The sequence below is a fragment of the Odocoileus virginianus genome, unplaced genomic scaffold (genome assembly GCF_023699985.2).
Source record: "Odocoileus virginianus isolate 20LAN1187 ecotype Illinois unplaced genomic scaffold, Ovbor_1.2 Unplaced_Contig_8, whole genome shotgun sequence".
NCBI classification, from domain to species: Eukaryota; Metazoa; Chordata; class Mammalia; order Artiodactyla; family Cervidae; genus Odocoileus; species Odocoileus virginianus.
Window position 1 is genome coordinate 1,883,989 of NW_027224325.1, and position 72,089 is coordinate 1,956,077.

The 72,089-nt window shown below is 40.5% G+C and overlaps 1 protein-coding gene, 2 long non-coding RNA genes and 2 other non-coding genes across 6 annotated transcripts in view; 2 read left to right on the top strand and 3 right to left on the bottom strand.

Annotated features, from left to right (window-relative positions):
- Positions 1-3,111: 3,111 nt before the first annotated feature.
- On the bottom strand, positions 3,112-3,184 carry TRNAR-UCU (transfer RNA arginine (anticodon UCU)). Its single transcript has one exon. It is a non-coding gene; the product is annotated as a tRNA-Arg (tRNA).
- Positions 3,185-23,637: 20,453 nt separating this feature from the next.
- Positions 23,638-53,027, top strand: LOC110123516 (monocarboxylate transporter 1-like). 2 transcript variants are annotated; one of them, XM_020871496.2, is made up of 5 exons: positions 23,638-23,721; positions 42,833-43,093; positions 44,301-44,444; positions 48,837-49,703; positions 51,654-53,027. In XM_020871496.2, exons 2-5 carry the CDS (start codon positions 42,877-42,879, stop codon positions 51,899-51,901), a joined length of 1,476 nt encoding a protein of 491 aa, XP_020727155.2. In that variant the 5' UTR covers positions 23,638-23,721; positions 42,833-42,876; the 3' UTR covers positions 51,902-53,027. The 2 variants fall into 2 exon arrangements, with proteins under 2 accessions (XP_020727155.2, XP_020727156.2); XM_020871497.2 differs by having other exon boundaries at positions 23,710-23,798.
- LOC139033907 (uncharacterized) lies at positions 36,936-39,773 on the bottom strand. The gene is made up of 2 exons (XR_011486391.1): positions 39,361-39,773; positions 36,936-37,421 (listed from the first exon to the last, which is right to left on the bottom strand). It is a non-coding gene; the product is annotated as an uncharacterized lncRNA (long non-coding RNA).
- On the top strand, positions 43,763-43,835 carry TRNAW-CCA (transfer RNA tryptophan (anticodon CCA)). Its single transcript has one exon. It is a non-coding gene; the product is annotated as a tRNA-Trp (tRNA).
- A 12,194-nt stretch (positions 53,028-65,221) lies between the features above and the next one.
- Positions 65,222-72,089, bottom strand: part of LOC139033904 (uncharacterized) — a 7,356-nt gene continuing 488 nt past the window's right edge. The window contains exons 2-3 of the long non-coding RNA XR_011486387.1: positions 68,151-68,205; positions 65,222-67,671 (exon numbers count right to left, since the gene is read on the bottom strand). This is a non-coding gene — a long non-coding RNA (uncharacterized lncRNA). The remainder of the gene's footprint in view (positions 67,672-68,150; positions 68,206-72,089) is intronic.

The following is a 72,089-nucleotide window of genomic DNA, read 5'->3' on the forward strand; positions in this document are numbered from 1 at the left end:
TACATCAGAGTGTCCACCACGGATAGTTTTTAAAATCAAGGCTGGGTCAGCTCACCAAGAGAGTGATGCAGATAAAGAGGTACACTGACAGAGCTCCGAGGCACCTTGAGAGATCAGGCGAATAAGAAGGATGCAGCAAAACAGTTTAGGAGAAGCAGCTAGTGAAGTCAGAGAAAAGATGAGCGAATATGAGGTTCTGGAAGCGAAGTCAAGCAAGTATACCACTGCTATTACTCCCACTACTGTTCTTGGTACAATTTAATCGTCACAACACTACGAATTAGATGATATTATTATCACCCCCATGTTTTGAGGCACAGAGTTTAAAGGTCCCTATCCAGGTTACACAGCCTGTGGTGGTTGGAGCTCTAATTTTGAGCCTTTGCTGGCTTAAGAGTCCATACTCCTGACTGCCTCACTACCTGAACTCCAAACAACTGTGTAACATACTGTCAATCAGGTGAAGGAAAAAGACCAAGAACTGACCACTGAATTTGGCAATGTGTACTTATCAGCAAAGGCAGTTTTGCTGGAACTGTGGGAGTGAAAGCCTGAAGGCAGAAAATTCAAACACAGTACTTACCAGCAGTTCCCTGGTAGTCCAGTGGTTAGGACTCTCCTGACAACGGACCAGACTACTGCCATCCCTTGGCCTTGAAAACTTGGTTTGTTGCTATCAAATTGATTCAACCATCATTTTATTTTGATGATCAAAGAATGCTTGCCAGCAGATAGAATTCTGAAGGCTAGAGAAACACATTGATCTCTATTTTGGTGGGTAACTGGGCCCCCTTCAGTGGAAGCGCAGAAACCTAACCACTGGACTGCCAGGGAATTCCCTCTTTCTATATTTACTGTATGACCATGATAGTAAGGAGAGTGGGGAGTTGAAACAATTGAATTCTAATAAATCAAATTATCCTTCCTCCCAGCAATGTCTTCTAGTCTCCCTTTCCTACCTCTCTGAACAACTTCTTCATGAATTTTGGAGAAGAAACATGTGCACTTTGCTGCCCTGTGCTGGAAAGTCTCTGCTGAAATGTGTGGATCTTTCATCTCTTCTCACCCAGAGGAGAGGCCTGTATTTATACATGGACAGGAGGGGTGGGCCCACAAAAGCATCGACAGAGAAACTGAGGGAGGAAGGAACTCATAAAAAGGGATAAATATTAAGCCCTGCTCTTAGTTACTTGAGGCAGTGAAGGCAGGAGAAAATATGGACTAGCTGCAGCACAGGTAATACGCTGTGAAGTATTAAGTCAGGTTACCATACATGACAGAAAACTCATATCTCAGACAAGTTTGAGCCAAAGAGGGATTTATTGCATCCTGCATTTAAAAAGTCCAGAGGCAGCCTCAGTTTAGGCAAATCTGGATCAGGGATTCAAACGCTATCATCATAATTCACTCTCTATCTCATCTGGGTTTTCCTATTTACTGGCTTCATTCTCATCCTGCTGATCCCATGTTGGGGCAAGTTGGCTGCCAGCCGTTCTAGGCTGGCAAATATCTTTTCTTTACTTTCAGGTTCCCTGGTGGTTCAGATGGCAAAGAACCTGTCTGCAATGCAGAAGATCTGGAGTTAATTCTTGGGTCAGGAAGATCCCCTGGAGAAGGGAATGGCAACCCACTCCGGTATTCTTGCCTGGAGAATTCCATGGACAGAGGAGCCTGACGGGCTACAGTCCATGGGGTCACAAATTGTTAAAAAGAGTTTAAGCACTACAGATAGAGAACTTCTATTCTTACAGTTCAGTGAAAGTCCTAAAACTGAGTCTCACTGGCTCTGATTGCTCTAACTTGAGTCACATGGCCATCCTTGAATCAATCAGTACAGCCAAGGAGAGATTTTATCAATTAGAGATGCCTTCAACTGCAGACAACAGCAAACCTGATAAAATAAAGTGCACGTTCCTTATATTAAAAGATGTGTGGAGTAGAAAGTCACTGCTGATGATTCAATGGATTGACATTTTCTATAGTTCTTTTTTTTTTGGTAGGATGGCTGCTGCAGTTCCAAAAAACCACATCCAGGTTCTAGGCAGGAAAAAGGATGCTATGGGAAGAAAATGTTCCTCTTTAGAGAAAGCAAAAGTTTTCCCAAAAGCACCTGGCAGACTTCTGCTTATGACCCACTGATCATAAGTGGGTCACAAGGCTACTCCTACCTTCAAGGGAGGTTGGGAGCCAAGTATTTTGCTCTTCCAGACTCTCTAGTTGAGTTGGGCTGGGAAGAAGGGGATTGAGGATGGGAATTAGGTTAGCCAATCAATGGGATCTGCCATACATGTAATGCTCTGACTGGCAGAGCCTGGTTGGCAAGTCCACTTCTGGAGCTGGAGTGGACTCTTTTCCCCAAGGACAGATGAACTGGGCATGACAGAGGGAAACCAGGTGCTATAAACATAAAAAGGAGGAATGAATGTTAGGCGGACAAGAGGTGGCTCAGACAGTAAAGCGTCTGCCTACAATGCGGGAGACCCAGGTTCAATCCCTGGGTTGGGAAGATCTCCTGGAGAAGGAAATGGCAACCCACTCCAGTATTCTTGCCTGGAAAATCCAAGGGACACAACTGAGTGACTTCATTTCATTTCATTTCACTGTATATGTTTAAGGCCAACTTGTGACTTGGCCTCACCAGAAGTGAAAGTGAAAGTGTCGGTTAGTCACGTCTGACTCTTTGTGATCCCATGGACTATACAGTCCATGAAATTCTCCAGGCCAGAATACTGGAGTGGGTAGCCTTTCCCTTCTCCAGGGGATCTTCCCAACCCAGGGATCGAACCCAGATCTCCCTCATTGCAGGCAGATTCTTTACCGACTGAGCCACAAGGGAAGCCCTCATCAGAAGTACACAGAATCTAACAGCAGACATAAGAAAGCGCAAGTTACATGTATTTACCTTAGCATTATCTTAGGTGATATTTCATATCTCTTTCAATTCTAAAAGGTGAAGTAATAATAGCTATAATTACATGAACCATCCAATTTATTTTGTAATAGTTCAATTAAAAATTTCCTCCTTTTAAAAAATATTTTATTTTTGGCTACACCAGGTCTTAGTTGGGGCATGCGGGATCTTTAATCTTCACTGCAGCATGTGGAATCTAGTTCCCTGACCAGGGATGGAACCTGGGCCCCCTGCATTAGAAGCACAGAGTCTTAATCACTGGACTACCAGGGAAATCCCCCAGTAGTCCTCCCTCTATCTTCCCTCCCTCACTCAGAGCATCTGTTGGTATGTTAAGGAATATCTGTTTTACTTAGGAGACTATTCAGATTTAGTAATATATGTTAAGAATTAGTGTTAGGTACTTCCACATAGATTATTTTACACAGTCCTACCACAGAATCCATTTACTGATGAGGAAACTGAAGTTACATGACTTGTTCAAGGTCTTGTGAGCTTTATGTTCCAAGCTAACATATTCCCTACTCCAAAAATACTTTTCTTCTTGCCAAACCACAACTGCAGCATGACTGCCTCAGAAGAGAATGGGCCCATTCCAATGAAACCAGGTCACTGGGGCAGTTTTCAAATATCCTAAAAACTCTTTTTTTCCCTCCATGTAAAATCAAATGAAGTGCCAATCACTCTTGGACTGAAGGTCCTAAACCTCTTCAAGAGGCAACCCTCTACCTTAATTTAAGAGTGGTTATTTAGGATGCCTTGCGTGGGTTTTGTGACTTTTTCCAGCTGGACTCTCCAAGGCATTCCAACTAGCCTAGTGCCCTGAAGCAAAAAAAAAAAAAAAAAAAAACCATCTACCCTAGCAATAGCTGCCCTGCCCTCTGCAGTCCTCAGGCTGGTGGCGCCCTCCTTCGCACAAAGAAGCAGGCCTGGCTTCCTGCACCACAGCAGACAGTATTGAGCAGAGCGTTCCCAGGCAGGGATTAGAAAGACTAATCTGCTATGACAGCTGAACCTGACTGCCAGGGACCTCCTTTGATTCCTAAGTGTGGCATTCTAGGGTCCTCCCTTGGCAGAAACTCAGCTTTCTGAATAGAGTTCTTCTGCGTTGCTGTATACGTAATATAAACTTCTTAATACGTGGTTGACTAGGTAGATGGTAGCTCCTTCTCAAAAATCCAGGTTTTAAAATAAACACATGAGCAGATAACACAGGACATCCAAAAAAAAAGCACTTAATAAATGTATAAGGTTCATTTTTTTGGAACAAATTTTCTTCACATTGCAATGATCAGTTGTATAAAAATCAGCGAATACTCATAGATACTTCTAGCATTTTTTATTAGTTGGGATTAGTTATGCCCAACTATTACATGTATGAAAAAAACCTGAGCTCTTATTAGATATGACTCCAACCTGAAAAGAAAAACGTTTAATATACTTCCTTCCAGTTTTAGAATTAATGTCACTGAAGCGTGACCTAAATTACAAAATTTGGATTTAATTTCCTAAAATTACATGAGGTATTTTTAAAATCTGCTATATTTGTGAGTACTTACTTTGATCAATCATTTCAGTACTGTCCAAACAAAATAAAATGGAGAAATAAATTATTATATAATATTCCAGTTACAAAATTTTCTCTTATAATGATCAAAAGTTCGCTCTGGTAAAGTCACTGACCATAATAAGTTTATATTACCAATTACAACTATAAAATATATTCACTTAAATTTTCCTGAAAAGAAAAAAATATCATCAACAAATATTGAACTCTAGTGATATGGGATTCCCAGGTGGCTTAGTGGCAAAGAAACCATCTGCCAATGTAGGAGACATGGATTTGATCCTTGGGTCAGGAAGATCCCCTGGAGAAGAAAATAGCAAAGCACTTCAGTATTCTTGCCTGTGAAATCCCATGGACAGGGGAGTCTGGTGGGTATAATCTATGCGGTCACAAAGAGTTGGACATGATTGAGCAACTGAGCACGCATGAACGCAGTTAGTGATGAATATGTTGAACTATTAAGGGGGAAGCTTATTAATATTTGTAATTTCCTTTGAAAGACACAAGCACACTGATATTCATGCATGTGCACTCACTCAATCATGTCTGACTCTTTGGGACCCCATGGACTATAGCCTGCCAGGCTCCTCCATCCATGAGATTCTCCAGGCAAGAATAATGGAGTGGGTTGCCATGCCCTTCTCCAGGGAATCTTCCTGACCCAGGGATCAAACCTGAGTCTCCAGACTCTCCCGCACTGGCAGATGGATTCTTTACCATTCTCTAACATTTCTTTACTGAGCCACCTGGGAAGTCACTGATATTCACTGCAGCACTATTTATAATAGCCAAGATATAGAAGCAACTAAAGTGTCCATCAACAGATGAATTAACAAGAAGATATGGTGTACATATATACATATAGTGGGCTTCCCTAGAGGCTCAGTGGTAAAGAATCCACCTGCAAATGCAGGAGACATGGGTTTGATCCTTGGGTCAAAAGATCCTCTGAAGGAGGAAATGGCAACCCAATCCAGTATTCTTGCTTGAGAAATCCCACAGACAGAGGAGCCTGGTGGGCTACAGTCTATGGGGTGGCAAAAGAATCAGACGTGACTTAGTGACTAGACAACAACATATACACATATGTGTGTGTGTATACATACAATAGAATATTACTCAGCAAAACAAAAAAAGAAAATCTTGCCATTTGAGGCAACATGGGTGGATATAGAGGGTATTACACTAAGTCAAATAAGTCAGGTAGACAAAGACAAATATTGGATGTTATCATTTACATGAGAAATCTAAAAAAATAAAACAAACGAATAAATAAATACAACAAAGGAGAAACAGAGTCACAGATACAGAAATTAAACTATTGGTTACCACTGGGGAGAGGGAAGGGAGTAGGGGAGTGATAGGAGTAAGAAATTAAGAGGTACAGCTACCACGTATAAAATAAATAATCTACAAGGATATACTGTACAGCACAGGGAACACAGCCAATATTTTGTAATAAGCTTAAATGGAGTATAATCTATAAAAATATTGAATCACTATATTGTATACCTGAAACTAATATAATACAGTACGTTAAATACATTTCAATTTAAAAGAAGAATACATATGATGTCAAGCACACGAAAAGGTACTAAACCTCATGAATCACCATGAAGATGTAATTTAAAACCACAATCAGGCACAATTACCTACACACCAGAATGGCCACAGTAAAAAAAAAAAACTTAAAAAAAAAAAAAAACTCTAACAATGTTAAATGTTAGCAAGAATATGAAACAACTTGACCCGTCATACAATGCTGGTAAAATAGTACAACCACTTTGGAGGACTTAGTAGTTTCCAATGAACTCAAACATACCTTTACCCTATGACTTAATAATTATACTTTTAGGTATCTACCAAAGAGAACTATACAAATAGTCACAGCAGTGTTTGTTATAGAGGTCTCAAATTAGAAATGAACTAAAAGTACAAACACAGAAGAAGAATGGGTTTAAAAAACTGGTGTAGGGCTCCTCTTGTGGTTCAGTGCTTAAGAATCCACCTGCTAAATGCAGGGAATGTGGGTTCAATCCCTGCTCTGGGATACCATGGGGCAATTAAGCCCAAGCACCACAACTACTGAGCCTGTGGTCTAGAGCCCTCAAACCTCAGCTTCTGAAACCCACACACCTAGGGGTCGTGCTCTGCCAAAGACAAGCCACGGCGGTGAGGAGCCTGAGCACAGCTAGAGTGCCCGTCTTCACTGCAACTAGAAAAAGCCCACACACAGCAAGGAAGACACAGTGCAGCCAAATAATTACATCAATAAATACTTTTTTTAAAATGTGGTATAAAACCTGAAAGAAGTAATTGATAAACTTTATTTCATGAAAATTAAAAACCTGGCTTTGTGAAACAAAGTTATAAAGAGAATCAGAAAAGAAGCCACAGACTGGGAGAAAGCATTTGCAAAAGACACACCTAACAAAGGACTACTATCTAAGATAGACAAAGAACTTTGAAAACTGAATAGGAAAACCTGACTTTTAAAATGGGCCAAAGACAACATACAAATGACAAGTAAGCATATGATGTTGCACATCATATATCATCAAGGAAATGCAAATTAAAACAATAGGTAAGATATTACCACACACCTAATTAGGTCAAAATCTAGAACATGACAACCCCAAATGCGTGAAGAATGTGGAGCAACAGGAACTGTTATTCATCACTGGTGGGAATACAAAATGGTACAGCCACTTTGGAAGACAGTTTGGTGGTTCCTTACAAAACTAAATATACTCTTAGCAAACAATCAAGCAATTGTGTTCCTTGGTATTTATCCAAAAGAGTTGAAAACTTATATCCACTTAAAAACCTGCCCAAAGAGGTTCAGAGGGGCTTTATTCATAATTGCTAAAACTTGGAAGCAACCAAGGTACTCTACGGTAGATGAACAGATACATAAACATAATCCAGAAAATGAGATATTATTCAGCATTAATATGAAAAGAACTATCAAGCCATGAAAAGACATGGGAGAATCTTAAATGCCTATTACTAAAAGAAGCCAATCTGATAAGGCTACATACTATATGACTCCAATGGAATCATATGACATCATGGCAAAGATAAAACTAAAGAGACAGTGAACAGACCAGTGGTTGCCAGGGATCTGAAAGGGTTGGGGGTGTTGGAGAAATGAAAAGACAGAAGCCAAGGATTTTTAGGGCAGCGAAAAACATTGTGTATGATATTATATAAAGATGGATACATGGATACCTTTGTTGAAAACTGTGGAACATACAAACCAGGAATAAACACTTAGGTGTAAACTATCAACTTTGGGAGATTATGACACATCAAGGTAGGGTCATTCTTGGCAAAATATAGTATTTTGGTGAGTAATGTTGACAGTGGGGAAGGCTATGCATGTGTATATGGAAAATCTCTCTACCTTCCTCTGTTTTATTATAAACCTAAAACTGTTAAAAAAAAGTTTAAAAATGTGGTATTAATATATTTATATAATGAAATACTGCTCAGCAACTAAAAGTAACATACTACTGAAATCAGCAACGGCATGGATAAATCTTAGAAATATGCTGAGTGAAAGAAGCCAGGCATGGAATAGTACATTACTGTATGATTCCACATATGGCCTAGGACCAGCCTCAACAAGTCTATGGAGAGAGAAAAAAAATCAGGAATGTGTTTCCTTGGAAAGAGAGAGAACGGACTGGAAAGGGCATGAAGAAACCTGCTGGGGTGACAGTATGTTCTATATGTTTTTTTCATGTGGTGGTTAGAAAGGAATATAAGATTGTCAACACTTATTAAACCGATCGCATAAGATCTACATGTGTAATTTTACCTTTATTACCTCAGTTTAAAATGGATAGGGGAGAAAGGGAGAGAAGGAGAAGAAATGTGATTGCTATGCTCAGCAGCTCCTGCCCTCAGCCCACCTCCACCTTGTCGCCTGTAGCTCCCTAGTTTGAAGTGTTGTTTATTTTCCATTTGGGGGTAGAGGAGAAAGAAGAACAGATGCAAGTGCTTTTATTGGGTCTGGAATCTGGCTGTGGGAGTACATGTTTATGTGACCGATGATTGCTGTGGAAATATTGTTTGAAATGGTGTGTATTACTAGCACCTGCAAATAGATGTTTGGAGGAATTTGGTGATAAGCTAATGCAATCTTCTCCCAGAAAAACAAAATTTAACTGCTCTAAGTTTTTCCACACAATTTTAAGGGTTGGAATAGCCCAAGTATGTTTAGAACTATTTTTAGATCTTTCATATAAAAAATGAAGCTACCTAATACAAGATGATTTTCTAATTTCTTACTAATACAATGTGACAGTACTTCAGATCAACACTTTAGATGAAATAAACACTACTAAGAGTACCCAGATAATGAAAATATTAAGCTTCATTTCATTTGATTTCACATATTTAATTTCGTTGGCTATTCTATATGACTTCTATTAGTAAAAATTATTCCCCTTAAAGTAAGATGGGAATTAATTTATTATCCCTTATTATCCTGTTTCTTCCAGCTATATTTTACTATTAAAGTTTTTTTAATTTTGAAAAATAAGCATAGGCCTGAAGATATTCTCTCATATAACATCCAAATTACCTTATTTTTGCTTTTTTTCTCATGTGCTTCATAACAAGCTGATTTCTCATCTCGTTTTTCATTCTACCCTCTTCAGAGTAAAACCCGCAACAAAAACAAACAAAAAAAAACATATAAACTTCAAATTTTTCATTTAACTTGCATGGGCCCCAAGTCAAAAAACATAAAACACTTAGAGGTTGTCTTTTGATTCTGTGTAACTCTTATTTTTCTACAATATATCACAACTTTTTAAGCACAGCCATATGCAGTTCATTTTCAGATTATTTACCAAACTCTAAAAATGATACAGGGCTCTAACATGTTAGGAAAGAAAGAAGGCTGTGCAATTAACTAAGTTCCAGTTAATGCACTTACGTATTTTAGACTACACTGACGGAATTGATAATCATGACTAATGCATAATATTTCAGTGCTTGATAAAATTCTGGTAGTATTCTAATAGATTACATTGCATACAGAAAACTTTGCTGATTTGAACTCTATGAAAGGGAATACAAGAAAAGAGTTTTATGTGAGTTCATGTATCTTACATAATAATGAGGAGTTTGTCAACTTTACCAGAAGAGGAAGATGAGGAGGATGAGAGAAAGAGAGAAGGGGAGGAGAAGAGGAAGATAAAGATGGGAGGGGACGAAAAAGGAAGGAAAGAGGCAGAAGGAGAAAGACAAGGTAGGAGGGGAAATGAAAGAGGGAGAAAATGGGGAATGAAAAGAATTAGAAAGTGACAAACAGAGAAGATCCAAGGTAAAAAACCTGAAAGAATTTTTAAGTATGCAGATTAGATGAAGGTACAAATGATATAAAAAGTTAGGTATGGGCAACCTAGGAGTTTATTCTATTTGCTTCATATGCATTTGAAACTTTCCATAATAAAAGACATTTAAAAGAAAGAAATAGTGTGATTTACCACATTAACAGAATTAAGGAGAAAAAGCATGTAATCATCTCAGTAAACATCCAGAATGCATTTCATAAAATTTAACACCTGTTTGTGATTAAAAATCTTAATAAAAAAAAATCTTAATAAACTAAAAATTGAAAGGAAATTCATTTATCTAATAAGGTTGTATGTGAAATCTTATAACTGACATCAGACTTAATGATGAAATATAACTGAATTTGGCAAGGTTACAGGATACAAATTCAATATGCAAAATAAGTTTTATTTCTACTAGCAATGAACAACTCAAAAATTAAAATAAAAAGATGCCATTTTAAAATAACCAAAAATATCTAGAATAATTTTAATGAAACTGTGCAAAATTTCTACTTAAAAACAAGACATTTGCTGAAAGACTAAAAAAGACCTAAACAGCTTAAGAGATATACCATGTTCATGTATTAGAAGACTTAACATTGTTAAGATGACAATTCTCATCATATCTTTCATAGATTCAATGCAATTCCAATAGAAACCACATAAGGGCTTTTTTGGTTGAAATCAACAACTTATTTTAAAATATACATGGAAGTGGATAGGACTCAGAATAACTAAAACAATATTGAAAAAGAAGGGCAAAGCTCTAGGGCAAACTTTACCTCATTTCCAGACTTATTAAATAAAAAGCTACAATACTGAAAGACAAAGTAGTCGTGGCAATAGAATGAACAAATAGTAACACAGAACAGAGAGTCCAAAAATAGACCATACCCTGCAGTAATTTTAACAAAACTACCAAAGCAATTCAATGAAGTAAGAAAAAGTGTCCCAATAAACAGTGCTGGAACAACTGGATAACCGTGGGAGAAAAAAATGAACACCAACTACCCCTCAACCTCACTGCATATTACACAAAAATTATTAATTTGATATGCATCATAGGCCTAAATGTGAAAACTAAAATTATAAATCTTTCAGAAGAAGATACAGTAAAATATATTTGTTACCTGGGGGTAGAGAAATAGGAGGTCAGAAAACATTTTTCATATAGGACACAAAAAGCACTATCTGTAAAAAACAACAATAGCCCTCCCCCACAAAAGAAAACAGTATATAAATTTGACTACATCAAAATTTAAAACTCAGCAATAAAAAGTATTAACTGAATACATGCAATAATAACACAGACGAATCTCACAGATGTAACACTGAGTAAAAGAAGCCAGACACAAATAGTCCATATTACATAATTTGGTTTTTTGTTTTTAAATTTATTTGGCTGCACCGGGTCTTTCTTAGTTGCAGCATGTGGATTCTTTAGTTGTGACTTAGCTACTCGACCATCAGGGAAGTCCCTACAATTTGTTTTATAAATTTCGATAACATACAAAACTAATTTCTTTTTTTTTTTTTCAAAACTAATTTCTATTGACAGAAATAAAGATAGTCATTGCTTTGGGTAGAGAGGAATGGGGGGCTGACCAGAAAGGTTCCCAAGGGAATTATCTGGAGTGACAAAAATGTTCTTTAACTTGCCCTGGATGACAGTTACATGGATGTATGAATTTGTCAAACTTCATTCAGCTGCTCCTCTAAGATCTGTGTATTTCACTTTATGTAAAGTATACCTCAATAGAAGACAATTTAAAATAAATCCTTTTGCAAATCATGTATCTTGAAAAAATAATTTGTATCCAGAATATATAAAGAATTCATCCAACTCAACAACAAAAAGACAATCCAGTTCAAAAATGGGCAAAGGATTCACAATGCATTTCTTCAAGGATATATATAATAAATAGCCAACAAACACATAAAAAGATGCTCGATATAATTAGTCATTAGAGAAACAGAAATCATAACCACAGTGAGATATTAACTCATACCAACTAAATGGATATTACAAAAAAGAAAACAACCCGGAAAATAGCAAGCGTTTGAGGGGACTTCCCTGATGGTCCAGTGGTTGAGAATCTGCCTTTGAATGCAGAGTACGTGTCTGATCCCTGGTCAGAAACTAGGATCCCACATGCCACAGGGCAACTAAGCCCACACACCCTAGAGAGCCCATGCACTCCACAGCCCAGGTGCCACAACTCCAGAGACCTCACGCTGCAACTATGAGTCTGTGTCCTCTAGAGCCCATGCTCCACGAAGAGAAGCCCCCGCCTGCCCCAGCTAGAAACCCGAGCGCTGCAATGAAGACTCAGCACAGCCAGAGTCAGACATAAGGAAAACAAACGTCAGAATACATGGGAAAGTTGGAGCCCTTCTGCACTGTTGATGGGAATGTAAAATAGTACAGCCACTATGGAAATCAGCGTGGCAGTTTCTCAAGAAATTAAAAACAGATTTATACATGATGCAGCAACTCCATTTCTAACCATACATCTGAAGAATGCACAAGAGGGTCCTGAAGAAGTATTTGTACACCCATGTTCAGAGTAGTGTTATTCATAAAGCCAAATGGTAGAGGCGACCCAAGAGTTCATCGACAAGGAAATGAATAAACAAAATGTGATATATATATATATATATATATATATACACACACAACAGAATACTATTATTTTGTTGTTATTATTATTATTTTGCCACACTGTGCAGCTGTGGGTTGACTAGGGATGGAACCTGTGCCCCCTGCAGTGGAAGCGTGGAGTCTTAACCACTGGACCACTAAGGAAGTCCTACAATGGAATATTATTCAACCTTAAAAAGAAAGGAAATTCTGACACATGCTACAACACAGATGAACTTCGAGGACATTACGCTAAGTGAAATAAGTCAATCACAAAAAGACAAATACTATATAATCCCATTAAGATGAGATACCCTAGAATCATCAAATTCATACAGACAGAAAAGTAGAATGGTGGTTGAGGGGAGAGAATGGGAGTTGCTTAACAGGCGTCATTTCAGTTTTGCAAGCTGGAGTTTTGGAAATTGGCTGCACCACAATGTGAATATACTTAACATTAATGAACTATATATCTTAAACAGTTACAAAGGTAAATTTTATGTTTTGTGTATTGTACCACAAATAAAAAATAAAGAGAAAAAAATCTGCCCTGAGGAAAGGAAGCTCAGGATGTGAAAACAGGATACTGGCCCCAGATAGCTGAGGTGCATATCAAAGGAATGATTTCAGTGAGCCCAGATTCTTGCATCCTTCCCTACACAGAAAAGTGCTAAATTTTTTAACTTGGGATATTTGGTTTTCTCTAGTTTATTAAAAACTTTTGACATTCAGACTACCTGCCCTTTGTTGCAAAACTTCTATATAACCTGCTCCTCCCTCACCTCCAGGAGCAGTTCTCTCAGGGTTACTTGAGATGCTGTTTCCCAGGCTTAAAGTTCAAAACATTTTCACTAAATAAAACACAACTCTCAGCTTTTTGGATGTGAATAGTTTTTAAGTCGATACATAATAGTCAAAATGTGTAAACAATGCAAATACCATTGGACTGATAAATAATTACAATATGATGTATCTATATAACAGAATAGTATTTTGCTATAAAAAGAAATTAAGTATTGATACATGCATAATATGGGTGAAAACTGAAAACATGCTGAGTGAAAGAAGCCAGACACAAAAGTTCACATACTGTATGATTCCATTTATATAAAATATCTAGAACAGACAAGTACACAGACAGAAAGTACATTAGTAGTTGCCAGGGGATGGGAGGAGGGGTGCGTGTGTGCCTAGCTGCTCAGTCGTGTCCAACTCTTTGTGATCCCATGGACTGCAGCCCACCAGGCTCCTCTGTCCATGGATTTTTCCCAGCAAGAATACTGGAGTGGGTTGCCATTTCCTCTTCCAGGAGATCTTCCCAACCCAGGGATTGAACCCTGCATCTCCTGCATCTCCTGCATTGGCAGGTGGATTCTTTACCACTGAGTCACCTTGGAAACCCAGAGGAGGGGGGAATTGGAATTAACTGCTAATCTGTTTGGGGGTTGTGGGGATGTGGGGAGAGATGAAAATATTCTACGATTAGATAGTGATGATTGCACAACATGGTGAATATACTAAAAATCACTTAAATGTATTCTTTAAAATGATGGATTTTAAGTTATAAGGGTTATATGTCAATAAAACAATAAATAAACCTTTTTTATTTCACTGAGTTTGTCATGAAAACACAACACAAATTTATTTTTCTTATTTTCCAGATAAAATATTTGAGCAATGTATTCATCATTAGGTATTAGCTACTCAGTCGTGTCTGACTCTTTGCGACCCCATGGACTGTAACCTGCCAGGCTCCTCTGTCCATAGAATTCTCCAGGCAAGAATATTGGAATGGGTTGCCATTCCCTTCTCCAGGGGATCTTCCCAGGAATAGAATCTGCATTGCAGTCAGATTCTTTACCATTTGAACCACCATTTCTGATTTTGTACGTAAATCCTCTACCCCTTTCCTTCAATGGTATTTCTCATCCTAGCCCCTAATTTCTCAAGTTAAAACTTGCTTGGACTTCCCTGGCGGTCCAGTGGTTAAGAATCTACCTGCCAATGCAGGGGACATGGGTTCGATCCCTGGTTTGGGAAGATCCCACATGCCTCAGGGCAACTAAGCCTGTGAGCTGCAACTACTGAGCCCACACAGCGTAGGTGCTCCACAACGAGAGGCCACTGCAACGAGAAGCCCTGCAACTAGAGAGTAGCCTCTGCTCATCACAACTAGCCGGCGTGCAGCAACACAGATGCAGTGCAACCAAAAATACATAAATTAAAGAAAAACAAAGACCCTGCTTGAGGGCTTCCCTGATGGCTACACGGGTTGGATCCCTGGTCCGGGAAGACCCCATATGCCTCAGAGCAACTAAGCCCACGCTCCACAACTACTGAGCCTGTGCTCAGGATCCCAGGAGCTGCAACTTCTGAGCCCCAGTGCCACAACTACTGAAGCCCACGTGCCTAGAACCTATGCTCCACAACAAGAGAAGCCACGGCAGTGAGCGGCCTGCGCACGCAACTAGAGAGCAGCTCATGCTCACTGCAACTAAAGAAAAACCTGCGCAGCAACGAAGACCCGGCAAGCCGAAAATAAAATATAAATAAAATTATATATTAAAAAACACAACAACTTGCTTGAGACCTATGGACACGGGAGGAGCGGAGAAGGGAGAGGGGGAGATGTAATGGAGAGAGTAACATGGAAACTTATATTACCATATGTAAAATAGGTAGCCAGTGGGAATTTTTGTATGACTCAGGGAACTCAAACAGGGGCTCTGTGACAATCTAGAAGGGTGGGATGGGAGGGAGATGGGAGGGAGGTTTGGGAGGGAGGGGACATGGGTGTACCTACGGCTGATTCTTGTTGATGTCTGACAGAAAACAACAAAATTCTGTAAAGCAATTATCCTTCAATTAAAAAAATAAAGTGGAAAAAAATTGCTTGAAATCTTCCTGAGTTTGAAAATAACTATAAGGAACTTCTCCAAGGCAGCTTCAGTTCAGTTCAGTTCAGTCGCTCAGTCGTGTCTGACTCTATGTGACCCCCATGGACTGCAGCACGCCAGCCCTCTGTCCATCACCAATTCCTGGAGTTTACTCAAACTCACGTCCATCATGTCGGTGATGCCATCCAACCATCTCATCTTCTGTCATCCCCTTCTCCTCCTGCCTTCAATCTTTCCCAGCATCAAGGTCTTTTCCAATAAGTCAGTTCTTCACATCAGATGGCTAAAGTATTGGAGCTTCAGCTTCATCATCAGTCCTTCCAATGAATATTCAGGACTGACTTCCTTTAGGATTGACTGGTTTGATCTCCTTGCAGTCCAAGGGACTCTCAAGAGTCTTCTCCAACACCACAGTTCAAAAGCATCAATTCTTTGGCACTCAGCTTTCTTTATGGTCTAATTCTCACATCCATACATGACTACTGGAAAAACCATAGCTTTGACTATACAGACCTTTGTTGGCAAAGTAATATTTCTGCTTTTTAATATGCTGTCTAGGTTTGTCATAGCTTTTCTTCCAAGGAGTAAGCGTCTTAATTTCATGGCTGCAATCACCATCTGCAGTGATTTTGGAGCCCCCCAAAATAAAGTCTATCACTGTTTCCATTGTTTCCCTATCTATTTGTCATGAAGTGATGGGACCAGATGCCATGATCTTAGTTTTCTGAATGTTGAGTTTTAAGCCAACTTTTTCACTCTCCTCTTTCACTTTCATCAAGAGGCTCTTTAGTTCTTCTTCGCTTTCTGCCATAACGGTGGTGTCATCTGCATATCTGAGGTTATTGATATTTCTCCCGGCAATCTTGATTCCAGCTTGTGCTTCATCCAGCCCAGCATTTTGCATGATGTACTCTGCATATAAGTTAAATAAGCAGGGTGACAGTATACAGCCTTGACGTACTCCTTTCCCGATTTGAAACCAGTCTGTTGTTCCATGTCCAGTTCTAACTGTTGCTTCTTGACCTGCATACAGATTTCTCAAGAGGCAGGTCAGGTGGTCTGGTATTCCCATCTCTTGAAGAATTTTCCAGTTTGTTGTGATCCACACAGTCAAAGGCTTTGGTGTAGTCAATAAAGCAAAAGTAGATGTTTTTCTGGAAACCTCTTGCTTTCTGTATGATCCAGCAGATGGTGGCAATTTGATCTCTGGTTCCTTACCTTGCATCATCTCCATTCCTTTCAAGAAATGTGAAGTAATGGGGATTTGTACAATAAAATAAAAAGCCACTAGAGGGCACTGTATCCCCTCTGGTGTGCAGTAAAGATTTTTGTGCAGAAATAACTTCTATCTTTAAGATCACGCTTCACACAGTAAAGTCCAGGAAGTTTGTCTATTCACCTGGTCAAACCATTCACTAGCTGAGGTTTGAGGAAACTGTTCCATCTCTGGTTTCAGCTTCCACATCTGCATAATGCACATCTGCATAATGTGGGAGTTTAGGTACAAGATCTCCAAGCATCTACAGATGGTGACCACGGCCATGAAATTAAAAGACGCTTGCTCCTTGGAAGAAAAGCTATGACAAACCTAGACAGCATATTAAAAAACAGAGACATTACTTTACCAACAAAGGTCTGTGTATAGTCAAAGCTATGGTTTTTCCAGTAGTCCTTGTGTGGATGTGAGAGTTAGACCATAAAGAAAGCTGAGTGCTGAAGTATTGATGCTTTTGAACTGTGGTGTTGGAGAAGACTTTTGAGAGTCCCTTGGACAGCAAAGAGATCAAACCAGTCAATCCTAAAGGAAATCAGTCCTGAATATTCATTGGAAGGACTGATGCTGAAGCTGAAGCTCCAATAATTTGGCCACCTGATGCAAAGAACTGACTCATTGGAAAAGACCCTGATGCTGGGAAAAATTGAGAGCAAGAGGAGAAGGGGATGACAGAGGGTGAGATGGTTGGATGGCATCACTGACTCAATGGACATGAGTTTGAGCAAGCTCTCGGAGTTAGAGCTAGACAGGGAAGCCTGGCAAGTTGCAGTCCATGGGGATGCAAAGATTCAGACACGACTGAGTGACTGAACTGACTGTCAACCCTGAAACTCCTATCTTATACTGCCTTAAAATAAGGATGACATCTGGAAAAACAGTAAGAATTATACCTGCTTTATCATTTTTTCCAGTTCACTCAAACTGTTTCCTCTTCCCATCTTCTCTGTTTCTCAATTTTCTTTCCCCCTTAAGCACCCTTTTCGGCTTCCCTTGTGACTCAGCTGGTAAAGAATCCGCATGCAATATAGGAGACCTGGGCTCCATCCCTGGGTGGGGAAGATCCCTTGAAGGGAAAGGCTATCCACTCCAGTATTCCGGCCTAGAGAATTCCATGAACTGTACAGTTCATGTGATCGCAAAGAGTGGGATGGGACTGAGCGACTTTCACTTTCACTTAAGCACCCTTTAATGATAATCTGGTCTTCCCTGGTGGCTCAGTGGTAAAGAATAAGCCTGCCAATGCAAGAGATATGGGTTTGATCCCTGGGTCAGGAAGATACCTCTGGAGAAGGAAACGGCAACCCATTCCAGTATTCTTGCCTGGGAAATCCCATGGACAGAAGAGCCTGGTGGGCTACAGTCCACGGGGTTGCAAGAGTTAGACGTGACTTAGCCATTAACCAACAACTGACAATTGATAAAAACATTCTCAGAGTACTTTCCCAGTTTCACCTATTGTTTTCTCTTTTGATTCTCATGACAAATCAGGTTTGTAGGTATTATCTCCACAATGTACCTGGTGAGGAAACTGAAGCCTAGAAGAGTTCAGCGAATTGCCTGCAGAAACATAGCCATCAAGTAATAGCACCTGCCTTCCAACTCCAAAGCCTTACTCTTCATGAAATATTTCACTATGAGAAGATATAAGTTTTGTGGGACCTGAAGTATACACATTAAAGCTATCTGTACTAGTTTTCCATGGCAGGATGCCATGATCTTAGTTTTTTTAATATTTAGTTTTAAGCTGGCTCTTTCACTCTCCTCCTTCACCTCATTAAGAGGCTCTTTAGTTCCTCTTTGCTTTCTGCCATTAGAGTGGTATCATCACATATCTGAGGTTGTTGATGTTTCTCCCACCTATCTTGATTCCAGCTTGTAACTCATCCAGCCTGGCATTTCTCATGATGTGCTCAGTGTATAGGTTAAACAAACAGGGTGACACAGCAGACAGCCCTGTCATACTCCTTTCTCAATCTTGAACCAATCAGTTGTTCCATACAGGGTTCTAACTGTTGCTTCTTGACCTGCATACAGGTTTCTCAGGAGACAGGTAAGATGGTCTGGTATTCCCATCTCTTTAAGAGCTTTCCACAGTTTATTATGATCCACACAAAGGCTTTAGTGTAGTCAATGAAACAGAGGTAGATGTTTTTCTGGAATTCCCTAGCTTTCTCTATGATCCAGCAAATGTTGGCAATTTGATCTCTGGTTCCTCTTCCTTTTCTAAACCCAGCTTGGACATCTGGAAGTTCTTGGTTTGCATAATGCTGAAGCCTAGCATGCAAGATTTTAAGCATGACCTTACTAGCAAGGGTGCTTTGCTTAGTTGCTCAGTTGTGTCCGACTCTGAGACCCCATGGACTGTAGCCCACCAGGCTCCTCTGTTCATGGGGATTCTCCAGGCAAGAGCACTGGAGTGGGTTGCCATGCCCTCTTCCAGGTACTAGCATGGGAGATGAGTGCAACTGTCCGATGGTTAGCACATTCTTTAGTACTACCCTTCTTGGGAACTGGGATGAGGATTGACCTTTTCCAGTCCTGTGGCCACTGCTGGGTCTTCCAGATTTGCTGACATATTGAATGCAACACCTTGATGGCATCATCCTTTAGGGTTTTGAATAGTTCTACTGGAATTCCATTGCATCCACTAGCTTTATTAACAGCAGTGCTTCCTAAGGCCCACTTGACTTCACTCTCCAGAATGTCTGGCTCTGGGTGACTGACCACAACATCGTAGTAACCTGGTTCATTAAGATCTCTTTTGTGGATGCAAAAGTAGGAAGTCAAGAGATACCTGGAGTAACAGGCAAGTTTGGCATGGAGAGCAAAATGAAGCAGGGCAAAAGCTAACTGAACTCTGCCAAGAGAATGCTGGTCATAGCAAACGTGTTTGAATATCTGCCTTCAATTCTTTGGGTATTTACCTAGAAGTAGAATTGCTGGGTCATGTGGTAATATTATGTTTAACTTCTGAGGAACTGCCAAACTGTTCCACAGTGGCTATGCCATTTTATAACCCTATGAGCAATGTACGAATTTTCAGATTTCTCCACATTCTTGCCAATACTTATTTTCCTTAAAAAAAATATTATTATAATCATCCTAGTGGGTACAGACTGGCATCTTGTGGTTCCAAGTTACATTTCTCTAATGACTAATAATGTTGAGTATCTTGTCATGTGCTTGCTGATCACTAATACATCTTTTTTGGAAAACACCTATTCAAGTCCTTTGCTCATTTTTTAATTGGGTTGTCTTTTTGTTGTTGAGTTGTATGAGTTATTTATGTATTCTGGACATTAGACCCTAATTTGCAAATATTTTCTCCATTTCTATAGGTTGTCTTTTCACTTTCTTAATAATGCCCTTTGATGCACAAAAACTTCTAGTTTTGATCAAACCCAATTTATCTTTTACTTCTTTACGCTTCCTTTGGTGTTACATCTAAGAATTGATTGCCAAATGCAAGGTCATTAAGATTTACCATGCATATTTTTCTTCTAAGAGTTTTATAATTTAGTTCTTATATTTAGGTTATTGGTTAATCCATTTTTAATTTTTGTATATGGCATAAGGTAGGGGTGCGACTTCATTGTCTTTTGCATATAGATATTCAGCTGTCCCAGAACTACTTGTTGAAGAGACTTTTCTTTTCCTGTTGAATGGTCAGAAAAAAATCAATTTGCCATAGACTTATAAGTTTATTTCTGGACTTTTAATTTTATTCTCTTGGTCTATATACATATCCTTATGCCAGTACCACAATGTTTTGATCTCTGTAGCTTTGTAATAAGTTTTATAGTAAGGAAATGTGAGTCCTCTAACTTTGTTCTTCTTAAATATTTTAAGTAATCAGGGTCCTGTGCAATTCTATATGTATTTTCCACTTTTGCAAAAAAGGCTATTGGGATTTTAATCAGAACTGCATTGACTCTGTAGAGCAAACTGGGTAGTATTGCCATCTTAACAATATTGTCTTCCAATACTTGAACATGGATGTCTTTCTACTTATTTACGTATTCTTTAGTATCTTTCAGCAATATTTTATAGTTTTTAGTGTGCAGGTCTTTCACTTTTGTGTAGTAAGGAATCTGGCCTCATCTAAAGGGAGGTCTGGCCTCTGCCCCAGCTCCTGGGAGATGACCTCCACACCCTTGCAATTTCCCAAGAGACAGGAGTATAATTCACAGTGGAGTCCCTCAGACCAACTTTAATAGTTTTACGCTAATAAGGTGTCTCAGGGTGGGCCCCTTCATAGTTCAGGCTAATGCAGTGACTCAGGGTACAGCTGGCAACGTTAGAAAAGCCAACAATGTGACTGGGAAGTTAGGACTGTGTGTCACAAGATAACAGCCCAAACTTCAGGGAAGCAGGTGGCTGGAGATTTTAGTTCAATCACATGGACAATAATTCTCCCCAAGTAAAGAAGCCTCATCCAGCACTGGACACCAGTGAGCATTCCTGACTGGCAATATTCTTGGAGCACTTCACATATCATAGATGAAAGGAGACAACTCCACTTAGGATCTCATCTGGATAGAACAACCAGAACTTCCAGTTTGGACCCCCTCACAGATGTTGCCCTAGGCTACTCTTCCTTTGCCTCAATTCAATGTATCCTTTCTCTGTAATAAATGTGACTGTGTATATAATAGCTTTCAGTGTGTTCTGTGAATCTTTGTAGCGAATTATTGAGTCTAAGCAAGGTTATGAGAATACTTGAATTTGTGGCCAGATGGTCTGAAGTCAGTGTGGCCCCGGAGACTCCCAACCTTGCAGATGGTATCTGAAATAGGGCAATGCTTCTTCCAACAGGAGAGTTGCCTAAACTCTTTACAACCTCATTAGTTAAATCTATCCCTAAGTGTTTTAACTAAAGAGGTTGCAAAGAGTTTAGGCAACTCCCTAGGTGTTTAGAGGCTTCCCTGATGACTCCAATGGTAAAGAATCTGCCTGCAATTCAGGAGGCCAGGGTTTGATCCCTGGGTCGGGAAGATCCCCTGGAGAAGAGAACAGCAACCCACTCCAGTACTCTTGCCTGGAGAATTCCTTGAACAGAGGAGCCTGGTGGGCTACAGCCCAGGGGTTGCAAAGAGTTGGACATGACTGAGAGACTAACACCAGGTGTTTTATTCTTTTGGATGCTGTTGTAAATGAAATTATTTCCTTAATTTCCAATTTATTCATGTTTTAAAAATACTTATTGAGCACTTGCTGTATGCTAGCCTCTGTTCCAAGTGCTTCACAACACTAATTTTATTCTCCTAGCAACCTTAAGGTACTTTGTTGAAAACTGGGTAGTCTTGCCTCCTGAGTCTGTATTCTGAATTCACCATACTGTTGCTTCACGAGCCTTCGGAGAAGTTTCCTGGGAACCTCTTCTCTACCTCTTCACACTGTCATTCTGTAGTTCAGACCCTTATAAATTCACACTGAGTCAGAGCTTCCCACTGTCTTCCTAATTCAACTGTCTTACCACCTACCCTGAATGCTGCCACTCTAACAACGCTGATCTAAGTCCTGGCCATTCCAGTGACATGAAGTGCCTTCCTTCTCTGCATTTATGAACATAAAAAACAATTACTGCTCATAAGCTGTACTTGACCATAGATTCTGCAATGTCTTCTACTAACATTGAATTCTTACTGAAAACTTTGCTGTGAAACAGAGGCAAAGTGAGTGAGGGGAAAGCTCCAAGCCTGACCCCACAAACCCCACTTCTCCTCAATCTCAGATTATTCATTTGCAGAACAAACTATAAGGTCTTCTCTCAAAAGTTGTTGTAGGAATTGTGTGTGTGTGAGAGAGACAGACAGAGAGAGGAGTGGTAGGACAGGTCCTGGCATAAGCAAATGCTCAGCAAATGTAGGCTGATTTGTATCTCAGTAGTCACAAAGAATTTTTAAATTCTTTGACGGCAAGGGCCTTTGATATACTTTTTTGGTATTTCTTAAATAAAAACTTTTAACAGATACGCTTTGGTATCTGGACTTGCTTAAGAACCAAGGCTCTTATGAGAAAATCAGCCTCTAAAGTCTGAATTCAAAGGTTGGCTGCTACTAGGTCAGTGACTTCCGTAAAGTTACCCAACTTCTCTCTGAGCCTCGGATTCTTTATCTGTCAACTGTCAACAGAACCTACTTCACAGGGTCATGAAGGTTCATGTGAAGTGCTTAGTAATATAATCAACGCCCCCCAAACTGCCAGCCATAATTACATCATGTCCTAAACATTGTGTCCACAGAAATTTGGCCTCTGCATTACTCCATGTTTCTAAGACACACACACACACACACACACACACACACACACACACCTTATCCTTTTGGACCAATCTTGCCACACACACACACACACACACCAATCTTGCCACACACACACATACCCCTTACACACACACACACACACACACACACACCCCTTACCCTTTGGACCAATCTTGCCACCCTCTGACTTGCTCTTCTTTCCTGACTTCCATGTACCTACCATCCCTCAAAGACCATTAAAATCTAAATGAGGTCGCCAGTATTACTGTTGCCATTTTAAGCAGCTGGAAATAGGCCCCGAGGGTTTTCAGTGACTTCCCTGAGGTCACTGAACACCAGTGGCCAGGTCATAGCCCACCTCCTAACCTCTGGCCCTTGGCCTCTTCCGGGGTCCGAGGTGCACCCGCGTGCAAACTCCGCTGGGTCCCCCACTTCCATCAGTCCCCCGTTCCACGCCGCACCACTGCCCCCCCAAACCTGAGTCAGGGCCCTGGGGGCACGCCCCATCCGTCCTTGGCAGCTTTACCCTTTTCTCCTCCAGAGACTCAGGGAGAGGCCGACACTGGGGTCACGCAAGTGTGCCCGTGGGCCCTGGAGATGGCGGGGGAACACCCGGAGGGGCCGGGAGCCGACGCCCGCTGCCCGGAGGGCGTCAAAGCTCGGTTAGCGCCTCGGGGGCGGCGGCCGGGAGGGCCGACTCCGCCCCCTGCGCGCTAGCTCGGGCCCCAGCGGCGGGGTATAAGGCGGCGGCGCCCACCGGTTCCACCGCTGTCTGGCCAACTCCGGTGGCGTGCGGAGCGCGTGGTGTGGAGGTAAGCTCTGCCCAGCGCCATCCAGGTCCGTCCCGCCCACGCTCACGCTCACGCGGCGCCGGGAGCCGCGGACCTCGGTTAGTTGGGCGACGGCGGGCTGCAAGCCGGGAGCCCAGGCGGCTTCGGCCGGCCGGGAGGGAGCCTTGGGGAGCGGAGAGCTTGGTCTCTGGGGATGGGGATGGGGGCGGCCCGGCGGCAGCGTCTGTGAGTCACCTAGAGGCTGGTGTCCCGGCTACCGGCTCGGGGAGACGAGTGATCCGGGGTGGTGATCTGGGGGAAATCGTTTCATCCCCCGTGGGGATGCTTTCCGGCAGGAAGAGTAGAGTGACCTAGGGTGTAAAATCTGATAGGGTTGGTTACTCTCTTGCCTGCAGCATCTCTGAGTCCGGTTGTTCCTCAGCTAGGGGTGGGTGGGCGGTGATTTGGGCGGGTTTTTTTTCTGGCGTGGCGTGCTATGCCACCTGTAACCTTCTAATCCGTAAACTCTTCTAGTTCAGTTCAGTTCAGTCGCTCAGTCGTGTCCGACTCTTTGCGACCCCATGAACTGCAGCACGCCAGGCTCCCCTGTCCGTCACCAACGCCAGAGCTTTCTCAAACTCATGTCCATGGAGTCGGTGATGCTATCCAATCATCTCATCCTCCGTCGTCCCCTTCTCCTCCCACCTTCAATTTTTCCCAGCTTCAGAGTCTTTTCTAGTGAGTCAGTTCTTTGCATCAGGTGGCCAAGGTATTGGAGTTTCAGCTTCAGCATCAGTCTTTCCAGTGAATATTCAGGACTGATTTCCTTTAGGATGGACTGGTTTGATCTTGCTGTCCAAGGGACTCTCAAGAGTCTTCTCCAACACCACAGTTAAGCATAAATTCTTTTCAACACTCAGCCTTCTTTATATCCCAACTCACATCCATACATGACTACTGGGAAGACCACAGCTTTGACTAGACGGACCTTTGTTGGCAAAGTAATGTCTCTGCTTTTTAATTTGCTGTCTAGGTTTGTCATAGCTTTATTTCCAAGGAGCAAGCGTCTTTTAATTTCAAGAGTTTAAATTTCAAACTCTTTTAGACCTTCTTTTAAAGCTCTTTAACCTTTTAAATCTTCCTTTGACTGATCCTGACTGAATTCTATCCCATTCTTCATTATCTGTGATTTTGCCCCATAGAAATTCCATTTTCTCCTCAAATCCTACCACCCCTGGTCTCTGTTTTGTTGTTATTTTTTTTTCTTTTCTTTTGTACTATATTATGGGAACCTTAGTGGCTCAGTCGATGAAGAATCCGCTTGCAGTGCAGGAGACAGCCTGCAATTCAGGAGGCCCGGGTTTGCCACCTGGGTGGGGAAGATTGCCTTGGAGGAGGAAATGGCTACCTACTCCAGTATTCCTGCCTGGAGAAATCCCATGGACAGAGGAGGCTGGTGGGCTGCAGTCCATGGGGTCACAAAGAGTCGGACAAGACTAAGGGACTAAACCAGCACATGAGAATCTTTACCGATTTTCCTTTAAATTATCTATTTGACTGCCTTGGGTCTTAGTTGCCTAAGGCTGGATCTTTCTGCTTGGAGCAGGCTCAGTAGTTGTGGCTGCTTGGCATAGTTCCCTGTGACCGCAGCCCCCCTCCCGCATGTCGTGTCGGTTCTTAGTTCTCAGAGCCAGGATGGAACCAGGCCTCCTGAATTGAAAGGTGGATACTTAACCACTGAACCACCAGGGAATTTCCTTTTATGTGAATCTTTACTTTTGTATTATTTTTACTTTCTGTCCACCATTGTGAGTTTCTGAAGTCTGTCTTTGAAATTCCCATAAGCATAGTTAAATGGAACAGTGTGTCTTGAGCAATTTTTCAGCTAATTACCATGACCCATGGAATCCTCTCTGCTTGTGGATCCAGTAACATCAGTTACGTTATTTAAATTAGCCCCAAACCTTGTCTTCAGTAATTCACTCGAATGTATAGGCCTTTGTCATGCCAGTTGCCAGTAACCACTCTAGAGGCTGATGACTCAGATTTGGGATGCAAATTAGGAATGCACCCGTTGACCTCACTCTGTTATGATTGCACTATGCTGATATTTTTCATATAGAAAACAGCCCAGAAGGGGAGTAGATTAGCAATTTATTGTTTTTTTTTTAAGGAAAGTGAAATAGATTGTTGAAATTACTATAAGTGTATTATAAAGTGATTTTTTTGTTTTACTGATAGTATAGTCTAGGACTTACATTGTCAACATTTAAGGACCCTTAAGTTTAACCTATAATAGTATTTTGAGGTAATAAAATTTTATTTTTGATATGTTTTTAGTGTCCAGAAAGGCCCTTTAAAACAACCTTGCCAATAAGTATTTATCTGTGCTTAGTGTAAGTAATGTTAGACAAACAATACTTAATTTATTAGTCTTTTGTGGATTATCAGCTTTACAAAACAGCTTTGTTACTTCTTTGAAATAATGAGCTCAGAAGTAACAGTTATAATGATGTTCAGACTCAGTTATGGATATTAAACAATTACATGTACAGGAAAGAACTAAAAAGAGACAAATTCAGTTGTCTTGCATTTGAGATGAAAACTTTTAAGAAAGATGAGTAAATCATAGAGGTAAAATTTTAGTCTTTAGTCATGCCTGGTGGCTCAGCGGTAAGTAAACTGTCTGCCAACGCAGCCAGTGCCAGAGACTGGGGCTTGACCCTGCGTTAGGAAGATCCCGTGGAGAAGGAAATGGCAACCCACTCCAGTATTCTTGCTGGATAATGCCATGGAGCCTGGAGGGCTACAGTCCATGGGGTCACAAAGAACTGGACATGACTTAGCAACTAAACAACGACAAAACAACATCAGTACCTATGAGGATGTAAAATTAGATAGTGGAAATTTGCTGCATGATATAGGGAGCTCAAATCTGGTGCTCTGTGACAACCTAGAGGGGTGATATGGGGTGAGAGGTAGGAGGGGGGTTCAGGAGGGAGGGGACATACGTATATCTATGGCTGATTCATGTTGATATATGGCAGAAACCAACACAACATTGTAAAGCAATTATCCTCTAATTAAAAATAAATAAAAAACCTATGAGATATTTTAGGGCTTTCCCAGTGGCTCAGTAGGCTAAGAATCTGCCTGCAATGCAGGAGACACAGGAGATGTGGGTTCAATCCCTGGATCAGGAAGATTCCCTGGAGGAGGAAATGGCAACCCACTCCAGTATTCTTGCCTGAGAAATCCGATGGACAGAGGAGCCTGCCTGGCAGACCACAGTCCAAAGGGTCCCAAAGAGTAGGACACAACTAAGCATGTGAAATACTGTTACATAAAACTAACTATAAACTATAAAACTTGAAAATCATGAAGCTAATAATAATGTTAAGTATTTCTGTGAGCCATTCATACTTTTTTTTTTCCAAGAAAAGGAAAGACAAATTTCTCTGCTGTCTTCTTTATGATTATTTATTTTCCCAACTTGGCCTCAAAGAACTGGGTGTGTAGTAGATACTGGCAGTGGTATACTAGCATTTCTGTACAAAAGGAGTAACACAGATGACCATAACCGTAACTCCATTCCTGTTTGTTTGTTATTTTAAAGTACCAATACATTTGTGCCTCAAACCTTGGGACAAAATCAGTCATATATTAATAAGTAAAAATAGTACATTTAGGTTCTGGATAGTCTACTTTGGATTGCTGCAGAAAATAATGTTTATAGATTATAGTCTAGATTATTATCTGGAATTCTACTGAGCAAAACTCTCCTGTATGGTGTAAAGGACTTCAGAGAACACAATCTGTAACTTCCCTTTCTTCACTATTACTTCAGATTTTTATGTCCTCTTTAAAATGTGAAGAAAATTGGTATTTAAGAAATCATGCCAAAATAAGATATTTCAAATGACAAAGACAGGAATTTGGTAATTTGGCAGAATTGTGTTGAGTCCATGTCTGGGTTTTGAATTTTTTTATCCATAAATTTTCTTTTGATTGCTTGCATTTTATTCGCTTTCTTCTCTCTGAATGTTTTTCTTCCTGAAGATACTTGCAGGTTTAAATTTAATTTTGATACTGTGGAATAAATGTTTTAATACAAGACAGTGTTGTTATTAAGACTGATGAGACAGTTCTTGGTGACCAAAAACTGTAACCATTAAAAAACAAATTGAGGGGCTTCCCTGGTAGTTTTGTGCTTGAGAATTCATCTGCCAGTGCAGGGGACACGGGTTCAATCCATGGACTGGGAAGAGTCCACATGCCACAGGGCAACTAAGCCCACGAGCCGTAACTACTGAAGCCCTAGCTCTAGAGTGGCCGTTCCACAAGAGAAGCCAGTGCAATGAGAAGTCCTTGCGCCTTCAACTAGACAGTATCCCACGCTCACCGCAGCACTCAACAACAAAAATAAATAAATCTTAAAAAATAAAAATTGTGGGAATTCCCTGGTGGTTTAGTGGTTAGGATTTAATGCTTTCACTGCCATGGCCATGGTTCAGTTCCTGGTAGGGTAACTGAGATCTTTTAAGCCACAAGATGTAGCCAAAAAAATAAAAATTAAAATAAGATAAATTAAAAATAATAATAATAAATAAATAAATAAAAATAAGATAAATACAAGAAATGGTGAGAAATCATAACTGGCAACTAAGCTCAAAGTTTAATCGGATTCAATAAGCATTAAATTAGCTGTTCCAACTGAACCTGACTATCAAACAGCTCTACTATCATTGAGTGTGATGTAAATCTAAGCATAAGTATTCTGAGATTGCTTACCATTTAATCCTTTTGTTTTAACTCTTACTTCAGAAAAAAAATCTGTAAAGTTCATGCCATGGAGCATTTCTATTAACCTCAGAACCCAGACTGTTTCCTTTGAATTGAGATGTTACAGCTTCTATAACTCAAATGGAAATTTTAGAAATCTTGGAGATATTTTATTATCCTATCTTCAGCAAAGCTAGGTGCAATGCTCTGGGACAGGTAATCTTCATTCTCACTTAGTGGTGTAGTTTTAAGGACTAATTTTGCAAATCCTCAGTTTGCAAAATATACCCGGAATTTAGAATGAGCTCTTCTAAGATGTGTGGATGCCTCAGGACTTAAATCTCATCTTTGTCTTTTAAAAAAAATCCTTTTTTTGAAGTACAGTTACTTTACAATGTTGTGTTTCAGGTGTATAACAAAGTGATTCATATATATATATATATATGTATATATATTTATATATCTTTTTTCAGATTCTTTTCCATTACAGGTTATTACAAGATATAGTTCCCTTGCTGTGCAGTAGGTCCTTGTTTATTCCCTTCTCCTTCTTCACAAAAGAAAGACTACCTCACTCATCCCTGTTCTTACTTTGGTGTGCCATTCCATGCTGTCAAAATATTTGGCGAACAATCCAAACAAAGGGAAACATCCAGAATGCATTGCCTCAGAGAGAGAAATTTTAAAGGAGACAGGAATAGGTTATAACAGGAGTGTTTTTCACTGCTTTGAATTTGTAGGGAAAGAAAACTTTTCGCTTCGTTGCTTCTAAGCTCTGTGGTTGGTCTAATAATTAAACAATAATGATAATTAAATTGACGTAAGACAGATTAACATTAGGAAAACAATTTCATACATATGCAAGCCATAAAAATATGACACTCAAAGAAGTGACCTAAGCAGGAAGCTTTTGTATCTTCTAGACAAGGAAACTACATTTGTGAAGAATTGACAAAATAGGCTTGGGTGGCAAATCAGTAAAGAAGTAACAAGATATATTTATACAGCCTTGTCAGTCCTAAACTCCCTATCTATGATAATAAGGATGCCTTCTAACCTCCTGGTAGTGGGAGGGTACTTTCCCAATGGGAAACTTATGTTCTGCTGTTATGGGGGCAAAGGAAGTAAGAAAATCAGAGTGTTCTTCTTATATCAGCTATTTCTTAAGTAATATTAATTCAAAGTAAACAATATGCCAAATGGCATGTTTTGGGGTGGCATATTCTGTTCCCTTTCAAATTCAAATGAGGTCATACCTTTTCTGATAGTGAGAACTGGCCAGTTATATGGTGGCCATTTTCCAAAAACTGAATGAGCTCAAGTGCCAAGGTTTTGACAGTAATCTATTTAATGCAAAATTAAAACACTGTACAATATGCCAGAAACTACGTATTTGCAACTATTAAACTTAACACATTTTAGTAGTCAGTGTGTGAGGAACTACAGTTTCCAAATTTTTGGGGTAGGGGGGAAAACGATTGAACACTACAGACTTTGGAGCCACTTGTACACTTAGTTGAAGAGATTAAGAGAGGATAAAATTGTATAATTTAGGACTTTATATCAACCACAAATTTTGCCCTATTTTTTTTTCCTTCCTTTCACCAAACACACAGGGGAAATGTACAAAATATTCTATATTTACTTGAGGACTTTCACTAATCCTTGTTTGTCTCCATCAGTGAATGGGAATGGGTGGAAAATTATATTTCTGATAATGTCATGGTATAATCTTACTCATTCTGATAAATAGTCAAAATAATAGAAAATCTCTGAAGGAGATGAATCTGTAATTGTTACCAGACCCTAGAATAATGGTGCCTTCATGTTCCGATTTGATTTCATCAATTTCTGGGCTTGAGCAGCTACGTAGAAGCTTCTAAATATTAGAAGGTGATCTCTGGGCTGTTTTGCTGAATCACTTTAGAGGACTTGAAGCAGTCTCTCTCTGAGCTTCTGTAGGACAGGGCTAGCCTAGTGGAACTTGCTGTTTCTGGTCATATCTCCATTATGTTTTCTCTAGACAGACCACCCTGGGGAAGTTTGGGGCAAGGCCAGAGTTTCTTAAGGAGCATTATTGAAGAAGTCTGAAGTCTTCCTGGAGGAACAGGAGGAGTCTGAAAAGTTTGCCCAGGCCCCTGCTTGTTTGTGGTGACAATTGCTTTGGGGGTGTATGTGTGTGTGTATGTGTTTAATTGAGATTGTAAAATAAGCCTTAGATATCTGTGTTCATGTGTGCATATTATTAGAGATAACTAGTTCTGTAGGAGAATTTTGCATATCTTATATTTGTTTTTAATTGACAATCTAAAATAGATAAAGTACTTTTTTGATATTGAGGCTGACCATTCTTTTAAAAGGAAAGTACTTTGCATTTATATTTGATTAAAATTAATGCAGACACAGACTAGGATGGATTTAAAGACACAGGCTAGTGAAGAATTTGGAAGAATACTTAATATTTAGATGATAGGTTTAGGTAAACGTAGACCAGATGATTTTATGGCATAATCTAAACACTGTAAAAACAAATTCAGTATTAGTTTAAGTAGGAAAAAAAAAGTATGTAATAGGATAAGCATATTCACTGTTATAGCACTAATCTGATCACAGCATTAATTTATAATTATAAATTATAATTCTATAATTATAAATTAATGTTTGTTTACAGTGATCATTTAGTAGTACTATATCTAATATAGCAATGGCATTACAATGTTAGTAGCATTACAAATAAGATAATTTTATCAACCCAATGATCAGAAGAATTTTTATCTTTCCCCTTTTCAAGGGGGTCTGTACATTAAAGTACATGTGTTGTGGAACCAGACTCACTTGAATTTGGATATGTGTTCTACCATTTAACAACTTTAAGCACATCTTCACCAATAAAATGGGACTTCATTTAATTTTCCAAATAATATAATTGCCTTGGATCTGTCCGAACCTATTCTAGGTAATGAAAGTATATGACTGAACACAGTAGATAATGGTGTTTGTTCATAAGAGCATACAGCATTTAATGGGAGAGATGGGAAAACAGATTATACCACAACAGAGGTGTTCTGATAGAACTAAGACCAGGGTACTGTGAGTGCACATAGCAGGGATGACAAACCTGTCTCTGGCATTTCAGGAAAAATGAGACCCAGAAGACAAACAGCAGTTAGCCAAGTGATGGGAGGGTCTTCCCTGGTGGCGCAGCGGTGGCATCCTTGCCTGGGAAATCCCATGGACAGAGGAGCCTAGCAGGCTGCAGTCCATGGGGGACTGCAAAAGTGTTGGACACTACTTTTAAGATTAAACAACAACAAAGTGATGGGAGAACCAGAACTAGGCACAGGGAAACAGAAATGTGTGAAAGGCAGAGGATGAGAGAAGATGGCACTTTGAAGAAGTTCAAGTACTTATTAAGGCTGGAGCATAGGGTATAGTAGAAATCAGGAAGAGATTAAGTTGAAGAGGCAAACAAGGATGAGATTAGAACAGGCTTTGAATGCTTTAATAAATTATTCCAAGGGTACGGTAAAGCATCTGCCTTGCAATGCGGGAGACCTGGGTTAGATCCTTGGGTCAGGAAGATCCCCTGGAGAAGGAAATGGCAACCCACTCCAGTATTTTTGCCTGGAAAATTCCATGGACAGAGGATCCTGGTGGGCTATAGTCCATGGGATCGCAAAGAGTCGGACATGACTAAGCGACTTCACTTTCACTTTTCAGTGTATTTGGAGCCACAGAATAATTATTTAAAAGGCAAAATGAGCAGACTTTACTTTCAGAAGATCACTTGGATTGCAGTGTGGAGAATGAACAGGGGAGACCAAAAGGTGGAAAGTAGGGAAACCAATTAGGTTATTGCATTAACCCATGGGAGATGGTGACCTGATCTAAGGTGTAGTGGCAGTGAAGGTGGAGAGGTGGACAAATGTAGAGCTATTTGGATTGATAAAATATGGGGCATGAAGGCACATGACAGAAGGATGACTCCAGGATTTTGGACTCCCTAGCTGGAACTATGCGATTGAGTCATCACATAGGTGATAAGAAAACCACTGGAATAGATATGCTCTGAGTTTGCAGTGTTTATTTAGGGCAGCTTGTGTGTAGTTCATGTTTAAGCATTCATTTTCTCTTCTGGCTATATTGGCCTCCTCTTTTATTTGTTCATCAAATATTTGTTGAGTATCTATTATTATATGCCAAAGGACTAGAGCTATATCACTATAAAAACTCCCCATTTTCATGCAGCCCCCTTTTTTTTTTTTTTGGTGTGGAGAGACTGGAAACAGTAAGAGCTAACATGGTCTAGTAGTTTAGAGCACAAACTTGGGAGCCATTCTGATTGGGTTTGAATGCCATGTCCTAAGGTGCTTGACCTTTCTGTTCCTCAGTTCGCTCATCTCTGATTCAGGAATAGCAATAGTACTTAACTTCATAGGCCTGTGCTTTTTGCACACTTGGGCCAGTAATTGGAATGTAAGTGAGGGATCAGCACCAAAGGAAACCTAACCATAGCTTCCATGTTAAGCCAGGAATCCTGGCTAAAATCATCCAGGTCCATAATGTTCCTAGCTTCTGGGAGATTCTTCCAGAAAAATATTTGCATCTCCCACTTTGTGGAAGAAAGTGTCCTCAGTTTAGGGCCTCAGGTTTCTCAGAGATTAAAATCAGCCAACTAAGCTTATAAACATTACCAAAAGTACAACATAGAAAAATGAGAACTCATCATCATTAGGAGATTTCAACATACTTCTCTTCAATTATTAACAGATGAAGAAGAAAATAGAAAAATAGCAAAGATTTAGAAAATTTTTAAACAGTTTAATTCAACAAACAGTTCAACCCAACAGCTAGAAAATGTATATTCTTTCTAAGCATACATGAAATATTTTCAAAAGTTAATATATCAGTCCAAAAATGCCAGTCTTATATAAAAAAACTGATTTGTACCAACCATATCATATCACCAGAGTGTTGTTAAGTACAAGTCAATAAAGCTAAACAAAAGATTTCCTTTAGAGAGTTAAAAACCCCCTTCTTTGGGTCAAAGAAGAAATCACAATGGAAATTTTTATTTTATTTATGTACTTTTGGCCATGCCACATGGCATGCAGGACTTAGTTTGCTGACCAGGGATTGAATCTGTGCCCCCTGCATTGGTAGCACAGAGTCTTATCCAGTGGAATGCCAGGGAAGTCTTTTTTTTTTGGGGGGGGGGGGTGAGGGGTGGTTAACGATGGAAATGTTTAAAACACTTGGAACAAACAATAGTAAGAGTACTGTATATAAAACTATATAATATGCAATAAAAGTACTAAAGGGAAATTTGTAGTTTTAAATGCTCATGTTAGAAAAAAAAAAATCAGTCTAAAAATTAGTCAGCTAAGTAGCCTTTATGTTTGAAAAGGAATCAAATAGGACTTCTCTGGCGGTCCAGTGGTAAAGAATCCACCACCCAGTACAAGGGACAGGAGTTCAACTCCTGGTCTGGTGGAACTGATTCCACATGCCACAGGGCAGCGAAACCTGTGCCACACAACTCCTGAGCCCATGTGTCCCAATTACTGAAGCCGTAGCACTCCAGAGCCTGTGTTCTGCAACAGGAGAAGCCCCTGCAATGAGAAGCCTGAGCACCAGAACTAGAGAGTAGCTCTCACTCGTTGCAACTAGAGAAATCCCACGTACATCAATGAAGACTCAGTGTAGCCAAAAATAAATAAATAAATAATGGACTAGAATAAATTCCAAATATGAAGAATACACATGATGGTAAAAAATAATAACAAAGCAATGAAATAAGGAGAAAGTACAATAAAATATTGATAAACCAAGAATGTTCTTTTTTATGGGTATACTGCAGTTGGAGGAAAAACCCTGTTCAGGACAGAGGTTCTTGTGAGAATGTTCTTTGAAGATAACTTATAAAATAGATAAATTCCTGAGATTAAAGTGGGAAAAGAAGACACAAGAATCAGTGATAAAGAGGATATAGCTATATCCATAAAGAGATTAGAATATAAAGATTCTATGCCAGTAATTTGAAAACTTTGACAAAATGGAAGAAGCCATAAAAAAATACCCTAAAAAGATAGACTCAAAATGAAGCTGAAGGAATGAATAGACCTATAATTGTTGAGAAAATTGAAGATAAGATTTGAAATCTCCCCCCAAAAAATAAAATGTCCAAATAGTATTACCAGTAAATTCTACCAACTTCAAAGGAGTAGATCATTCCAATCTTATATAATCTCTCTCTCAGAGGAGGAAAAAAAAATCTCCTAACTTACTTTATGACTCTAATATAAAATTGATATTTAAGTAAGAAAAGGACAATATGAGAAGGGAAAATTATATTTCCAAATTCTTTATGGACACATTTTAAAAAAGATCCAAACAAAATAACAATTTAACTTAGAAACATACTTTAAAAAAAGATGTATATTGTGACCAAGTTGGGCATATTCTAGGGATGCAAGGGGTGGTTTAACATTAAAAAAAAAAATCTATAAATGTTACTCACTATTTGTACAGATAAAAGAAGAAATGCCTTATGAAGGTATTATGGGAGAAAAATACCTGAATTCAGTGGTCACTGGATTTAAAGTAAGTTATTAATGAGCTAGGAATGAAACTTCCCAAATTTGATAATATATTTGGCAAACTTTGGAGTAAATACTTTTCTTGATGATGAGACACTATATACATAATTTTATTTAATAAATGAAATTAAGGTTATTTAAGCACAAGCATTGCCATATTATGACAATCTGAAAACTGAGACAGCTACTAAATGACTATAATGAGCTGGCAGCACATACAACATGGAGCTGCTGGCACAAGAATGATGCACGGCCCAGGCAAGAAGTAGTGGGATGGTGTGAGATTTATCATGCTACTCAGAATAGCATGCAATTTAAAGCTTATTATGTTGTTTATTTCTGGAATTTTCTATTTAATATTTTCAGACAATGAGTAATTAAAACAGCAGAGAGCAAAACTTCAGATAAGGGGAACTCCTTAGTAGCTCAGTCATGTCTGATTCTTTGTGACCCTTTAGACTGTAGCCCACCAGGCTCCTCTGTCCATGGGATTTTTCAGGCAAGAATACTGGAATGGTTGCCTATTTCCTCCTCCAGGGGATCTTCCTGACCCAGGGATTGAACCTGCATCTCCTGTGTCTCTTGCATTGCAGGTGGACTCTACCCATTGAGCCATACTGTAGTGGGTTTACTATATACAAAATCAATTATAGTGGAATTGTTTCTGGAATGGTAAAGTAAGGTCTTCTGAAACTTTGCTCCTTCATAAAAGCAATAAGAACATTGGCAAAAAGAAAAGAAAAGAAAAGAAAAAACACCTCGCTTTTCAAAACTCAAAATTAAGCCGAGGCTTGCAATAATCCAAAGAGAATATAATCAAGAAACAGCTGAACCTCAGAACAGCAAGATTTGTGGTATTTTAACATGATCTATTCCTGTTCTCATCTCCCCAACTCCAGTAGAACTGAAAACAGAAAACCTCACAATCATAGGGGCCATGAAAATCATCAGTGTAGTAACCATTGCGGGGACAGAATTGTTTGGAACTCACAAAAAAGTCCCATTCTTAGAGAATTATTATTAGCCAACATGTCTGACAGTTTCATGGAAACTCTAACTCACAGAGCTTGCCTTTGACCTGGTTCAGAGTTTGCCTACTGCAAACAGTTTTTTCTCCAGGACAGTTTAGTCCAACCATTGGCTGATCACTGAGCTAAGCAAGATTTCAATAGTAACATATGACAAAAAATACAAACTTCACAGAATTTATTTAGGAAATTCATTAAACAAACAAAGGGCAATAGTAGTAGTGTCAACATGAATAACAAACAGCAATAACAACTAGCCTTGGGGAGGAAGGGAATCTGAAATCAGAGTGCCACACTTGCCACATTGTATTATTTTAAATGTCCAGTTTGCAACAATAAAAAAAACAACAAAAAAAACCAAAAACAAAATGTGAGATACTCAAAGAAACAGAAAAGTATGGTCTGTAGACAGAAAATTCATTAAATAGAAACTATCCCCAAGGAAGCCTAGACATTTGGACTTATTAGACAAGGGCTTTAAATTAGCTATTACAAAGTTTTTCAAAGAATTAAAACCATGTCTAAAGAACTAAAAGAAATGATGAGAACAAAATCTCATCAAATAGACAGTAGTTATTTAAAAATGAAAAAGTCAAATAGAAATTCTGGAGCTGAAAAGTATAGTAACTGAGTGAAAAAATTTGTAAGAGGGACTCAACAGCAGACTTCAGCTGGCAGAAGAATCAGTAAATTGAACATTGTGCAATTATCAAATCTAAGGGGAAAGAAAATAAATGAAAAATTAATAGAACCTCAGAGACAAAGACAAAGAGAGAATCTTGAAAGCAACAAGATAGAAGCAACTCATTACAAACCAAGCCTCAATAAGATTCAGTTCAGTTCAGTCGCTTTGGCTCTGTCTTTTCATTCTTTCTGGAGTTATTCCTCCACTGATCTCCAGTGGCATATTGGGCACCTACTGACCTGAGGAGTTCATCTTTCAGTGTCCTATCTTTTTGCCTTTTCATACTGTTCATGGGGTTCTCAAGGCAAGAATACTGAAGTGGTTTGCCATTCCCTTCTCCAGTGGACCACATTTTGTCAGAACTCTCCACCATGACCCATCTGTCTTGGGTGGCCCCACACGGCATGGCTTAGTTTCATTGAGTTAGACAAGGCTGTGGTCCATGTGATCAGATTGGCTAGTTTTCTGTGATTGTGGTTTCAGTCTGTCTGCCCTCTGATGCCCTCTCTCAGCGCCTACCGTCTTACTTGGGTTTCTCTTACCTTGGACGTGGGGTATCTCTTCATGGCTGCTCCAGCAAAGCGCAGCTGCTGCTCCTGACCTTGGACATGGGGTATCTCCTCTCAATAAGATTAACAGCGAATTTTTCTTTAGTGGGCATAGAAGCAAGAAGACAATGGGAGAAAATATTCAAAGTGCTGAAAGAAAAAGACTGTCAACCAAAAATTCTATATCCAGCAAAGCTATCTTTCAAAATGAAGGGGAGATTAGGACATTCCCAGATAAAAAGTGAGAGAATTTCTTGCCAGCAAGCTTGCTTTACAAGAAATACCAAAGAGTGTCCTTCAGATTGAATTGAAAGGACACTACACAATAACTTGCATCCACATGGAAAAAAAATTAAGTGCACCAGTAATGGCAACTTCATTGGTTAATATACAGTAAGACAGTATAAATATAATTTTTCTTTTTAAACTCTTTTTTTTTCTTCAACCCAATTTTAAAACAATAATTATACAACTTTTGATAGGTTTATATAAAGATGTCATTTGTAAGACAATAGTGTGAAAGGGGAGACTGTACAGGAGCAAGATTTTTGTACATTATTACAATTAAATTGGTATTAAGCCATACTAGATTGTTTTAAGATGTTCATTGTAATCCACAGGACAACCACTAAGAAAATAACCAAAAGCATAATAAAAGAAACAACAAGGTAATTAAAGAGGCACAGTAAAAATATATACCTAACATAAAGAAGGTAGTGATGGAGGACTAGAAAAACAAAAAAGACATAAAACAGAGAAAACAAATAGTAAAACAGCAGACTCAAGTACTACCTTATCATTAATTAAATGTAAATAGATTAAACACTACAGTCAAAAACCAGTGACTGGAAGACTGGATCAAACCTTATGCTATCTACAAGAGACGCATTATAGATTCAAAGGCAGACTGATTTAGATTATACAGATGGGGTGGGGGGAAAAGCCATGTAAACAGTAACCAAAGAGACCTAGACATAAATAAGGACATTTTATGATGGTAAAAGGTTAATCCACTATGAAGATATAACAATTAAAAACATGTTGTTGCTGTTAGTCACTCAGTCGTGTCCAACTCTTTGTGACCCCATGGACTATAGCCTGCCAGGCTCCTCTGTCCACGGGATTCTCCAGGCAAGAATGCTGGAGTGGGTTGCCATTTCCTTCTCCAAATTATAAATATAGGTGTATACCTAACCACAGAGCCCTAAAATACATAAAGCAAAAACTGACAGAATTAAAGAGAGAAATAGACAATTCAGTAACAATAGTTGAAGATTTCAACGGAACTTCAATAAAATAACTAGGCAGAAAATCAACTAGGAAATAGAAGACTTGAACAACCAAGTACATACTGAGTATAAACCAAATAAATCTAACAAACATCCATAGAATATTTTATCTAACAACAGCAGAATACACATTCTTATCAAGCAACATGCGGAACATTTTCCAGGATAGACCACCCATTAGGCCATAAAACATGTCTCAGTACATTTGAAAGGACTGAGTATGTTCTCTGATTATAATGAAATAAAATCAGAAATGAATAACAAAAGAAAATTTGTGAAATGAACAAATATTTGGAAATTGACAACACATTCCTAAATAACCAGTGGTTCAAGGGATGAATTCTAAATAAAATTAGGAAACACATTGAGATGAATGAAAACAAATACAAAATACCAAAGGTTCTGGAATACAGCTAAAACCGCGCTTAGCAGGAAATCAGTAGCTGTATACATCTATATTTAAAAAGAAAGAAAATCTCAAATTAATAACTGAAACTTTTACCATAAGAAATGCTGGGGGAAAAGGGCAAATTAGATGCAAGCAAACAAGGAAAGAAATAATAAAGATTAGAACAGAAATAAACTAGAAAGAACAAAAACAAAAAATCAATAAAACCAAGTTTGATTATTTGATAAAAATCAATAAAATTGACAAACTTTTAGCCAGACTAACCAAGAAAAGAGAGAAAAGACTCAAATTACTGAAGTCAGAAATGCAAGAGGATACAGTATGTATAGTGAAGAATTAACCTTATGAAAAACGAGGTTTGGCCTTTGCCCTTGGCTACTGGAACATGATCTCTAGTGTAGTCGCTCAGTCGTGTCTGACTCTTTGCGACCCTGTGGACTGTAGCCCACCAGGCTCCTCTGTCCATGGGATTCTCCAGGCAAGAATACTGGAGTGGGTTGCCATTTCCTTCTCCAGGGGATCTTCCTGACCCAGGGATCAAATCTGGGTCTCCCGCATCACAGGCAGATGCTTTACCCTCTGAGTCACAGCCTTTTGAAAAGTCCTGTCTGATAAGAGTGTCTTTGCTGGGCCTTTTAGCCATATTGTCTTTTTTCCAATCTCCAAAAGAGCTGGAGGTTTGAGGCTTAATAGTTAACCCACCCTCTGGTAAGGACTGGAGACTAACAGTCAGCAGTCATGTGGGCAGTGTGTGATCAAGTCCCATTAAATTCTAGACACTAAAAGCTTAGCTGAGCTTCCCTGGTTGGTAATACTCTGTATTGCCACACAATGTGACTGGGAGAAGGTGATGCTTCCATGACTTCATGGAAAGAGGGTGATCAAAACCTCCACACTTGAACCTCTCCCAAACTCTACTCTGTACATCTCTGCCTCTGGCTCATTTCCACCTGTGTCCTTTTGCCTGTAATAACTCAAGGGTATAATAGCTTTCGGTGAATTCTGTGAGTCCTGTAGAATTGCCAAACCTGATTTTGAAACCACCTCCCACCACACACCCCCACCTCCAATGCCTAAACTTGCAGTTGGTGTTAGAAGTGAGGTCAATTTTGTGAGGCCTGTTCCCTGTAATAGTACTCTTGTTGAAACTCTTCATGGTATTGTTGTTGTTTAGCCTGTAAGTCATGTCTGACTGTCTTGCAACCTCATGGACTATAGCCTGCCAGGCTCCTCTGTCCATGGGATTTCCCAGGCAAGAATACTGGAGTGGGTTGCCATTTCCTTCTTCAGGGGATCTTCCTGACCCAAGGATTGAACCCATGTCTCCTGCATTAGCAGGTGGATTCTTTACCACTGAGCAACTCTTCATATATCACTACTAATCTTACAGAAATAAAAACGAGATTATAAAGGGATACTATGAACAATTGCAGACCAACAAATTAGATAACCTAAATGAAATGAATGCATTTATAGAAAGACAAACTGTTAAATGACTCAAGTTAGATAGAGACAATCTGTGTATACCTATAGAAAGTAAAAAGATTGACATAATCATCAAAAAAAAAAAAAAAAAAAAAAACTACCCACAAGGAAAACCTGAAGCCTAGACGGCTTCACTGGTGAATTTTATGAAACATTTAAAGAACAAACACAACTCTTACAAATTGTTTCAAAGAACAGAACACCTCCCAAATTGTTCTTTGAAGCCAGAATTAACCTGAAACCAAAATCAGACAGATATCACAAGAGGAGAAAACCACATCCCTTGTAAATATGGACATAAAAATTTTCAACAAAATATGAGCAAACAGAATTCAACAACATTTAAAATGGGTTATATATCATGACGAACTGTGACTTATCTCAGGAGTGCAGGAATTCATAAGTGTGTCAAAATTTAAGAGTCAGTCAAACCACACTGTATTAATAGAATAAAGGTACCAAACCACAAGGTCATCTTAATAGATACATAACAAAGCATTTGCCACAATCCGATGTCCTTCTGATGCTGAAGCTCCAATACTTTGGCCACCTGATGCGAACAGCTGACTCATTGGAAAAGACCCTGATGCTGGGAAAGATTGAAGGCAAGAGGAGAAGGGGACGACAGAGGATGAGATGGTTGGATGGCATCACCAACTTGATGGACATGAGTTTGAGCAAGCTCCAGGAGTTGGTGATGGACAGGGAAGCCTGCTGCAGTCCATGGGGTCGCAAAGAGTTGGACACGACTGAGCAACTGAACTGAATTGAACATCCTTCTTGATAAAAATACTCAACAACTAGGAATAGAAGGAAATTTCCCAAACTTAATAAAGGGCATCTACAAAAACCCACAGCTAACAGCATACTTAATGGTAAAATACTGAAAGCTTTCTTTCTAAGGTCGGCAATAAGATGAGGATGTTTACTTTCACCACATGTACTGGAGGGTTTAACCAAGGAATTAGGCAATGAAAGAAAGATGTAAAACCGTCACAGATTACATGCTTTTGTAAATAGAAAATCCTGAGAAATCCACAGATACTTAGGTAAGCCTATTAGAACTAATAAATGAGTTTGGCGAATTTGCAGGCTACAAAATTAACATCAAAAAATCAATTTCTAGACATTAGCAATGAAAAATCCAAAAGTGAAATTCAGAAAACAATTTGATTTACAATATCATAAAAAAATAATATTTAGCAATAAAGTTGCTAATGGGTACAGGGTTTCTTTCGAGGGTGATAAAAATGCTTGATATTAGTGATGATAGTTGATAGTTTTCTAAATATACTGAAAACCACTGAAATATAAAGTTTAAAGTTTTATGATATGTGAACTATATCTCAGTAAACCTATTATTTAAACAAATAAGTTGTGTCTTTATACACCAGCAACTAACAGAAAATGATTTTTTATAACTACTATCTATAAGAGTAATAAAAACACCTTGGAATAAATCTAACAAAAGTTTGCAAACTCTGGGAATTTTATAATTTTATAAAGGTTTTAGAAACTTTACTTCTATAAAAGTTTTATTTAAAAAACTTAGTCTTTTAGCTTCTCAAGCAGAACTCTTTCTGAGGTTTTTTTTTTTTAATCACTACAGCGTCACTTTCTAAATTATATTTGAAGTGTTTAGTTAGAATGTGAACTATTTAAAAGTTAATTTCCATGGATAGAAGGTAGGATTTGTATTAAAAAGGAATAGTAAAATGTGATATTGTTATTGTTAACCATTTTATATCATTTATAGCATATTGTCATTGTACAGTGTCAGTACTGTACTAGATCTCTCCAGGTAATGTTAGGGTGGACAGAAATGTGTATGATAACATATTGTTGTTGTTAATTTTGACATAAAATAGAATCCAGTTTAAGTAAATCCAAGGAGAACTTAATTTCTCTAGACTGGTAAATTTGCTCTCAACTTCTCCCACCTGCTGGTAATTCATAATCATATTATATTTCTTTTTCTAGCTATGTTTTTCATTAATGCTGGGGCTTAAAAAAAGGTGAAATCTTTGGTTTAAAACTACTAGTCTCTGATATCAGGGTTCATTTTGCAGATTTGAATTGTATTGGCCAGCTATTTAGTAATCTTTCTAGTCACATAAAACAACAAAAAAACTTACGTCTGAGTATCTGGATGGAAAATAAACTTTACTGAGATAACTTTCCAGCCCATTAAATGAGAATCTAGTGTTTGACCTTTTATTTAGAAAATTGCTATATGCCTTTATTTATTTCATAAATGTAAGGGATTTTCTGGAAGTGCTTTGCTGTTTATCTGCTTGTTCTGTACTATTTTGATTTCATACCCTTTAGATATCTGGATTTGAACTGGATCTTAGAATTCATCTTTACTTACAATGCCACCATCAAATGGAGGTCCAGCTGGATACACCCCACCAGATGGAGGCTGGGGGTGGGCAGTAGTCATTGGAGCTTTCATTTCCATTGGTTTCTCTTGTGCATTTGGCAAGTCTATTAGTGTATTTTACAAAGAAATTGGAGAAATATTTAAAGCCAGCTCCAGCGAAGTGTCATGGTTATCTTCCATAGCGTTTGCTGTCATGTACGCTGGAGGTAAGTACCCATGAAGGCTTGCTCTTTTAACTTTCAGTGGGTAGACAGCAATTCTGTATTAAGTACTTTTTGCTCTTGATATCTTTATCAGTAAAAATAATTGAAATGTTAGTTATTGGAGTTATGTGATTAGAATCATATTTTTCATTCTAACAATGAAAGTTACATAGCAACCATGTGCTGTGTTGGGTCAGTTATAATATAAAACAGTGTCATTATAAAGGATAGTTTTCTTTAAAAATACATTTTGTGTTGGCTGCTGGGTATAGATAGGTAATTGGTATTTATACTTTAATCATATATCCTGTAAGCTTGCTAAACTCTTATTTCCAGTAGTTTATTGGTAGATTTCTTTTTCAAAAATTTTAGGTAGACAAACAAATCTTCTGCAAATACTGATAGTTTGGTTTCTTCCTTTTCTTACACCTTTTTTCCTCCTGTCTTTCTGCGCTGGCTTGGACCTCCAGTATAATGTTGAAGAAAAGTGGTGATGGTAGGCTTTCTTATTTTGTAGGCCTGTTTTGGTTTTGTTATTGTTTTCTATGAGAAACAATATTTTAGGTAGTTTGTAGTAAATATGCCCTTAAGTCAGAAGTATGATCAGACTTGCTCATATATCTTATCAGTCATGTATGTTTAAATTCCATCTAAAATTTTAAAACAAGGACTTCCCTGGTGGTCCAGTGGCTAAGACTCCATGCTCCCAGTGCAGGGGGCCCAGGTTCAATCCCTGGTCAGGGAACTAGACCCCACATGCCACAACTAAGAGTTCATATGCTGCAACTAAGACCCAGAGCAACCAAATAAATAAATTAAAATATTAAAAAAAAATCTAAAATAAGCAAACTTGCTACATATATGTGGATAATATCCTAGATAATGAAGGATTCTATAAGCACTTATAATCAGGGTACTTGCAGCCTCTTCTGCCTTAGAAGAGTTAGCTTATGGTCTTTCATACTTCAGTTAAAACCCATCTAACATGTCCTAGGTATATAGAAGATGTATAATCAATACTATATTTTTTTCCATTAAACAAACCTGTGACTCTGAAATAAAGATAGAAAGCAATATTCTTTAGCACTGTCTTCTATCTGTTTATTTTCTGGGATAGCATCCTGTCATATCAGTAATGGCATGAGCAGGTGTGGATGGGAGGGCTGGGCTTCTCCTCTGTATTATTACTAATCTGTTTGTTCTCTCATAGGTCCTATTAGCAGTATCCTGGTGAATAAATATGGCAGTCGCCCTGTCATGATTTTTGGTGGCTGCTTGTCAGGCTGTGGCTTGATTGCAGCTTCCTTCTGTAGCACTGTGATGGAACTTTACATTTGTATCGGAGTTATTGTAGGTGAGTTGTACTAATGCCTTTTCAAGCAATAATTTCTTTGTGGACTATTATAGCATCCATTTGCCAACTCTTTTGAAAAATGAAAGTTCTTTGCTAGAAAATTACCAGGTCACTATGTTTTAGAGCTGTTGATACATTAATTTAATAGTATTAGAAAAGCAAGTCTTTAAAGAAAGTTCAGATTAAGTGTAAAAGTAATCACACTTAATGAGTGATTATTTTTTATTGAATGAATACAGTGAAAGAGAATTCTTTTTCTTTCTTTTTTTTTAATAAAGAAGATTGCAGTGATAGGTAAAAAGTTGTTGAGAGGGAGGTCATTAACTGTTCCCACTCATTCCCCCTTCTGCCTAAGAAGACACTGGCTCAAATTGGAGAAAGAGAGAATGTCAGATACATAGAAAGAGTTTTCTGATAGAAAAGTCAGATACATTTTCAAAGGATAAAGAGCACACATGGGAAAACCCCCTTTCTAATAGCTAAATTAAGAAAACAGAACTGCTGACTATAAATACTATCAAACACCCAGAGGTCTACAGTTCAGAGAAGATTACCATGAATATTTTGATGACGTGGGGGGTGAGGGATAAACTGGGAGATGAGGATTGACATATGCACACTTCTATATGTAAAGAAGATAATTTATAATAATCTGCTGTGCAGCACAGGGAACTCTACTCAATACTGGCACACATGGGAAAGAATCTTAAAAAAAAACAAGAGTAGATGTATGTACATGTATAACTGATTCACTTTGCTATACACCTGGAACTAACACAACATTGTAAATCAACTATATGCCAATAAGATTTGTTTAAAAAACATTTTGATGCCATACCCACAGATTTTTCTATAGTTTTTCTATATGCTTTTTCTACAGTTTTCTATCTTTCTAAAAACAAAACAAAAATTTTTGTTTTAAAAATTCTTCTATACAAAAAGGGATGAGATTTAGAACAAAAAGGGATGAGATTAAGTGAAGTAAGTAAAAAACAAATATCATGATATCACTTATATGTGGAATCTAATTTTTAAAAATTATACAAATGAACTTATTTATAGAAACAGACTTACAGATATTGAAAAAACTTATGGTGACTAAAGGAGAAATGTTGAGGGGTAGGGGATAAATCAGGAGCTTGGGATGAACATACGCACACTACTGTATTTAAGAAAGATAATGAACAAGGACAATAATACAAGGAATTCTACTCAGTACTCTGTGCTAACCTGTAAGAGAAGAAAATCTTGAATGAATATATGTATATGTAAAACTGAATCACTTTGCTATACACCTGAAACTGACAAAAATCAGCTATACTCCAGTAAAGTTAAAATTTTTTTAAAAAGGAATATTGTTGTTCAGTCACTAAGTCGTGTCCAACTCTTTGTGACCCCATGGACTGCAGCACACCAGGCTTCCCTGTCCTTCACTACTGGAGTTTGCTCAAACTCATGTCCATTGAGTCAGTGATGCCATCCAACCATCTCATCCTCTGTTGCCCCTTTCTCCTCCTGCCCTCAATCTTTCCCAGCATCAGGGTCTTTTCCAATGAGTTGGCTCTTTGCATCAGGTGGCCAAAGTATTGGAGCTTCAGCATCAGTCCTTCCAATGAATATTCAGGATTGGTTTGATATCCTTGCCATCCAATTCTTTGGCACTCAGCTTTCTTTATGGTCCAATTCTCACATCCATACATGACTACTGGGAAAACCATAGCTTTGACTATATGGACCTTTGTCAGCAAAGTGATGTCTCTGCTTTTTAATATGCTGTCTAGGTTTGTCATAGCTTTCCTTCCAAGAAGCAAGCATCTTTTAATTTCATTGCTGCAGTCACTGTCCACAGTGATTTTGGAGCCCAAGAAAATAAAATCTGTCACAGTTTCCACTTTTTCCCCTTGTATTTGCTGCAAAGTGATGGGACCAGATGCCATGATCTTAGTTTTTTGAATGTTGGGTTATAAGCCAGCTTTTTTACTCTGGCTGAGCTGAAAGATGAGGTGAAAGACCCTCATCTAGAGGCTCTTAAGTTTCCCTTTGCTTTCTGCCATTAGAGTGGCATCATCTGCATATCTGAGATTGTTGATATTTCTCCCAGCAATCTTGATTCCAGCTTGTGATTCATCCAGCCCAGGATTTCGCATGATGTAGTTCTGCATAGAAGTTAAATAAGCAGGGTGACAATATACAGCCTTGACGTACTCCTTTCCCAATTTGGAACCAGTCTGTTGTTCCATGTCAGTTCTAACTGTTGCTTCCTGACCTGCATACAGGTTTCTCAGGAGGCAGGTCAGGTGGTCTTGTATTCCCATCTCTTTAAGAATTTTCCAGTTTGTTATGATCTACACAAAGACTTTTAGCATAGTCAATGAAGCAGAAGTAGATGTTTTTCTGGAATTCCCTTGCTTTCTCTATGATCCAATGAATGTTGGCAATTTGATCTCTGGTTCCTCTGCCTTTTCTAAACCCAGCTTGTACATCTGGAAGTTCTCAGTTCATGTACTGCTGAAGCCTAGCTTGAAGGATTTTGAGCATAACCTTGCTAGCATGTGAAATGAGTGCAACTGTACAGTAATTTGAACATTCTTTGGCATTGCCCTTTTTTGGGATTGGAATGAAAACTGACCAGATTATGTGAAATGTTTGTAACAAGTTTTTTTTGCTTAGTAATACATGTACATTAATATGTACATATTAATAATTAATAATAATTAATGCACATATTAATAGTGTCCCCATTTCAGTAAATATACTTTAGCAGCTATTATTTTTTCACTGGATAGATGTACTATAATTTATTTCACTTTAATTGAAGGACATTTAGATTGTTTGTATTTTCACTCTTAATAAAGTGTATGATAGTGCCTCTGTATGGATCTTTGAAAATGATAATTTTCTTTGGATAAATTTGTAGAAGTGTAATTGCTGGGGGAAGAAAAGGTTTTTGATATAATTGGTCAAGTACTCTTTTAGAAAGGTTTAAACAATTTACAGCCCCACCTGCAGGACCTGAGATAATGCTAATAATAGGTACTATCTTTTTTTTTTTTGGTACTATCTTTTTAGATCTATACTTTTACTACATTAAATTTTTAAACATTTAAATATTTTAATTCATCTGGAATATTTGAATAACACAAAGAAGGAATACAACTTTATTTGTTTCCACATGGTTATTCAACCTGTTCATTATTTCATGTCATTAATTCACTCAGCAAATATTCATTGAGTCCCTAACTATATGCCAGGCACTGGTCCAAGCTCTGTGGGGAGACCCAATATGACAAGCAAGATTCCTGCTCTTTAGTGGAGGGAATCAGACAATAAACAGGCCAACAAATAAATGAATAAATAAGAAAAATTCAGGTAGTAATAAGTGCTTTGCAAAGATTTAAAACAGAATTTGATAGAGAAGGATCTAAAGGTCCCTAAAGGGAAGGCTTCTGAGATCATGCTTTTGAGTTGAGTTCTGAATGATAGCCAGGAGAAGTCTTTGTGGAAACCTAGAGTAATAGTTAAACTTTGCACAAATAAGAACAGACTGAAATGAGGGCAGGGAGGTAGGTGTGAGCCAAGTCATAGGACCTCTTAATCCAGAGTGAAAAGTTATGGACAGGCAGTCATTAGAGAGATGGAAATGGACAAGCATCCTAACCTGTTTACCTAGTAGGAAAGCAAGATTGAAGACCACTTAAAAGGTTATCAGCATAGTTACTATCCCAACCCCACTAGCTGAAAAATCCATTTTTCCCCTATTAATTTGAATGTATCTTTTGGTTCTATTTCTGGACTTTCTGCCCACTTTTAGAAATCAGTTATTCAATTTTGAGTAAGTGTTCTGTTCTATTGCTGTAGCTGTACAATATGTTTATTTATTTGTTAGGGTAGGCCCACCAATTATGTATCTTTTGCCAATAGTTCTAATGCATTTGTAATTATGAAATTAGACAAAGAATTTCTATTGTTCTTTTTGTTGCTAAGTGAAAAGAATTGTTTTTAATAATATACATTTTTTAGGGACTTCCCTGGTGATGCAGCAGTTAAGATTCCACACTTCCACTGTAGGGGGCATGGGTTCAATCCCTGTTCAGGGCACTAAGATCCTGCAAGCCACATGGCATACCACATACACACATACACACACACACACACACACACACACACACGTGTGTGTATATAAATCTAGTATTTGCTGCAAAAGAGATTTTGTGTCTGTATTTATTTGATAATAGTCCACTTCATGACTTACTAGTTACGATAGCCTCTCATGATTTTGACCTCTTTCCATGTCAGTTCTTTCCCTAGTTAATCATTTCCAAATACCCTAGTTAGTCATTTCCAAATATGTTTCTGATAGTATGTGATTCTTTTTTCCTCCCCTCTCCCCAGGTCTCGGGCTTGCCTTCAACTTGAATCCAGCTTTGACCATGATTGGCAAGTATTTCTACAAGAAGCGACCGTTAGCAAATGGACTAGCCATGGCAGGCAGCCCTGTGTTCCTCTTTGCCATGGCCCCTCTCAACCAGGCTCTTTTTGCTCTCTTTGGCTGGAGAGGAAGCTTCCTAATTCTGGGGGGCCTCCTACTAAACTGCTGTGTGGCTGGAGCCCTGATGAGACCAATAGGGCCCAAGCCAACCGCTGCAGAGAAAGGGAAGTCTGAAGAATTCCTTCAGGAAGCTGGAAAGTGTGATGCAAAAAAGGGGGCAGGTAATCCAAAGACAGGAGTTAACGGCGGAAACTCCCCGAAGGAGAAACAGTCACTTTCTCAGGCAGTTAACAAACTTTTGGACCTATCCCTGTTCAAGCACAGAGGCTTCCTGCTGTACCTCTTTGGGAATGTGATCATGTCTTTTGCGCTGGCTGCGCCTTTAGTCTTTATTATCAATTACGCCAAGAGTCAACATCACTCTGGTGAGAAGGCTGCTTTCCTTCTTTCCATTCAGGCTTTTGTTGACATGGTATCCAGACCTTGTATGGGATTTGTAGCCAACACAAAGTGGGTAAGACCACGAATTCAGTACTTTTTGGCTGCTTCTATTATCGCGAACGGAGTATGTCATATGCTAGTTCCTTTATCTTCCAGCTACATGGGGTTCTGTGTCTACTCGGGATGCCTTGGATTTGCTTTTGGGTGGTTTGGTGCTGTACTGTTTGAAACACTGATGGACCTTGTGGGAGCCGAGAGATTCTCCAGTGCTGTGGGATTGGTGACCATTGTGGAGTGCTGGCCTATGCTCCTGGGGCCACCAGTTTTAGGTACAGTATGTCTCTATATTTCTATGGTCCTATTAACATAAAACAGGCAGAGAAGATTGGGAAGGTGATGGAAAGCAGAATCCTAATCGTTTCTGTATTCTGTCCTATAGTGCAAGACTATGATGTCAGACTATTATTGTTCCCACCTTAAAGAAATAGAGGCTTTTGAAAGTGAAATAACTTGCCCAGGATCACACAGCTAAGAAGTGACCCTAAAACCTGAGGTATTATCCTCTCAGTCAGTGCTAAACAGTACATTTAAAAAGTATCATTAATACAAAATACAACGATAATTTGGACCTCTGGATGTGATGCATGTTTTTGAGATTATGCACTCTAAAGTTAGGAAGGACACATAATGAAAGACCCACTACTGACCTGTCAAAACTTTTCCACCTTCTGTCCTCCATAAGATCTTACAGAAAAACCCAAATGAACTTTTTGGCCAACCCAGTATATCCAAGGAGATTCCAAATCCTATTCGTTTTTGCTTCCTAAATCTCTTTCTAACCTGCTCATTTTTTTCTCCGTCACTGCTGCTCTTATCCTAATCTCCGATCTTCTATCAGTAGCCTTCTAACTTTACCCATATTTGCTCTAGCTGTTCTCCAGTCTCTTAGAACACTCCAGTTGCTTCCTGCATTCTTAGGGTGAAGATCAGATTCCCTGCTGTGGCTGCTGGTTCCTGCATGGCCTGGCCGCCTCTTTCTCCAGCCTCATTTCCTGCCACTCCGCTAGCCCTCTGTGCTTCCCCTCTCACCTGGTGCTTCCTCCTGCCACCTGCCTCAGCACTGGCTGTTCTCTGCCCGGATCCTTTTCCCATCTCCTTTCTCCTAGATTAATTCTTATCCTTCTGTAAGTCTTGGTTAAATTTACACTTTTAAAAAGCCTTCCTGACCCTCCTTGTTGGCCCCAAACCCCTATTTTCTGCTCTCAAACACACCTGTAGCACTTGTCACAGTCTGTGTGGTTATTGGATTAACATTTCTCTTCTGTACTGAACTGTGGATGTTATCTGCCTTGCTCACCCTTAACTCAGGGCTTAGCAGACCCAGGGCCGTACTGATATATAGAAACTAAGTATTGCTGAGTGAGTGTTGCCCTGCATTGGAAAACCATATGAAATCATATTTGAATTGGTTATTATAGCTTGTATATGTGTCGAGTTTTCCAAAGTTTATTTCTTAATACTAATTTGATGAGTTGCTAATAAATTTTACTATAACAAGGATTAAATAAGTTTCTTTAATATTACACCTCATAAAAACTTGAGTAGAAAAGACTATGATGTGTCGTTTCCAAATTTACTTGACTGTGCAAATGTTAGGGAGGTAGCCTGAAGCAAAGAAGTTATGGGTGCACACCTCAGGGTCAGACTCCCTGGGTTTAAAGCCAATTTGTTTCACTTAAAGCTTTGTGACCTTGGATGACTTCCTTAAAGTTTCTGTACTTCAGTTTTTATGTTATACAGTGGGAATGATGATAGAATCTTCCTGTTGTGAGGTTAGAATGGTGGAAAGTATTGCTGTTAGTTAATGTTTCAGCAGAGGGTGAGTGTTCCCAGGAAGACTCTTTGGGAAATGCTGATGTCAGAAAAAGTGCATTGGCCTGGGAGACTGGAATTAGCTCTGTGGCCTTGGGCAAGACTCCTAAACCTCTTTTGAGCAAATTTTTCCATTGGATTACTGAGAGAATTGATTCTAGGTGATCTCCAGGACTTTCTCAATTCAAATTTGCCAAGATTTAATTATTTTCAAGTTGCTAAAGATAACAATGTGCAGGGACATCCCAAAATCAGTGTTACATCATAAACAAGAGATCTTATAATTTTGAGCATTTTCTTTTTAGACTAATTTGTCATTTGCGGGCTCTTTGAAAGGATCCTTAACCTTCACTTGGGAAAGGGTATAACTGTTTACCCACATAACTTTGTTTTTTGGACATCCTTAGGTCGTCTCAATGACATATATGGAGACTATAAATACACATACTGGACATGTGGCATAATCCTTATTGTCTCTGGCATCTATCTTTTCATCGGCATGGGCATCAATTACCGACTTGAGGCTAAAGAACAGAAGGCAGAAGAGAAACAGAAAAAGGAAAGTAAAGAGATGGAACCAAAAGAAGTTATTAAAGCTGCTCAGTCTCCAGAATTGAATGGCACAGAAGAAGGACCCAAAGAGGAGAAACTCTGAGGGTGAAATCAGGGATAAACAGAAGCTTTGGACCAAAGATACATGAAAAATGCTACTGAATCATGTTCTACTCTTGGTGCTTACCGTGGACACTTGTGTAGAAGTCAGATCAGGTGTTCACTGATGGAACTTTTATTCCTTCCTCTACACCCATCATAATAAATAAGTCACACTTTTTAGGGGCAAGGGACATCTGCAAAAGATGACAGAGGAAATAGCTTTTATTTGAAGTCATATTTATTACAGTATATTTATATACTGTTCATACTCCTTTTATAAAAGTGAAGTTTAATGAATTTTGACAAAGTTCTTTTGTCAAATAACTATCATTCCAATGTAGAACATTTTGAACAACCAAGATAATTCCCTTCTGCTCCTTTGCAGTCAATCCTCTCTCCTTAACTAAATCACCTGATACCTACTTCCCCTATGCCTGCATGCTCAGTAGTGTTGACTCTTTGGGATCCCATGGACTATGTAGCCCACCAGGCTCCTATGTCCATGGGAGTGTCTGGAGTGGGTTGCCATGCCCTCTTCCAGGGGATCTTCTCCACCCAATTCATATCTCTTGCATCTCCTGCATTGACAGGCGGATTCTTTACTACTGTGCCATCTGGGAAGCCTGTATGGAATGACATAGTATGTAACTGTGGCATGATAGCATATATTTGATCTTTATCCTCAGTTCCTGGTATACAGCTCCCAGAACCCTTGGAACCTTGGGAGTGATAAGAATATCTTTTGCATGCTAATTAAGTGACTGGTGGCTGGAGGCCCCCTTCCTAACTTCAGGATGGGGGCTAGTCTCTAGGAAGGCCAAGGCATGATTAGAAGGCTGGCTCTTTCAGCCCCATCCCCTGACCTCTGGGGAGGGGAGAGGGACTGGAAATTGAGTTCAATTATTAATGTCCAATAAAATAATCGATCACACCTATGTAATGAAACCCCCTAAACTACAGAGAGCTTCCTGGCTGGTGAGTATCTTAAGGTACTGGGAGAGTCGTGTGCCCAGATAAGGCATGGAAGCTCCCTGCCGCTCCTCCCCTCCATATTTTGCCCTATGACTCTCTTCCATCTGGCTGTTCTGAAATGCATACTTTACAATAAACCACTGAATGTAGGCAAAGTGTTTCCCTGAGTTCAGTGATCCATTCTAGTAAATTTATCAACCTTGACAAAGGAGTCATGGGAACTCCCAATTTATAGCTTTGGTCACGTACAGGTGGCAACCTGGGACTTGAGCATGGAGTCTGAAGTGAAGGCAGTCTTGTGAGACTAAGCCTTTAAATCTGTGGAATCTGATGCTAACTCTGGGTACTTTATGTCAGAATTGAGTTGGACTGTAGGACACCCACTTGGTGTCTGGAGAATTGGCAAAGTGGTTGTTGGTGTGGAAATAATCCACACGTGTGGTGTCAGAAGTGTTTGAGTAAAAACAGTTGGGATAGCCTTCTGTGTCTGACGTCACAATAGCATAATGTTTTATGATACATCCTGTTGCATTTTTCAGTAATTCTTTGCTTTTTATTGTTGAGGAATATTTGTTGTTGTTTTGTTGTTTAGTGGCTAAGACATGTCTGACTCTTTTGTGACCCCACAGACTGTAGCTCTTCGGGCTCCTATATCCATGAGATTTCTCAGACAAGAATACTGGAGTGGGTTGCCATTTCCTCCTCCAGGGGATCTTTCTGACCCAGGGATTGAACCCAAGTCTCCTGCACTGGCAGGCAGATTCTCTACCACTGAGCCACCCAGGAAGCCCATTTCTTTGTGCAGATGTACCATACTTTGTATATCCATCCACCAGTTGGACATTTGAGCTGTTTCCACTTTTTAGCTGTTACAAGTTAAGATGCTGTAAATATTTACTTAGGGGTCTAGCAGACATATGCTTTCATTTCTCTTGGGTAGATGCCCAGCATTGAAATTGCTGAGTCATGGCAAAAGCATGGTTAACTTTGTAAGAAATCATCACACTATTTTCTCAGTGGCTATACCATTTGCTAATCTCACTAATGATGTATGAAAATTCTAGCTAGTCTGTATTCTTGTCAGCACTTGGCATTGATCCTTTTAACTTTCCCTTTCTAGTTGGAATGTAGTGGGTGATATTTCCTTGAACATGAATGATGTTGACCATTCCCTCCATACACTTTTAGAGACTTTTTTTTTTTTTTGGTTGTGCTGTGTGGCGTGTGGGATCTTAGGTCCCCAACCAGGGGATGAATCCCTGTGCCTTGCTGTGGAAGTGCAGTGCAGAGTCCTAACCACTGGACTGCCAGGGAATTCCAGAGTTTTATTTTTTAAGCTTGACATTTAACAGTCAAAAATATTTAGGTTCCTTGAGTTTTTATCTTTCAAATTCTTTAGATGACTTTGCTTGGCATATCTGACAGTGAAATGAATAATGTATTTGAACATCCTTAAATGTGTAGAGTATATTTAAATAGATGGTTATGAAGTCTCATAGCATAAAAAGATCCTTCTGTTATAAGCATGATGCAGTGTTAAGTGAGAAATGCAGAACACAAACTAGATAAGCATATATAATATACTCTCGGGGGAGGGGGGTGGGAAGGGAAGGGGAAAACATAAAATTCCAACCATACTTGTGTTGGAATGGTGATTTTTACCCTATATCTCTTTTTCTTAATGGGAATGTGAGTGTTATCTTTTCATCAGTGACAGGAAAAATAGATTTGAAATAGAAGAGTTGTGACAAAAGGAAATTATCTCCTAAGGAAATGAAGTTAATGGTTATTATAAGCCATTGTTTATCGTGAAGAGTGGCATTCTGGTGAAAGGGAGGTGTGTGTGACATGGAAGTCAGGAGCACAGAGCACAAGGACTTCGCTGGTGGGCCAGTGGCTAAGACTCTGTGCTCCCAATGCAGGGGACCTGGGTTCAATCCCTTGCCAGGAGCTAGATCCTACATGCCACAACTAAGAGTTTGTATGCTTCACCTAAAGATCTTGCATGCTGTAACGAAAGATCCTACATGCTGATCCCTCGTGCCACAGCTAAGATCTGCCTCAGCCAAATAAATAGCAATTTTAAAAACAAAAAACATTAAAAAGAGCACAGAGCACAAATGGCCTCAAGGCATGGTTCTCCTGGTCCTGGACAGAGCTGTGGGGTGTAGAGGCCACAGGCCACCTGTGCCAACCATCACTGCCTCCTTCCTGGAGACAGCATTCCTGTGATTCCCCCTCCAGTCACCATTCAGCTGCAAATGACCGTTTAACTCAGGAAGCTAGAGCTGTCAGTGCTCACCCACATCACAGCATTATTGAACATTATCTTAATGAGATCAGCATCAGAGAAAAATATGGTGATGTCATAAAAAGACAGGATGCTATGGGCCAAAGGAGGAAGTCGACCTTTCCACACATCGATTCAACAGATACCATTGACATTTACCCTGTCTGAGTTGTCAGTTCTAAACAAGGTTCTAGGTATTGAAAATTCATTAGGGAGTGAAACTCAGCAGTCTGTGTTCTATGGATCTTACTTTCTGGTAGGGGAAGGCAAACAGTGAACAGCAAGTTGAAAGGGAAACAGCAATTTTCAGAATAGAGCAGTGGGTAAAAGATCATTTATTCATTGATCTAAGCAGCGTGTTTTGAGCATCATCTAAGTATGTATTTGGGGTTCCCTAGTATTTCAGCTGGTAAAGAATCTGCCTGTACTGCAGGAGAATTCCTGGGTCAGGAGGATCCCCTGGAGAAGGGAGAGGCTACCCACTCCAGTATTCTTGGGCTTCCCTGGTGACTCAGCTGGTAAAGAATCTGCCTGCAATGCAAGAGACCTGGGTTTGATCCCTGGGCATGGAAGATCCCCTGGAAGAGAGCCTGGCAACCCACTTCAGCATTCCTGCTTGGAGAATCCCCATGGACCCCATGTGCCTGGTGGGCTGCAGTCCATGGGGTCACAAAGAGTCGGATACAACTGAGGACTAAATACAGCACAGCATGGGTATCTATTTGCTGGATAGAGGGGATAACAAAACAAAATCCAGTTCCTGGCAGCCCCAGCTTCTAGTCTAGTGGGGAAGATGGCTCAGTAAGTGCTGCGATGAGATAGCATATGAAAAAGCAGCTAACTTCCCTTTGGGAGGGCCTAGGAAGCCTAAGAGTATATCAACTCTTGAATCTTATAACAGAAGCATAATATAATTGTTGTGAGGATTAAAGTGCCCAGCACATAGTTTTAATCATTTTAGTAATGGAATTGGAATCTACTCACACCCTGCAGTGCAGGGAGGGAAGTGTATGTTTTATCATTAACCAGAACAATAATGGAAGAGAACTGCTGGTAACACATGTTCAGTCTATGAAGCCCTTCTTCATGCAGTTTTTTTTCCCCCATTTATTTTTATTAGTTGGAGGCTAATTACTTTACAATATTGTAGTGGTTTTTGTCATACATTGACATGAATTAGCCATGGATTTACATGTATTCCCCATCCTGATCCCCCCTCCCACCTCCCTCTCCACCCGATCCCTCTGGGTCTTCCCAGTGCACCAGGTCCGAGCACTTGTCTCATGCATCCAACCTGGGCTGGTGGTCTGTTTCACCCTAGATAATATAATGTTTCGATGCTGTTCTCTTGAAACATCCCACCCCTCCATGCAGTTTATTATCCAACTCCCACAAAACCCCAGGGAGGTAGCTATAAGTAAAACAATACATGCAGTATCTTGGATTAGGTCCTGGAACCAAAAAAAAAAAAAAAGTTAATGGAAAAACTGGTCTGTAGTTTAGTTAATAGGACTGTCCAATGTTAACTTCCTAGTTATGACCAATGTTCCATGATTATGAAAGAAATTAACATCAGAGGAAGGGAAACATGTATAACTAAATCACTTTGCTGTATACCTGAAACTAACACAACATTGTAAATCAACTGTACTCTGATATAAAATAAAACTTTTATTAAAAAATTTTTTTAAAATCTTAGAGCTACGTGAAGAGTATAGGAACTCAATGTGCCAACTTTTCTATGAATTTTAAATTTCAATGAAAAGTGAAGGAAAAAAAGTACACAACACAACCCTTCATCCTAGCAGGTCATCTGCCCTCAAAAGAGCATGGCAGCTCAGTGGCGTGAAAGCTCTACTCAGCTACCTTAAGGTGCAGACTCAAGAGTGGATGGAAACTCTGGAAAAACACTAGAACGGAAGAGGCGAGTCCTTGGTAATCTTGGAGGGTAAACAGTGGCCAAAGAAATCATTCAGGTCCCGCACCAAAAAGAGCAAGATGATTCCTGATCTCTGGTGTATTTATAATTTGATCTACGGTCTCTATTCTTGGCACCGGAATTCATAACATGGTTTCTTCATTTGCAGACTTTCTTTCCTACCATGCTTTACCATTTTAAGAAATAAAAGAGCTTGCATCACTGAGCTCCTGCTGGCTGGGTCCTAGGAAGAGGTGGCCAGCAGTCATTAAGCCAGAGGAGAAGTGGGCTGGGAGTAAGCCTCCTGCCACGCTGACAGTCTACAAATGTGTAATCAAGAGGTGCTTACCCTGGGGTGCTTTCCTCTTGTTGCTCTTTCACTCTCTTTGCCTTATCACCCCACTTATAAAGAAAGGAAGAAACACACCCAATACTTCTGAGTGCTTTTCATATTTGAGGCTGGAGGAGGATTTTAAGAAAATTTTATGTGTTTCTTTATTCATCTTATATGTAATATCTGAAGCCCAACCACATGCCCAACACTGTATAGAGCCTTGGGAATATACAATAGTGACTAACACAAGAAATGTTTCCTCAGAGAGTTTTATAGTCTAGAAAGTAAAACAGACATTAAACAGAGTACATAATCTGTGATTAAATTTAAGGGCAGAACCAGAAACACTATGTTTCTTCTTATCACCCGATGGCTGTATTTGATCTAGTATTATGTCACTTTGTGGAACCCCTGGATTTTTTTTTAAAGTAAATTCTAATACATTCCAGTCTATCAAAACAGTTTTACCTAAAGCAGTATTTAAAAATCCTGATTGCCCATGAACAAAACAAAAAGGCAACCTATGAAATGGGAGAAAATATTTGCAAACAATGCAACCAACAAAGGCTTAATTTCTAAAATATACAAACAGCTTATACAACTCAGTAACAAAAACCAAACAACCTAATCAAAAAATAGGCAAAAGACCTGATAAACATTTCTCCAAAGAAGATCTACAGATGGCCAACAGGCACAGGAAAACATGTTTAACATCACTGATCATCAAGGAAATGCAAATCAAAACTGCAATGGGATATCACCTCACACCTCTCAGAATAGCCATCATCAAAAAGACTATAAATAAGTGCTGGAGAGGGCGTGGAGAAAAGGGAACCCTACGGCATTGTTGGTGGGAATGTAAGTTGGTGATGCTGAAACCATTTACCACAGATTGGAACTCGAACCCAGCCAAAGGGACCCAAACCCGCATGGCTGGGACTCGAACCCAGCCAAAACCCTGGTTTGGACTTGACCCAGGTGGCTGGGACTCAAACTGAGCCAAAACCCTGTTAAGACTTGAACCCACATGGCTGGGACTCAAACCCAGCCAAAACCCATGGTACCTGGTTTCAGGACCTAATGAAGCTCAGGTTCTTGATGTCTCATCACAGAAAGAATTCAGTGAGAGACAAAGTGATAGGTAAGAAGTGGATTTATTCAGATACAGAGAGAAGCACATTCCACAGACAGAGTGTGGGCCATAGCAGAGGGCAAGCACAGCCCTGAAATTTGGCCTGGTTAGTTTTTATAGGCTGGGTAATTTCATATGCTAATGAGTGGGAGGATTATTCCAACTATTTTGGGGAAGGGGCAGAGATTTCCAGGATTTGGGCCACCGCCCACTCCTTGGTCTTTTAACAGTGCCTTGGAACTGTCATGGCACCTCTGGGTGTGTCATTTCACTTGCTGATTGAGGATCAAGGTCTAGTCTTGTCTGCCATCTTGGTCCCATTTGATTCTAATCAGTTTATGTTGTGTCCTTGGGCTATGTCATTCTTTCAAAAGTTGTGCCCTGCCCTTTCCCTCCTGTTACACTGCCACTATTGACAACAGTATGGAGGTTCCTTAAAAATCTAAAAATAGAGCTGCCATATTATCCAGCAATCCCATTCCTGGATATATACCTGGAAAAGATGAAAACTGTTAATTTGAAAAGATGCATGTACCACAATGTTCATAGAAACACTGTTTACAATAGCTAAGACATGGAAGCAGCCTAGGGGTCTAACAGCAGATAAATGGAGAAAGAAACTGTAGCATATGCATACACACACACACACACATATTATAATATTACTCAGCCATAAAAAAAGAATGAAATAATGACATTTGCAGTAATATAGATGGACCTAGAGATTATCATACTAAATGAAGTCCAAGAGAGAAGGACAATACATTATATCACTTATATGTGAAATTTAAAATAATGTCTGAAAAACTGTGGATGGAGGTTCATGACATTGTACAGGAGGCAGTGATCAAGACCATCCCCAAGAAAAAAAACGCAAAAAGGCAAAATGGTTGTCTGAAGAGACCTTACAAATAGCTGGGAAAAGAAGAGAAGTGAAAGGCAAAGGAGAAAAGGAAAGATATACCCATTTGAATGCAGAGTTCCAAAGAATAGCAAGGAGAGATAAGAAAGCTTTCCTCAGTGATCAGTGCAAAGAAATAGAGGAAAACAATAGAATGGGAAAGACTAGAGATCTCTTCAAGAAAATTAGAGATACCAAGGGAAAATTTCATGCAAAGATGGGCACAATAAAGGACAGAAACTTATGGACCTAACAGAAGCAAAAGATATTAAGAAGGGGTGGCAAGAATACACAGAAGAACTATACAAAAAAGATCTTTACGACCCAGATAATCATGATGGTGTGATCACTCACCTAGAGCCAGACATCCTGGAATGTGAAGTCAAGTAGGCCTTAGGAAACATCACTACAAACAAAGCTAGTGGAGGTGATGAAATTCCATCTGAACTATTTCAAATCCTAAAAGATGATGCTGTGAAAGTGCTGCACTCAATGTCAGTAAATTTGGAAAACTCAGCAGTGGCCACAGGACTAGAAAAGGTCAGTTTTCATTCCAATCAAAGAAAGGCAATGCCAAAGAATGTTCAAACTACTGCACAATTGCACTCATCTCACATGCTAGCAAAGTAATGCTCAAAAATTCTCCAAGCTAGGCTTCAACAGTACGTGAACCGTGAACTTCCAGATGTTCAAGCTGGATTTAGAAAAGGCAGAGGAACCAGAGATCAAATTGCCAACATTCATTGGATCATCGAAAAAGCAAGAAAGTTCCAGAAAAACATCTATTTCTGCTTTATTGACTATGCCAAAGCCTTTGACTGTGTGGATCACAACAAACTGTGGAAAATTCTTCAAGAGATGGGAATACCAGACCACCTGACCTGCCTCCTGAGAAACCTGTATGCAGGTCAAGAAGCAACAGTTAGAACTGGACATGGAACAACGGACTGGTTCCAAATTGGAAAAGGAGTATGTCAAGGCTGTATATTGTCACCCTGCTTATTTAACTTATATGTAGAGTACATCATGAGAAATGCTAGACTGGATGAAGCACAAACTGGAATCAAGATTGCCGGGAGAAGTATCAATAACCTCAGACATGCAGATGATACCACCCTTATGGCAGAAAGAAGAGGAACCTAAAGAGCCTCTTGATGAAAGTGAAAGGAGACTGAAAAAGTTGACTTAAAACTCAACATTCAGAAAACTAAGATCATGGCATCTGGTCCCATCACTTCACAGCAAATAGATGAGGAAACAATGGAAACAGTGACAGACTTTATTTTGGGGGGCTCCAAAATCACTGCATATGGTGACTGCAGCCATGAAATTAAAAGACGCTTACTCCTTGGAAGAAAAGCTATGACCAACCTAGACAACATATTAAAAAGCAGAGACATTACTTTTCCAACAAAGGTCCATCTAGTCAAAGCTATGGTTTTTGCAGTAGTCATGTATGGATGTGAGAGTTGGACCATAAAGAATGCTGAGCGCCAAAGAACTGATGCTTTGAACTGTGGTATTGGAGAAGAGTCCCTTGGACTGCAAGGAGATCCAACCAGTCAATCCTAAAAGAAGTCAGTCCTGAATATTCATTAGAAGGACTGATGCTGAAGCTGAAACTCCAATACTTTGGCCTACCTGATGTGAAGAACTGACCCACTGGAAAAACCCTGATGCTGGGAAAGATTGAAGACAGGAGGAGAAGAGGACGACAGAGGATGAGGTGGTTGGATGGCATCACTGACTCGATGGACATGAGTTTGAGTAAACTCCGGGAGTTGGTGATGGACAGGGAGGCCTGGCGTGCTGCAGTCCATGGGGTCACAAAGAGTCAGACACGACTGAGCGACTGAACTGATTGACTGACCAACACCCACAGGCTGTTCCACTTCAGCCCTGTCCATCCCTTCCTCACCTGTTTTCCCTGCTATAGTCTTGGGTTGGGCCCTTACTCGCCCATCAGGATTCTTGAAATAGTCTAAGGACACCCCCAGCCTGGGGTCTCACTCCTCACTTCCAATCCCCCCTCAACACTGCTACTGTCACAGTATAACCGTGACAAAGTTAAAATATGCCTGTCGTGTGCATATATAAGGAACATGTGACAAAGATTAATTTAACTCCTTAACGAAGAAACTAGCAGAACAGTAAATCCAATTCAAAGGAAAGTTCAAGAAGCTATAGGGGATGATAAAAGGTATGCTGGAAAGACTGCAGACTTAGAGATAAAAGAGATAAAATAAAACTAACCTTAGCTCTTTCACAAGGTTACATTACTTGCCAGTGCCTTCATTCCCACATCTCCTACTCTGAGGCCTCAGGTGGGCCAGGCCCTCTTCAGGTACTTCAGGTCCTCCAGGCCCCCTTGCAGGTGGGGGGAGGGGAAGACAAGTTCAAGTCCTCAGGATCCAGGTCTTTCCACAGTTCACCCTTCCCCAACCCCAGAGTCCATCAAACTGCCAGAGAGTTTTGTTCGGTGCTCCCTCAACAGTGATGATACTGAATTCAAGGTCACTGAATGACGGGCCACTAAATCTGAGAGATGAGGGGTTGAAGCAAGGAAGACGACTATTTGGAAAGCTGACCAAGAAGATTTTGAGATTAATGTCTCAAAATAACCATCTTGTCAGGGTCTGGACGCCAGGTTCTCTTCTAAAACCAGAGAGAGAAGAGGTGAGGAACTAAAGTAAAAAAGCAGAACAGAGAGAGAGAGGCAATGAAGATGCAGAGTAAAAAGAGCCGTGTCTCTCGAAACATCTCTGGGATGGCCAGCCTGTGGAAGGAATGTGTTCATCTCTTCTTTCTTGCAGCCTTTCACAGGTGGGCAGGGTCAGATAATCTCTCTGTGAGTTGAATTTAGGCACTTCAACAGTCCCGCAGAGAGGCAGGGTTCTCTGAGGCAGGCCATTATGTGCGATTATAAGAGCAAAGGCAATGAAAATCAAGTCAAAGAAACAGTTCCAACCTGGAGTCAGAACCGACTCTTCCCTGCAACACTGTTATGACCCCACGTCTGTGCTGCTCCACATGAACTTCAGGAAAATGCAACGGCGCAGCCCCTACTTCCTGGAATTTGGCTTCTTGTTTACACCACCACAGCAAGTGGTTACAGGCTTACCTCTTCCATTTAGGGCTGTGCTTTATCTGGCTGCCCTTAACACCTGACCTCTTTCTGGCTCCTGGCTCAGCCAGGCTCTGGACAGGGTTGTGTATTTACTGGATGAGAGACCATCTGCATGTTTGTGAGGCAAAAAGCTGATTTCAGAGAGACAGCTGTTAGTGGTGGTGTGAAGCAAGATCTTAATTTCCTGCCCAGGAAGTGAACCTGGGTAGCCTTGATGAATCCTGTTCACCAGACCAGCAAGGGCTAGAGACTAGAAGCTAATTTTCCCTGGATCTTGCCCCCAGTGAAACATGCATTTCTCAATGGAGGCAAGGACTGTAAATGCAAGTACAAAGTTTATTACTAGATATAGAAAGCAACAACAAGTGGGATAGCACACAGAAAAATCGTTAAGATAGAAGCAAGGCAGAGATTCCCAGGTGGCACAGTGGTAAAGAATCTGCCTGCCAATGCGGGAGACGCAAGAGACACAAGTTTGATTCCAGGGTTGGAAAGATCCCCTGGAGAAGGAAATGGACAATGTTCTTGCCCAGGAAATTCCATGGACAGAGAAGCCTGGCAGGCTACAGTCCATGGGGTTGCAAAGAGTCGGACACGACTTAGCGCCCCTGCGCGCGCACACACACACACGCGCGCGCACACACACACACAGCAGAGGTGCACACCCGGAGAGAAAGCGTATGGGCATCCTCACTAGTGAGGAGGAACGCAGTGAGGCAGTTGAGTCACTTACTTATATAGAACAGTTCTTTTGGGTCTTTTTACCTTTAGACAATTAATCTGTTTCTTTTTCCACACCTGACCTATCCTAGAGCCTTCCCTGACATGTGTGTGCAACTTTTCTCCATGATGGATTCCAGCCCAGAGGCCTATGGAGTCACATATTAGCATCACATATTGTAAAGTGGTGCCTTCTCCTTTTTGACCCCCAAGGAGTCTTTCTGCACATATGAAATGTCTCCTTTGCCCCAAGGATGGGAAATACATGATCTTCTGATCCTTTATTCAAACAAGGTTTAGCCCCTCTGTTTCTGCCATGAATGTTACCTTAAGTGTCCACAGGAAACAAAACCTGGCTTTTTACCGTTTCAGTTGTTCTCCATTTTGGAGAGCAAACAGGAGGCTGATTGTAAATATCTAACCTGGAGCCCTCTTATCCCCTGTTTTAGGAAATACAAATAGGCAATACAAATAAGCTAGTTGCAAGTGTCCAGACTGAAGCCCATCTTTTTCTCACTCCAAGAAATGTAAACAGGAGGTCAGTTATAAATGCCTATCCTGGGTATTTACAGGCTGTCTCCTACCTCAAAGGTATGAGTGAACACAGAGCATCCCAGAGCCTGGGTCTAAACAACAGTAAGTAGATAGATAGCAAAGGTTTATTCTCCTGATAATACTCAACCATAAAAAAGAATGAAATAATGCCATTTGCATCAGTACGGATGAACCTAGAGATGATCATACTAAGTGAATAAGAAAGAGAAAGACAAATATCATATGGTATCACTTATATGTGGAATCTAAAATATGATACAAATGAACTTATCTATGAAACAGAAACAGACTCACAGACATAGAGAACAGACTTGTGGTTGCCAAAAGAGTAGGGGGTGGGGAAGAGATGGATTAAGAGTTTGGAATTAGCAGAGGCAAACTGATATATAGGATAGATAAACAACAAAGTCCTACTGTATACCAAAGGGAACTATATTCAAACCCTGTGATAAACCACAATGGAAGAGAATGTGGAAAAGGGTGTGTATATATATTTGTACAAATAAATCACTTTGCTGTATAGCATAATACAACATTGTAAATCTACTATACTTCAATAAAATAAAAAAAAAATTCTTTTTAAGTTTTATTCTCCTGGAATAAATTCCCACCAGTTCCCACAATTACATATGGTATAACTCCTATCATAAATTGCTTATTTCATATAACGCTTAGTTATTCTGTTCTCTGCACAATCCTGACTGATACACACCTCAACTTTTCTCAATAATCCTTTAGGCCCTCTAGGCCCAGGGTTCTGATGTCTCCTCATGGCTAGAGTGCAGTGGTTATTAACAGAATGAACTTTGATGCGAAATTCCAGCTCAGGCCCTCCCCAGCTCTGACTCCCCAGGCAAAGTATTTAACTACTCTAAGCCTCAGTTTCTATACCTGTAAAATGGGAATAATAGCATATCTCCCTTAGAAGCTTGCTATAAAGATTAGGGACTTCCCTGGTGGTCCAGTGGTTAGTATTCTGTAATTCCACGGCAGGAGGCACAAGTTCTATTCCTGGCTGGGGAACTAAGATACTGCATGCCATGCAACATGGCCAGAAAAAAAAAACAACAGAAGTTTGCTATGAGGATGAAATAAGATAATGGCAGTAAAATTCTTAGCACAGACCTTCACCTAGTATAAATACTCAGGATTCACTATGATCATTACCTCTGTCATAAATAACACCTATCACTGACTTGCTTTTCAGAACCACCATCAACACACAAACCAGAGTGTGAACTTCTTGAGCAAAGAGACACACCTTTTTTTTTTTCATTTATTTTTATTAGTTGGAGGCTAATTACTTCACAACATTTCAGTGGGTTTTGTCATACATGGAGTTACATGTATTCCCCATCCTGATCCCCCCTCCTACCTCCCTCTCTACCCGACTCCTCTGGGTCTTCCCAGTGCACCAGGCCCAAGCACTTGTCTCATGCATCCCACCTGGGCTGGTGATCTGTTTCACTATAGATAATATACATGCTGTTCTTTCAAAACATCCCACCCTCACCTTCTCCCACGGAGTCCAAAAGTCTGTTCTGTACATCTGTGAGACACACCTTTTGATTGGGGAGTTGAGGAAGCTTCCTGGAAGAGGTGTCATGTCAGCTGACCCTGAATTGTTGGATTGGGGTAGGTAAATAGGGGAAGGATGGCATCTCTCCTGGAAAGAAAAAAACAGAGATAGGTATAGAGAGACCAATGGTAGAAACCAACTGGACTTCGAAATTTTGCAAATTATCTTACTTGAGGAACCATGTGTTAACAGACACTGCATCAGGCCCCAGGCTGGGCTAGGAAGATAGAATGCTGAATAAGAAGCTTTTTGTCCTTTGGGAGCAAGAGAAGGAAATCAGTGCTTACAATCACAATATGATGAGGACCCCAAAAGTCCAAGGACTCAAAAGTGAATGAAGGGCAGAGAGTTTCCCAAGCCCAGGCCTGATGAGGGCAGAGGGCAGAGGACATCCCCGTGGGTCTATGGGCTGCCTTGGAGAAATGCTGAAGTGGCATCTATGTTCTATACCCATCCCCTCAACCCCCTCCTCCTTTGGAGTGAAGGTGGGTTAGTACTAAGTAGGAAGTGAATGCCCCTATTCCTTGAGTCCAGTTCTCCAGGAATTAAGGTCCCAATTATAGAAGAGGCAATCAGAGGTTAAGGTAGCACATCTAAAATTATTGAGAAGAAAACAGTATTACATGCCTAAAGAAAATTTATCAAAAGATAACACAAGACAGGGAAACATGTTCCACCAGGAAAGTAAGCTCCAACTTTGAATATCTGAAGATTCCATCTCTGGTATGCAGACAAAGATTTGGTTTGTGGTAGCATTCGAGTATGTGCTAAAGGTATAAAACAATAAATGCGTGAGTGAACGAAGACTCAAAAGATGGATCTTCTTGGGGTGGGGACTCGCACACAAACTGCCCTGCTATGTGCCCTCCAAGGTAGCCTAAGAGTGGTGTCCTTTAAACACCAGAAACATCAACCATTTCTTTGGGGTTTATCTTTCTCCCCACCAGCAGCACGTGCCTCACCTCCCCCACCCAAGTTTCTATTAGCCAAAGAAATCAAGAATGCTCAACATGCTGGAAGGAGATTCCAGATGACTGAAACCCCACTGCAAGAATTCCCCTTAGGTTGAACAGCAGCACCAGCGGAAGCAGAGGACAGATTACATAGGCCAATACAGCTCGAGAAGCATAGAGGTTCATAGGCTGACAAAGTCAGGGGAAACCTCTTGATGGAGGTTACTCTTGACTGTCATGAAATCTGGATTTAATTTTGATGCTTCTGGATAGGAAATGATTCCCTGGCAGATGAGTTCAATAAGATAGACGAGGTCATTACACCTTTAGTGGGCTTACAAAAAGCGAGAGTTTGAGTTATCTTCACTCAAAGAATATGGAAGAGATTAATACCAAGATTCTGCAGTTTGACCTCCTCAAAAGAGTCAGAAATCATAGCCTAGAACTTTGTGTTAAGTTGTATTAATTTTGTAATTTGTTTACTTTCTTTCTACCATTATTATTTGGAACCCCGTACTGTGCTAAGTCACTTCAGTTGTGTCCGACTCTTTGCGACCCTATGGACAGCAGCCTGCCAGGCTCCTCTGGAGTGGGTTGCCATTTCCTCCTTCAGGGGATCTTCCCGACCCAGGGATCGAACCCATGTCTCTTGGGTCTCCTGCATTGGCAGGTGGGTTCTTTACCACTAGCACTACCTAGGAGGCCCTGCTGCTACTGCTAAGTTGCTGCTAAGTCGCTTCAGTCGTGTCCGACTCTGTGCGACCCCACAGACGGCAGCCCACCAGGCTCCCCCGTCCCTGGGATTCTCCAGGCAAGAACACTGGAGTGGGTTGCCATTTCCTTCTCCAATGCATGAAAGTGAAAAGTGAAAGTGAAGTTGCTCAGTCATGTCTGACTCTTAGCGACCCCATGGACTGCAGCCTATCAGGCTCCTCTGTCCATGGGATTCTCCAGGCAAGAGGACTGGAGTGGGTTGCCATTGCCTTCTCCAACCTAGGAGGCCCTAGGGTCAGCTAATTCCATCCATTTTTCTTTCTGCCTCAGGCACTGAATAAAAGTACAAGTCCCATCTGTGCTTCCTTTCACAGATTAAATTATTCCACTTAAGCTCTTCATCCAAATGCTACCCCATTAGGCCTTTTGAAACTTCCTTTTTATTACAAATAAATTGCTAAATAAAGCTTGCAGCATAAAAATTAAAAAAGAACTCCCTGCTTGACGATTGGGCTGTGGCCTCAGTCAGTGAAATGGTCAAAAGTCCGTCAGGCTCCTCTCAGGCTCCATTCAACCCTGGGGGACAGACAAGAATAAACCACCGCAAGTTCACCAAGCTGCTGCCACCAGAGTCATCCTCCTGCACCGTGGGCCTGATGACACCTCCCTCACCATCCCCATCTTTCGATTTTGCTCTGATCACTGAAGTGTTTCTCCAGACACTGTTGATGGGCTTCAGCCCTGGGAGATGACTGACGCGGAGCCCAGACAGCTGGGCTCTTGGCAGCCCCCCGCCCCTCACATCTCACCTGGCTCAGCCCCGGCCTCAGGGTCAGGCCCCCAGGGACCCGAGCTTCCTGTGCTTCTCAGGAGGGAACAGACAGCGTGGGGGCCTGCTCAGGAGCAGCCACGGGAGTCAGCCCAGCCCACGGCCTGAAAGCTCACCCCGTCTGCTCCCACACCCGGCAACACCAACACATCTTCACCAGGCAGGATGGTGCAGGGGGCTCGGGGCTTGGGAATACCTGGGTTTGGAGCCTGGCCCTACCACTCACCGGCTGTGTGGCTCTGGGAAGACCACTTTGCTTCCCTGTGCCTCGGTTTCCCCACCTGTAAAATATGAATGACAACGGTCATATCAGCCGGAGTTCAGTGCAGGAAATAGGAACCACTTGAGGTGTTTTGAGCAAAGTGACTTGAGACGGGGCTAGATGCTTATGGGATGGTTGGATGGGGGAGGGGAGGAGGTAAGGAGATCTGCTCCCTCATCCCGGGCAGGAGAGGAAGGTGGGCAAATGGAGGTTGCTACTGGCAACCTGAGTTCTCAGTTCAGGATACACTGACTTGGCTGTGATCCAGGGAGCAGGCAGGGGCTCCACTGCTGCTGCTAGGGGTGGGGACCGCACACGACACTGCTGCCAGAAAAGATGCCCATCTAAATGGCCCTGCTTGCCAGAAGGAAGCAGCCAAAGCAGCAGGAAGGCGGCCTCTGGTTCCCTTCCACCCTCCAAATCCCATGTGAGGGTCTCAGCGTTGGATCACAGTAAGCTTTCCACCCCGCTCCCCAGAGGGCCTCTCCCCAAGCTGCCCCCCTCGTCTTGCCTGCCACCCCCAGGCCCCGCTGGATGTAGCAGTGTGGGGCGCCCTTGTGTGGGCAAGAGCGGCCCTGCAGCTGGGCCATCAGGATCCCAGGCTGCCCTCCTCTCCTCATCAATGCTGCCGGCTTCCAGGAGCCCAGGCCACACTGTCCCGGGGATGTCAAGGCTGTGGCACCGCCCACGTCCACTACTCCAACTGGCCTGCCTCCAAGCTACATTCCTTCCTTCTTATGCCTCCGAATGTTTTCTCACTCATATTTTAAAATTCAATGTTCTTTTTTTTTTAATTCAATGTTCTATGCATGTCAAGAGTATGTATTAGTTTTCCAACCCTATGTAACCAGTTACCCTAAAATGTAGCACCTTAAAATAGCAAACATTTCCTCACACAGCTTCTGATGGTCAGAAATCCTGGAGCAGCTTAAAACACAATATGATCAACCCCCATGAATCCACCAATCACTCAAGAACCAGAACATTATATGTCCCCTTTCATATACTTGTCTGTCATTCCTTTGCTTTTCAAAACAGTTTTGCTACATAGGTGCATGTGTCTAAATAATGTCTGTTTCATTTGTTTTATCTTTATGGAAATGATGGCTGTTGGTGGTAAGTGGTACTCCTTCCTCCCAGCTCCAGTTTTCTCTGTGTGTGCTCAGTCCCTCACTCATGGCCAACTGTTTGCCACCCTTCAGACTGTGCCCGCGAGGCTCCTCTGTTCATGGGATTTCCCAGGCAAGAATACTGAGTGGTTTGCCATTTCATTCTCCAGGGGATCTTCCCGAACCCACATCTCGTGTGTCTCCTGCATTGGCAGACACGTTCTTTACCACTAGCACCACCTGGGAAACCCCTAGGTTACCTAAGCATTCTTTATTTATCCATTCTCCTGTATATGGACATTTGTTTCCACTTCGAATTGAAAAATGATGCTAAGTCACTTTGGTACATGTCTCCTGGTACATGTAGGCAAGTTTCCCCATGTTTATTCCTAAGCAAAGGGTGCTGGGTTCTAGGATATGCAAACAAGACGATGTCAAAATATTTTCCAAAGTGGTTGCACCAATTTACACTCTCATTTGCAAGCTGTATAAAATCCTACTGATCCACATGTTCTCTCTAAGGTATGTGGGGTGGGGAAGTGGACCCATGGCCTTGGGAGAGAAGAGAGGCTCCTGGGCACTAAGACTGCCAAGGGGAGGGCCCACACACCCATGGGCCCCAGTTCCAACTCCACCAGTTAAGTTTCAGGCCCTGTGATGTGATTTATAACAAGAAATATGCATATGCTCTTCATCTGCATCCCCATTTCTGCCCAGAGCTCCTAAAACCCTTGGAATGTCCTAAGTGAGGAGAACAGATGAAGGTATTAATGAGATGACATTTGGACAGCACCTAAAGTTGGGTGCGGGTTACCAGAGGAGCCCTGTGAATAGAGGGTGGGAACTTTCAGTCCTACTCACGAACCTCTAGGAAGGAAAGAGGGGCTGGAGGTTGAATAAATTACCCATGGCTAATGATGTGGTCAATCATGAATGTGTAATGAAGCTGCCATATAAACCCCGAAGCATAGGGTTTAGGGAGCTTCCGGGTTGGTGAACATGTCCCAGGTTGGTGAATGGAGAGCCGGGGAGAGTGGCACTTGGAGAGAGCATGGAAGTTTGGTTCCCTTCTCCCAGGCCTTCCTTGCCCTATGCATCTCTTCCACCTGGCTGTTCCTGAGTTATATCTGAGAAATGGAATATTTCCTGCCATATCAGTAAACAAGGAGAGAGTTGGGCTGTAAAGAAGGCTGAGCACTGAAGAATTGATGCTTTCAAACTGTGGTGCTGGAGAAGACTCTTGAGAGTCCCTTGGACAGCAAGGAGATCAAACCAGTCAATCCTAAAGGAAACTCAATCCTGAATATTCATTGGAAGGACTGATGCTGAAGCTGAAACTCCAATACTTTGGCCACCTGATGCGAACAGCCGACTCATTGGAAAAGACCCTGATGCTGGGAAAGACTGAAGGCAGGAGGAGAAGGGAGTGACAGAGGATGAGATGGTTGGATGGCATCACTGACTCAATGGACATGAGTTTGAGGAAACTCCGGGAGATAGTGAAGGACAGGGAGGCCTGGCGTGCTGCAGTCCATGGGGTCACAAAGAGTCAGACACACAACAACAGTAAACAAGGATGTCACAGTCATCAGTGACTGCAGCCCTCCAATTTGAGCCAGTGAACCCTGAGGGAACTCAGGAAGGAGAAGAATATCTGTCATCTAGCCTTCAAGATGACACTCCCTAACGCTCCTTTGCTCTGGGAGCATTCTTCATTCCAGAAGGTATGTCACAAGACAGGGACTGCCAGAACCTGTTCTGGAATCACCACGATCAAACTTGTCACTGTCTTCCCCAAGTGGGGACACATGGTTTTGAGGGCATTAGCCCACTGTGTCCCCCTTTGCCTGGCAAAGCAATAAAGCTATCTTTTTCTACTTCACCCAAAACTCTGTCTCTGAGATTGATTCAGCACCGGTGTACAGAGAAGCTGAGCTTTCAGCATCACTGTCTCTGGGCCGATAGTGTCAGAATCAAGTGAGACTGTATGTAGGACACCCACATGGTCTTGGAGAATTGCTTGTTGGTGTGGGGAGAGCCCCCCCAACACACACACATACACACTATGCATGCATAATACTCCCACATGTTGGAATTGCATCCAGGAACCAATTTAGGCCCCAGAAGCATTCAGCTGGCCCCTCTTGAGGAAGGCTCATTTAGACAGGGACACCCTTGCACTTGGGCTTCCCTGCTGGCTCAGCAGTCCAGAAACCACCTGCCAATGCAGGAGACGTGGATTCGATCCCTGGCTCGGGAAGATCCCCTGGAGGAAGAAATGAAGGAAATGGCAACCCACTCCAGTACTCTTGCCTGGGAAACCCATGGACAGGGGAACCGGGGGCACTGCAGTCCACGGGGTTACAAAAGAGTCGGAGAAGACTTGGCAGCTAAACAACGACGACCTTTGCACTCAGCTGCTCTGCTGCTCTGGGGGAAATCATTTATCCCCCCTGTTGTAAGGACTCATGGGAGTCCTAACCAAGAATCCTTTGCACAGCAGACACTCTTTCGAGCATCTCGACTCCCCCTGCTCCCTCCTCTGCTACAGCCCCTTCTTTGGGGAAGTAGAAGTAAATGAAAGAAACAAATTCCCCAGCAAATCAATAGTGCTCTGACCTCCACTGTCACTAACACAGCATTGATTAATTGCTTACTCACAGAAAGGAAAAGTTAATTACCTACCATGGAAATTTTAAAAAAGAAAAAAGGAAACATGAGTTTAAATTTTAATTAGGGCCTCTGCATGGTGGGAATGGGAATGAGCTGGTTTCTCTTTTAAGTGATTGTTAGC

Excerpts from the sequence above, each read along its gene's own strand:
- LOC110123516 (XM_020871496.2), top strand. The coding sequence starts at position 42,877 with ATGCCACCATCAAATGGAGGTCCAGCTGGATACACCCCACCAGATGGA. Across the intron at positions 43,094-44,300 it reads TGCTGTCATGTACGCTGGAG|GTCCTATTAGCAGTATCCTG; the intron begins GTAAGTACCCAT and ends GTTCTCTCATAG. Across the intron at positions 49,704-51,653 it reads CCTGGGGCCACCAGTTTTAG|GTCGTCTCAATGACATATAT; the intron begins GTACAGTATGTC and ends GGACATCCTTAG.